The following is a 72,089-nucleotide window of genomic DNA, read 5'->3' as shown; positions in this document are numbered from 1 at the left end:
CCAACTAAGACTGACTTCTGACTGCTCTGAATTAAAACTGAACTTTAACTACTTTCAACACTACTTTCAATTAAATTCTGAATTCGGTAAAACCAGCTCTGACCTCAATTAAAACTGCACTCCAACAACTACTCTCTATTGAGTACTGAATCTCTATTTATATTCTTCCTAATTGTCACGTGACCGATTATTTCTTTTGTGATTGTACCATTACTACGTGACAATTTGTGGATATCGTAGCTGCCTATTTCCGCTGGGGTTCTTGCTGAAATTTCGTCTTCTTGATCATCTCACGTTTTGCTTGGTGTTAATGATATACAAGGTGCTTGAAAGAATGTACATGTTGCAGGTGGTCGTATTTTGCTGATGCTGCGTCTGCGTTCTTTCCATGGCCTTCGTTACTGATACCAGTGGAATGTGCCGGTCGCGTGGCTGCTTGGCCTTGCTGAGGTTGCATTTTGTGTATCCGGTGATCGCCGGTCCATGTATGATTTAGTAATGTATTACACACATGTATATGTATATCTTCAGGATGTAATTTTCTAATAGGACAGACAATATAATAAATTTTATGTTTATTATTAGAATATCGATCTCATATATGTATATATGAATAATAAACTATGTTTAATAAATTTTATTAAATAATTTCCATTTTTAATTGCACTGTGTGTTTGTTTCTAGGTATACGAGTTGACACTTGCGTTGTTTGTGTATTGCGGTTATCTATGTTTTCGTTGCGGCACGTGCGGAGCGTGGGACGTGACAATACTTCTCTCGAGTTACAGAAATTTCGACGTTTAAACTCTCATTTTACTTCATTTTAGACGCAGAACGTAATGCGCGCGATAGCCAGTGTCGATGCAAGCGCATTCAGCTCTTAAAATTCAATCATTCTTCGATTTGATCGAAAACTAAGCGTTATTTCTTCCTCGTGTGAGATATTTCGACGTTTAAACTCTCATTTTACTCCATCTTCACGCAGAACACAGTGCGCGCGATAGGCAGTGTCGTTGCAAGCGCATTCAGCTCTTAAAATTCCATCATTCTTCGATTTGATCGAAAACTAAGCGTTATTTCTCCCTCGTGTGGTATATTTCGACGTTTAAACGCCCATTTTACTCCATATTCACGCAGAACGTAGTGCGCGCGATAGCCAGTGTCGATGCAATCGCATTCACCTCTTAAAATTCATTCATACGTTGATTTGATCGAAAACTATGAGATATTTCTCTCGAGTTACAGAAGTTTCGACGTTTAAACTCTCATTTTACTACATTTTACACGCAGAACGTAGAGCGCGCGATAGCCAGTGTCGATGCAAGCGCATTCAGCTCTTAAAATTCCATCATTCTTCGATTTGATCGAAAACTAAGCGATATCTCTTTCCTGATTGAGATATTTCGACGTTTAAACGCCCATTTTACTCCATATTCACGCAGAACGTAGTGCGCGCGATAGCCAGTGTCGATGCAAACGCACTCAGCTCTTAAAATTCAATCATTCTTCGATTTGATCGAAAACTAAGCGTTATTTCTTCCGCGTGTGAGATATTTCGACGTTTAAACGCCCATTTATTTCATAAACAATCATACCATTTCAATTTTCCCCTTCCGATTAAACTTAAGATAACACAACAAAAAGAAAAAAAATTTTTATCTGGATTTAGTCTAGACTAACACGGAAGGCATAGCACAGTCAAATCGAACATAACAGAACGTAACAGAGAAAATTTTTGGTGGCAGCGGTGGGATACGCTCCACAGAGGATTAAAGTTATTACTGTCATTGATAAAATATATACCTGAAAAATAATGGCAACCAAATTAGAGTCATTGGATGAAAATATGCTTTTGACATTGTCGGAAAAACTAAGAACGTGGGATGCAAATTTTCGAGTAATAACTGATATGATTGCAAAAATGAACGAATTACAAAAAGACGTACGCGAACTCAAAACAATAAGAGAACCTCAGTTACCTGCATCGCCGCCGGCAACCCAACAAGAAACAGTACAGCCAGGCGGATATCCCCAACCGATTAAGCTAAAAGACGCGATCGAGTCAGTACCAGTATTCGACGGACATCGACCCTCAGTATTTCAATTTTTAAGAGCATGCGAGCGCGCACGAAACATGGTTCCTAGGCATCAAGAACCCCAGTTAGTAAAACTATTAATGAATAAGCTTCGCGGACATGCGTTTCTCGCCGTCGAAGATACAGAACTAATAAGTTTGAACGAGTTCGGGAACAAATTAAAGGATCTGTTTGGCCTAAAGAAATCTCTTAACGAATACAAGGGAGAATTAGGAACGATATACCAACGACCTGGGGAAGATATATTAGATTACATGGATCGCGTTAGAAATCTTAGCTTAGCGATAATGGACGGAGAAAGAAGCGAGTACGGCACGATATCACCGGACATCCAAGATACAATAGATTGGGAAACGAGGGAAGCTTTCGTTAAGGGGCTTCCAAACGAGGTGTATTTACGTGTGAAGATAGCAGGATACCACACTTTAGAAGAGGCGTATCGCCAAGCCGTTAAGGCAACACAAGAAGTGAAACAAATGAACGATAGAACGCGACTCCAACGACCAACATTTCTGAATAATTACAAACGCGACAACGTACGACCCTTGACTACTAATAACAATATCAGAAACAATCATCAGGATCGAAGGTCCGAACCTCCATCACAGAATTATTCAAAACAGGATATCATAACATGTAATTATTGTAAAACACCTGGGCATTTAGTAAAGGATTGTTATAAATTTAAAGCACGGGTAGATGCTGGAATAATTATTCCCTATGCTCAAGAACAGTCGGGAAACCGAACACGTCCTTCGGGGAAATGGGGCGAGCCACGAAGGAACGAATTTTCGAATCGCCCAAGAGTGCAAGCGGCCACAAGGAGGCCGGCGCCTATGGTAATAAAGAGAACAAGGGCAGCTGCCTCCGCGAAATCGACTCCACAATCCGTAATAAGGAACAAAGCGAACGTAACGTCGACTGTAAAATCAAGGGAACAACCATTAAATACTGTGGGGGAACCATCTTACAGCCACGCGAAAATAAAAACAGAGAGTCCGGAATCACAAGGCCAAAAGGAAAAACCAACACGGAAGGAACAGACGAGGGAAAACCACCAGGAACCGGACTCAGATGCGGAAGACGACCTCTTCGGATTATTTCAATAAAATTAAACGATTCTCTAACAACCCCAACTGCACGAATAGTTTCCCCAGACTTGAAAACCAAGACAAGTTTACTACTAGACTCTGGATCAGAAATCAATATTATCAAAAAACCTGCTTTACTCGATTCAGCTATCATCGACGAACAGAAACAAATTGAAGTTCGAGGAATTACGGCAACGAGCCTGGTCTCCCTAGGGCAGACAGTAATACAGGTCGCAGGCCATCCAGTCATTTTTCACGTAGTTGATGACTCATTGCTGATCGATCAAGACGGAATATTAGGATCCGAATTTTTTGCAGGATGCAAAGCTCGTTTGGATTACGAGGAAAGGCATATCAAATGGGGAAACATTTATATTCCCTTCGACACTAAAGAAAGAATAATTGTACCGAAACGAAGTTCGGTAACATGGTCAATTAATATAGCAAATCCAGAGATAAGAGAGGGATTTATTCCCAAAATCGAGCCGATCAAGGGGATTTATTTTGGTAATGCAGTTGTGAGAAATCATAAAGGAAAAGGTTATCTGAGAATAATAAATACTACTTCAAGAGATTATGAATTTACGACACCAACAATGGTAATCAAAGAATTTGAAAACCCCACCCCGCTTCCTAGTACGGCGTGTAATACAATTTTAAAAACAAAGGAAAGCAGATCTGACAAAATAATTGAATTATTACGATTTGAACACTTGAACGAAGAGGAAAGGAAAAACGTCGAAAAATTGATTCGTAATAATCAAGATAGATTTCATATTCCAGGAGATACGCTGGAAGCAACTGGAATTCTAGAACATAGAATAATTACAACGGATGATATACCAGTTAATACTAAACAGTATCGTTACCCACCAGTACACCGAGAAGAAATAAATCGACAAATTCAAGAATTATTAGACACAGACATCGTGGAACCATCGATATCCCCATACAATTCTCCGTTATGGATCGTACCGAAAAAACCCGATTCGCAAGGAAACAAACGTTGGAGATTAGTTATTGATTATAGGAAGCTGAACGATAAAACGATCGGCGATGCTTTTCCACTCCCAAATATCACAGAAATATTGGATCAATTAGGAAGTGCAAAATACTTTTCTACGTTTGACTTGGCATCAGGTTTCCATCAGATCCGTATGTCACAGGAGGATGCCCATAAAACTGCATTTTCGACACCGTACGGCCACTTTCAATTCAAAAGAATGCCCTTTGGATTAAAAAATGCTCCAGCAACATTTCAACGCTTGATGAACTCAGTATTATCCGGACTGCAAGGAATAGAACTATTCGTCTATCTGGATGACATTGTAATTTATTCGAGGTCACTTCAAGAACACGAAAGTAAATTTAACAAATTAATGGAAAGACTAAGGAATGCTAAATTACGATTACAGCCTGATAAATGTGAGTTCTTACGACATGAAGTAAATTATTTAGGACATATAATTAGTGAAGATGGCGTAAAACCTGATCCAAAGAAAATCGAAGCCGTGTCGAAATTTCCACGACCCAAAAAGGTAAAAAACATTAAACAATTTTTAGGACTAGCAGGATACTACAGAAGATTTATACCCGATTTCTCCAAAGTCGCAAAACCATTGACGCAACTATTGAAGAAAGATACCCCTTTAAATGGGCAGAAAATCAAGAAAATGCGTTCAATAATTTAAAAACAGCATTAATGACAAAACCCATTCTACAATACCCAGATTTTTCTAAACCCTTTAATCTTACCACAGACGCATCAGGATATGCAATAGGCGGCGTACTGAGTCAGGGGCCGATTGGAAAGGATTTGCCAATCGCATATGCCTCGAGATTATTAAATTCCGCCGAACAAAACTACTCCACTATCGAAAAGGAGTGTTTAGCAATCATCTACAGCGCAATGCATTTCCGACCGTATCTGTACGGAAGAAAATTTACTATTGTTACCGATCATAAACCTTTGGTGTGGATGCATTCTATCAAGGACCCTACTTCAAGAATCTGGAAATGGAAATTAAAATTGTCGGACTTCGAATTTGACATTCTATACAAAGAAGGCAGGGCAAACGCAAACGCAGACGCATTGTCTAGAAACCCTCCGGAGATCTGCCTACCAATCAGGAGGAGAGAAGAAAGTTCACTGATCCAGTATCCTGCCCCAAAACGATTCGAATTAGATAGACACCTCAACCGCAGACTCTCCCATATTTGAAGCTAAACCACGTGTCTTGTCTCCATCTCAAGACTCTACAAAACGAAGAAAAGTTTTTACCCGGAAACATTTTACCATAGAAGAAACCCCCGTAAAGTAATTTGATCAAGCATTAGCTGAACTCGATGCGAAAACAGGCGAAGAAATATCCAACCAAGGAAAGGAGGACACTGATACAACAAGCGAAGAGGAACCCTCCATTGCAATCTCAGAACTAACACAACAACAAGAAAGAGACACGAGACCTACTATACTTGCGGAACTAAAAATTTCGGAAACTCGAGACTCGATTACGAGAGTGAATGATCATAAAATAATATTGATAGATACATATGGCACCCCGATAGATAAAGGAGCCTTAGAGATGAAGGAAGCAGGGCGATTGCCTCGTTATGAAAGTTTAATGTTGGAAAAAGCAAGGTTCAATCATGATTCCGGGAAATACATCGTATCCCTACCAATAAAGGAAAATCGAAATATTTCAATAACACCAGAAAATTTATTAAATTCATTAAAATCATTGTTGGACGTAGTTAACGAAAAACAACTAACTTCCTTCAGCATTAGCAAAGGGAATTTAGAAGAGATACCCTGGCGACACATAATCAGGAAATTAAAGGAGGTTTTCACAGAAAAAACAATAACTATTACCATTTGTACCTGGGAAGTAACAATCCCACCAGTAGAAACACGAAGCAATATAATACGAGAAAAACACGAATCATCTGTAGCAGGACACAAAGGAATAACTAAAACTTATTTGAGAATACGACAACACTATTATTGGGAAAATATGAAAAAGGAAATTCAAGATTATGTAAGTACATGCAAGGAGTGCCAATTGAAGAAACTCACAAGGATAAAAACGAAGCAACCAATGATACTTACGGACACACCAGGTAAAGCGTTCGATAAAATCAGTATGGATATCGTTGGGCCGTTGCCAAAGACTCAAAAGGGAAACGAGTATATACTAACTATCCAAGATCTATTGACAAAGTACTCAATCGGGATCCCCATGGTAAGAATCTCTTCAGCCGAGATAGCGGATGCTTTCGTAAAACGATTTATCTGTCGATTCGGGTCGTCGAGAGCTATTCTCACTGATCAAGGAGCGAACTTTACATCTTCGCTAATGAAGAAAGTAGCAAAAAGATTCCGTATTAAACAATACATCACGTCAGCATATCACCCACAAAGTAACGGCTCAATCGAAAGATCTCACCATGTATTGGCAGAATACCTGAAGTTATATATTGAAAATTCCAGAAATTGGGACGAATGGGTGGAGCTAGCCATGTTTTCCTACAATACCTCTGTACACGAAGGAACGAAATTTTCACCACATGAATTGGTTTTTGGACACTTGGCCAGAGAACCTACTGGTGAAGTGATAATCGAAGAAAACATGGAACCAACATACGCAGAATATCTCACAGACTTGTTCAATAAAATCAACACCGTGCAGCAAATGGCAAGGGAAAACTTGATAAAATCTAAATTAAGATCAAAGGAATATTACGACCGACGAATCAACCCTCAAAATTTTAAAACAGGAGATTTGGTATATCTACTAAAAGAACCTAGTAAAGGAAAATTCTTTGATCAATATACTGGACCATATAAAGTGTTAGAAATTTTGCAAAATCAAAACGTCAAGATTGAAGTAAAAGGACTCCCTCGAACAGTACACTTGAATAAATTAAAACTGGCACATCATCGAAACAGACCACCAGAGCGATTCCAAGAGGAAATGTAACACGGTAATATATGGCGTAATATTGATTGTCGAATATTGCATTTGCGTTTCAATCATTCCTTAGAAATAAAATGAGTAATCCAGTAAATAATTACAAAACAGTAAAAGTGGAAGGATACCTCGTGAACAATTATTCATCATAAAAAGAAACAAAACAAGTTGTGGACCCACTCCATAGAACATAGTATACAACTGTCAACGAGTGGATAAACTAACCTCAACTGCTTCAATATATGTATATATGGAAGAAAATAATAGTGTTCAAGCTTCACAATATCTCAATTAAACTAGCGGAATGGTCTTAGCAAACAAAAGGGTACCTTATAAGTTAACGAATTCCATATGCAACAAGTTATCGTAGAAGAAAGTGTACACGCAAGAGTTCCACGAGGATTTGCTACGGATCCATCTTCGCAAAACATAATATATGACGGTATGAAGATACCAAAGGTAATAAATACCAAGATAACCAATCATAACCTAAAAAAAAAGGGAAGAATGTTATAAACCATCTTGGAATAAAAATGGACAATAATAAGAAGCTTGTTACTCACATCGGAAGATACACATTAAAGCCGACGCAATTACAAGAAGGCCATTACCAATGTTAGGCGAATGCTTATAGAATACTGAACCAGGCATTGTCGAAGCAGTCAAGACGGCAACAGGAAACTGAAAACAAAGGGAAATTTATGACATCATAACAAAGTTAGGCAAATACTTATAGAATACTGAACCAGACATTGCCGAAGCAATCAAGACGGCAACAGGAAGCTGAAAAACAAAGGGAAATTTATGTCATCATAACAAATAATCCAACGCTAATCTATTATACAGATATTTTATAGTGCTTTATATATATCTATATATATACTTACAATTCTAGGATAAGTAAAAATAATCATGATGAGTGTTGGAAATGTAGCGAAGAACCAGAAAATACCCAACGCGCTTTATATAATTGTTCCAAATAATGTACTCGGTGGTGAAGGATTAGAATTGTAGAACCTGTAAACAATAACGATGTTAATTAACAATATATAGACTAGTTCTAGAATTACATTATACAGATATGAAACAACGACAAAGTCACATTAAAACAACACATAGTATATAAACGTTATAATGATTACACAAACAGCATTGTCACTAAAGAAAAAAAAAAAAAAAAAAATTCTAACTGCGCTAAAATAGAGGAAACTAAGCGACGGACGAACAATTATTTCAGTATTAAGCAAAACTAAGGACGCGTCGCTATACTTTCACCGGAGACATTCACGAGCGGCCATCTTGGACCGCCATGAACATAGCATAGCTCTTACACGTGCACATCGACTAGAGACATTCACGAGCGGCCATATTGGATTGCCATGAACATAGGAAAGCGTTTACGCATGCGCACCGAATACACGCAATAATTATGTACATTAAATAAATGCAGAATAATATTATTCCTATTGCAATTATACTTCAATTATTAAAATAAAGTCACAAATAATTTCGCATTAATGTAATGTCGTCACATACTAGAGACATTTACAGGCGGCCATTTTAAATAACCAACACGTGCTAATAGTATCTTTATGCGTTATAAAATAAATCATATTTTCAATTAAAAAATGAATATTTAATAAATAATAATAGAAAAGGGGAAGATCATAACGAAGAAGGAATAAAATAATGATCAATACAACGTAACGCAAGAATAATGTAAATTGATGGGAATATATATACATACATATACATACACATAAACATACATACACATTTATACATAACACATGCATACGTACAATTGTAAACAAACATTAACATACTAAAACTCTTTCCCTATGTATATACATACATATATAATATGTATACAACGTAATAACAATAATACACACACAAAATGAATACTTATGTAAAACGATCAACATTCATAACAAAGCATATAATTTTCGTGCATGTCCATTATATTTATTGACACACTCATACACACACGCATATATATATATATATATATAAATACATATATATATATAAATTTTGTAACTTATATTGTAAACACTAGAATGTAAAGACATAAAGTGTTAGCAAGGAAATCGCACCGCATTTTTAACACCAAAGACACACATTGTAATTCAGCATGGAATTCATAGAGAATGTAACACAGTACTACCCACACTATACAACATCGACGGACTCTGGCACAAGTTCGTACCAAAACCGATGGAGGCAATTGCTCCACAAGAACTCCGTCCAGACACACGCCAAACATGGCAATATTCAGCACCATCATCACTGGCCACAAGCGGAATATATACCCAAAGGAACCTGGATACACTACGAAACCACGTCATGTTCCCAGTTGAGAAAACAACAATATTAAACACACTGGCCAGAAGAGCAACAGGAAAAGTAATCGTCCCTGGAACGGTAAATATCTTGGGAATCATGGATGAAAACACACTAACGACACTAGCAAAGAATACTGCATCGAAATTATGGATTAGTTTTATGGAATTTGGAACGGTCAGCGCAGCAATACTTGGAATCTTCATAATACTGAAAATGATGAAAACAATAGTTGACATAGTTATACATGGATATCAATTACGCGAAACTTACGGATGCGGACTCGCACTACTCGGAGCAATATGGGGCTCAGTCACTCACCTGCTATTGTACATCAAGGGAAAACTCAACGTCGAAAATCAAACACAACCACAAGGAATATCAATTACATCTAACGATACCATATATCAACAACCAACAACCACTACGTCCGCTCTAAATGAGCTGAAGGACACAATCAGTCAAATTTCCTCCGGAAATTTGAACTCCAAGAGGGGGGGTGTCACGTCCCACGCTCCGCACGTGCCGCAACGAAAACATAGATAACCGCAATACACAAACAACGCAAGTGTCAACTCGTATACCTAGAAACAAACACACAGTGCAATTAAAAATGGAAATTATTTAATAAAATTTATTAAACATAGTTTATTATTCATATATACATATATGAGATCGATATTCTAATAATAAACATAAAATTTATTATATTGTCTGTCCTATTAGAAAATTACATCCTGAAGATATACATATACATGTGTGTAATACATTACTAAATCATACATGGACCGGCGATCACCGGATACACAAAATGCAACCTCAGCAAGGCCAAGCAGCCACGCGACCGGCACATTCCACTGGTATCAGTAACGAAGGCCATGGAAAGAACGCAGACGCAGCATCAGCAAAATACGACCACCTGCAACATGTACATTCTTTCAAGCACCTTGTATATCATTAACACCAAGCAAAACGTGAGATGATCAAGAAGACGAAATTTCAGCAAGAACCCCAGCGGAAATAGGCAGCTACGATATCCACAAATTGTCACGTAGTAATGGTACAATCACAAAAGAAATAATCGGTCACGTGACAATTAGGAAGAATATAAATAGAGATTCAGTACTCAATAGAGAGTAGTTGTTGGAGTGCAGTTTTAATTGAGGTCAGAGCTGGTTTTACCGAATTCAGAATTTAATTGAAAGTAGTGTTGAAAGTAGTTAAAGTTCAGTTTTAATTCAGAGCAGTCAGAAGTCAGTCTTAGTTGGAAACAATGAGATTAACTTAAAGAGTATTGTAAGAGTATTGCACTTAAAGTTCGGCATTAACTTGAGATTCGGTGATTCATTTATTCTTTTGTTCATTCGCAAGTCGATCCGTCCGCGTCAAAGACACAATCTAGTACATATTGTAATTCCGTTTGATAAAATTGTTAATTAAGTTCGAAGATCCGAAACATCGAGTAACTAATCCACAAATCAAACAAGGTAGGAGATTCGAAATTGTACACCCTCTTCCTTTTTTTTTACTTTTAATTGAACAAAGTTGTCTTCAAACGAAAGTATCTGTCGGCAGCTATAGTTGACAGATAAAAGTATCAAGTAAACAACTCACATAAAATTTCATTCGAACATCTTGAATTCACGACAATTATTCTCTGTATCGACCAGTGATCACGGTGTTTTCAATCATTGGAAACATCTATGGATTTCGTTTTCCTCTTCCCATCGTTAGCAGATTGCTCATCCTTGGGCGAGGCCTACGAAGCCACACGGATTGTTTACAGAGAATATAATTACAAAATTGAGATAAACGTTCTTGCTCAACATTTAATGAATTGTTTGGAACAAACTCAATCAGCTTTCGATCTATTTTGTTTACAATTGTTCGCTGTATCAATCAGTGATTACGGTGTTTTCGTCACAGAAAACATCTAAGGTTTTCGTTTTCCTCTTCCCACCGTTAGCAGACTGCTCATCCTTGGGTGAGGCCTACGAAGCCACACTTATTGTCTACAGTGAACTCAGTCACCAAATAAAATAATCATTTACTCATTTACGACTTTACTTGTTGTCAAGAACGAATTATAATTCCATGACGAAATCGAGAAATAATAGAAAAGATAAAAGTCACCTCAGCAAAAAGCGAGCCGAACGTTGGTACAAACGATTAATTGCTGCAGAAATAAAAAAGGAAGAGAGGAGGCATCGAGAAGAATCAGAGTCAAATCGCGAAGGTTCTCCACCTAGTTTTTCGCCCTCAAATTCACCAATTTCCGAACACTGCGAGGCGCGTTCCTTTCGATCTCGTTCGCCATCGCCCATATCACACCATAGCGTTTGTTATTAATCTTATTGGTACGAATAAATATTATCCTACCAAACATTTGTAAAATTTATCTAGCTAGAATATTTATTTATTGTACATCGCTGTATAATATATCTACATTTGCATCCGACGATACTTATTACTGATATTGTAATACCTTCAATGAACTAACAATGAATAAATTAAAATATAGTTAAACCAACATAATTCTGTCAGTCGAAATAAATACGTTGCCAATTGTCTATCCCTAATAACTTTAATCCTCTCCCGTGCCAGTATTCATGCGCATAGCAGGTTAGCCGAAAGGTGGAATTCATTTGCCAGTTGCATCAAACGTAAGTCAACGCTACCCATTAAACACGAGTTAGTAGATAATAGACTCTCACCTAGTTCAAACCCCACGACAGACAGGGTACAAGGTTTGTTTTCCTACAGGCAAGAAAATGCTTACAGAGGCACTTCCAGTCTGGGAATTCAACAGACACAACAGACACAACAGACAAGGGTATAAGGTTTGTTTTCCTACAGGCAAGAAAGTGCTTACAGAGGCACTTCCAGTCTGGGAATTCAACAGACACAACAGACACAACAGACAAGGGTATAAGGTTTGTTTTCCTACAGGCAAGAAAGTGCTTACAGAGGCACTTCCAGTCTGGGAATTCAAAAGACACAACAGACAAGGGTACAAGGTTTGTTTTCCTACAGGCAAGAAAGTGCTTACAGAGGCACTTCCAGTCTGGGAATTCAAAAGACACGACAGACGAAGGTACAGCGTTTGTTTTCCTACAGGCAAGAAGGTGCTTACAGAGGCACTTCCAGACTGGGAATCCAAAAGACAAGATAGACAAACAATACCCATCATACACTAACACTCCCAACTTAAAGAAAATAATAATAATAAAAGGAAATTCTTCGAAATAGTCCTTAGATTATTTCTGGTGGCAGCAACTACCATATTAATCGGACATCTCGATTAATATTTCATAAACAATCATACCATTTCAATTTTCCCCTTCCGATTAAACTTAAGATAACACAACAAAAAAAAAAAACAATTTTTATCTGGATTTAGTCTAGACTAACACGGAAGGCATAGGACAGTCAAATCGAACATAACAGAACGTAACAGTATCTCATAGTTTTCGATCAAATCAACGTATGAATGAATTTTAAGAGGTGAATGCGATTGCATCGACACTGGCTATCGCGCGCACTACGTTCTGCGTGCAGAATGGAGTAAAATTCGCGTTCAAACATCGAAGTATCTCCATCAGGAGAGAAATATCGTTTAGTTTTCGATCAAATCGAATAATGATTGAATTTTAAGAGCTGAATAAGCTTGCATCGACATTGGCTATCGCGAGCACTACGTTCTGCATGTACAATGGAGTAAAATGGGCGTTTAAACGTCGAAATATCTCACACGCGGAAGAAATAACGCTTAGTTATCGATCAAATCGAAGAATGATTGAATTTTAAGAGCTGAATGCGCTTGCATCGACACTGGCTATCGCGCGCACTACGTTCTGCGTCTAAAATGAAGTAAAATGAGAGTTTAAACGTCGAAATTTCTGTAACTCGAGAGAAGTATCTCATAGCTTTCGATCAAATCAACGTATGAATGAATTTTAAGAGGTGAATGCGATTGCATCGACACTGGCTATCGCGCGCACTACGTTCTGCGTGCAGAATGGAGTAAAATTCGCGTTCAAACATCGAAGTATCTCAATCATGAGAGAAATATCGCTTAGTTTTCGATCAAATCGAATAATGATTGAATTTTAAGAGCTGAATAAGCTTGCATCGACATTGGCTATTGCGAGCACTACGTTCTGCATGTACAATGGAGTAAAATGGGCGTTTAAACGTCGAAATATCTCACACGCGGAAGAAATAACGCTTAGTTATCGATCAAATCGAAGAATGATTGAATTTTAAGAGCTGAATGCGCTTGCATCGACACTGGCTATCGCGCGCACTACGTTCTGCGTCTAAAATGAAGTAAAATGAGAGTTTAAACGTCGAAATTTCTGTAACTCGAGAGAAGTATCTCATAGCTTTCGATCAAATCAACGTATGAATGAATTTTAAGAGGTGAATGCGATTGCATCGACACTGGCTATCGCGCGCACTACGTTCTGCGTGCAGAATGGAGTAAAATTCGCGTTCAAACATCGAAGTATCTCAATCATGAGAGAAATATCGCTTAGTTTTCGATCAAATCGAATAATGATTGAATTTTAAGAGCTGATTCCGTTTGCATCGACACTGGCTATCGCGCGCACTACGTTCTGCGTGTAAAATGTAGTAAAATGAGAGTTTAAACGTCGAAATTTCTCCAACTCGAGAGAAATATCGCATAGTTTTCGATCAAATCGACGTATGAATGAATTTTTCGAGTTTCTGGGCTTGTTTCAAGGATAGAAATCGCGTGCACTACGTTCTGCATGTACAATGGAGTAAAATGGGCGTTTAAACATCGAAATATCCCACACGAGGGAGAAATAACACTTAGTTTTCGATCAAATCGAAGAATGATGGAATTTTATGAGCTGAATGCGCTTGCATCGACACTGGCTATCGCGCGCACTACGTTCTGCGCGAATATGGAGTAAACTGGGCATTTAAACGTCGAAATATCTCAATCAGGAGAGATATATCGCTTAGTTTTCGATCAAATCGAAGAATGATTGAATTTTAAGAGCTGAATGCGCTTGCATCGACACTGGCTATCGCGCGCACTACGTTCTGCGTGCAGAATGGAGTAAAATGGGCGTTTAAACGTCGAAGTATCTCAATCAGGAGAGAAATATCGCTTAGTTTTCGATCAAATCGAAGAATGATGGAATTTTAAGAGCGGAATGCGCTTGCATCGACACTGGCTGGCGTGTGCACTGGGTTCTGCGTGAAGATGGAGTAAAATGGGCGTTTAAACGTCGAAATATCTCACCCGACGGAGAAATAACGCTTAGTTTTCGAACAAATCGAAGAATGATTGAATTTTAAGAGCTGAATGCTTTTGCATCGACACTGGCTATGGCGCGCACTACGTTCTGCGTGCAGAATGGAGTAACATGGGCGTTTAAACGTCGAAATATCTCACACGACGGAGAAATAACGCTTAGTTTTCGATCAAATCGAAGAATGATGGAATTTTATGAGCTGAATGCGTCTGCTTCGACACTGGCTGGCGTGTGCACTGGGTTCTGCGTGAAGAAGGAGTAAAATGGGCGTTTAAGAGTCGAAATATCTCACACGACGGAGAAATAACGCTTAGTTTTCGATCAAATCGAAGAAAGATTGAATTTTAAGAGCTGAATGCGCTTGCATCGACACTAGCTATGGCGCGCACTACGTTCTGCGTACAGAATGGAGTAACATGGGCGTTTAAACGTCGAAATATCTCACACGACCTAGAAATAACGCTTAGTTTTCGAACAAATCGAAGAATGATTGAATTTTAAGAGCTGAATGCGCTTGCATTGACACTGGCTATCGCGCGCAATACGTTCTGCGTGCAGAATGGAGTAAAATGAGAGTTTAAACGTCGAAATTTCTCTAACTCGAGAGAAATATCGCATAGTTTTCGATCAAATCGACGTATGATTGCATTTTTCGAGCTTCTGGGCTTTTTTCAGGGATAGAAATCGCGTGCACTACGTTCTGCATGTACAATGGAGTAAAATAATCGTTTAAACGTCGAAATATCTCAATCAGGAAAGAAATATGGCTTAGTTTTCGATCAAATCGAAGAATGATTGAATTTTAAGAACTGAATGCGCTTGCATCGACACTAGTTATGGCGCGCACTACGTTCTGCTTGCAGAATGGAGTAAAATGGGCGTTTAAACGTCGACATATCCCACACGAGGGAGAAATAACGCTTAGTTTTCGATCAAATCGAAGAATGATGGGATTCTAAGAGCTGAATGCGCTTGCAACGACACTGGCTATCGCGCGCACTGGGTTCTGCGTGAATATGGAGTAAAATGGGCGTTTAAACGTCGAAATATCTCAATCAGGAGAGATATATCGCTTAGTTTTCGATCAAATCGAAGAATGATTGAATTTTAAGAGCTGAATGCGCTTGCATCGACACTGTCTATCGCGCGCAATACGTTCTGCGTGTAAAATTTAATGAAATGAGAGCTTAAATGTCGAAATTTCTCTAGCTCGAGAGAAATATCGCGTAGTTTTCAATCAAATCGACGTATGAATGAATTTTTCGAGCTTCTGGGCTTGTTTCAAGGATAGAAATCGGGTGCACTACGTTCTGCATGTAGAATGGAGTAAAATGGGCGTTTAAGCGTCGAAATATGTCACACAATGGAGAAATAACGCTCAGTTTTCGATCAAAACGAAGAATGATTGAATTTTAAGAGCTGAATGCGCTTGCATCGACACTGGCTATATCGCGCACTGGGTTCTGCGTGTAGAATGGAATAAATTGGGTATTTAAACGTCGAAATATCTCACACGCGGAAGAAATAACGCTTAGTTTTCGATCAAATCGAAGAAGGATTGAATTTTAAGAGCTGAATGCGCTTGCATCGGCACTGGCTATCGCGCGCACTGGGTTCTGCGTGAAGATGGAGTAAAATGGGCGTTTAAACGTCGAAATATCTCAATCAGGAGAGATATATCGCTTAGTTTTCGATCAAATCGAAGAATGATGGAATTTTTTGAGCTGAGTGCGCTTGCATCGACATTGGCTATCGCGCGCACTGGGTTCTGCGTGAAGATGGAGTAAAATGGGAGTTTAAACGTCGAAATATCTCAGTCAGGATAGAAATAACGCTTAGTTTTCGATAAAATCGACGACTGAATGAGTTTTTCGAGCTGCAGGGCATGTTTCGGTGTTACGTTCTGTTATGTTCGATTCGATCGTGTTATGCCTTCCGTGTCTAGACTAAATCCAGATAAATTTTTTTTTTTTTTTTTGAGTTATCTTGAGTTTATTCGGAAGGGGAAAATTTAAATGGTATGATTGTTTATAAAATATTTATCGAGGTGTCTGATTAATATGGTAGTTGCTGCCACCAGAAATACTCTAAGGACTATTTCAAAAAATTTCCTTTTATTATTATTATTTTCTTTAAGTTGGGAGTGATAGTGTGTGATGGATATTGTTTGTCTATCGTGTCTTTTGGATTCCCAGTCTGGAAGAGCCTCTGTAAGCACCTTCATGGCTGTAGGAAAACAAATCTTGTACCCTTGTCTGTTGTGTCTTTTGAATTCCCAGATTTTAAGTGCCTCTGTAAGCACTTTCTTGGCTGTAAGAAAACAAATCTTTGTACCTTTATCTGTCGTGTCTTTTGGTACTTACTAGATTGGATACCCAGTCTGGAAGTGCCTCTGTAAGCACCTTTGTGGCTGTAGGAAAACAAATCTTGTACCCTTGTCTGTTGTGTCTTTTGAATTCCCAGACTGGAAGTGCCCCTGTAAGCACTTTCTTGGGTGTAGGAAAACAAATCTTTGTACCTTCGTTTGTCGTGGGGTTTGAACTAGGTGAGAGTCTATTATCTACTAACTCGTGTTTAATGGGTAGCGTTGACTTACGTTTGATTGCAACTGGCAAACGAATTCCACCTTTCGGCTATCCTGCTATGCGCAGGAATACTGGCACGGGAAAGGATTAAAGTTATTAGGGATAGACAATTGGCAACGTATTTATTTCGTCTAATAGAGTTATGTTGATTTAACTATATTTTAATTTATTCATTGTTAGTTCATTGAAGGTATTACAATATCAGTAATAAGTATCGTCGGATGCAAATGTAGATATATTATACAGCGATGTACAATAAATAAATATTCTAGCTAGATAAATTTTACAAATGTTTGGTAGGATAATATTTATTCGTACCAATAAGATTAATAACAAACGCTATGGTGTGATATGGGCGATGGCGAACGAGATCGAAAGGAACGCGCCTCGCAGTGTTCGGAAATTGGTGAATTTGAGGGCGAAAAACTAGGTGGTGAACCTTTGCGATTTCACTGTAATTCTTCTCGATGCTTCCTCTCTTCCCTTTTTATTTCTGCAGCAATTAATCGTTTGTACCAACGTTCGTCTCTCTTTTTGCTGAGGTGACTTTTACCTTTTCTATTCTTTCTTGATTTCGTCATGGAATTATAATTCGTTCTTGACAACAAGTAAAGTCGTAAATGAGTAAATGATTATTTTATTTGGTAACTGAGTTCACTGTAGACAATCAGTGTGGCTTCGTAGGCCTCGCCCATGGATGAGCAATCTGCTAACTGTGGGAAGAGGAAAACGAAAACCTTAGATGTTTCCAATGATTGGAAACACCGTGATCACTGGTCGATACAGAGAATAATTGTCGTGAATTCAAGATGTTCGAATAAAATTTCATGTGAGTTATTTACTTGATACTTCTATCTGTCAACTATAGCTGCCGACGGATACTTTCGTTCGAAGACAACTTTGTTCAATTAAAAGTTAAACAGAAAAAGGAAGAGGGTGTACAATTTTGAATCTCCTAACTTGTTTGATTTGTGGAGTCGATCAGGTGTGAGTATGGTTTGGCGATGAATCGGTTTTAACAATTAAATTTTGTTTCGCGATTAGTTACTCGATGTTTCGGATTTTCGAACTTTATTAACAATTTTATTAATGGGAATTACAATATGTACTAGACTATTTCTTTGACGCAGACGGATCGACTTGTGAATGAACAAAAGAATAAATGAATCACCGAATCTCAAGTTAATACCGAACCTTAAGTGCAATACTCTTACAATACTTTTTAAGTTAAACTCACTGTTTCCAATTAAGACTGACCTCTGACTGCTCTCAATTAAGACTGAACTCTAACTACTTTCAACACTACTTTCAATTAAATTCTGAACTCGGTAAAACCAGCTCTGACCTGAATTAAAACTGCACTCCAACAACTCTATTGAGTACTGAATCTCTATTTATATTCTTCCTAATTGTCACGTGACCGATTATTTCTCTGTAATTGTACCATTACTACGTGACAATTTATGAATATCGTAACTACCTATTTCCGCTGGAGTTCTTGTTTTCTTGATTATCTCACCCTTTGTTGAAATTTCGTCTTCTTAATCATCTCACGTTTTGCTTGGTGTTAATGATATACAAGGTACTTGAAAGAATGTAGATGTTGCAGGTGGTCGTATTTTGCTGATGCTGCGTCTGCGATCTTTCCATGGCCTTCGTTACCGATGCTAGTGGAGTGTGCCGGGCGCGTGGCTGCTTGCCCTTGCTGAGGTTGCATTTTGTGTATCCGGTGATCGTCTTGCTGATGTCGGTGAATCGTACGAGGTGTGTGGCGACTTGGTGCTTGCCGAGTCTTTGCACGTGTTGTATGCTCTATTTCTTATGTTCCCCAAAGTTATTGTGAGTTCAAGGACAAGTTTTAATACGTCATTCTACAAGAGGTGGTGCGTGGTGGTAGTTTCTATTTGTTAATTTGCTTGCCGAGTTTTAGGTTAGTTTTCCTTTTATAAAATGTTTGTTCGTAGCAATAAGTGACTTTGATGTTGCTTGATGTTTGTATGATCTGTAGTGCTAATTTTATTTGTTGTATTTTCATATTTTCTTTTATGAATACAGGTTATATTGAATCATGGATACTGACATGTCTTGAGCTGTAGAGGTATGTATTATTCTGATTTGTGTTGATTTCATCTTATTTCATATTGTTGTCCTTTATCTTGAACTTGTGTATTTTATTTTAGTGTAAGAAAAGAAAAGAAATAGAGGGAAGCGCAGGCCGTTCGTACCTCCTTTGAAACGTTCCAGGAAACCTGGTCGTCGTGGCGGTGCGAAAGGTCGTAGTCGGGTGCTAAAGAGGTTGAGAGGCTCAACTTCCATGGAGGGTAGTAATGGCGTGGTTGCAACCCCATCGCCGAGTCCTGATGGTCCTTCGGTTATTGACCTTACTTTCTCCGACGAAGACACCCTTGAGTCACCGCCAAGTTCTCCTGTGGTCGAAGTGGTAGATACAAATGCCTGTGCCAAGGCTCGTTTTCCGGAGGAGATTCCTGGAGTATTTTATTTCTTATATTTGTCAATAAAAATATAATATATATTCTCGTCCTTTTCCTCAAATTATTTCTTCTTCGTCACGGTGTTGTTTACTTATTTTGGATTCATCAGGTGAGTTCGCAGTTCATCTAGTTGTTAATTAGTTGTTTTATAGGTTCTCCTCTCTTGTTGATTAATTTAAATATGTATTGCATTTATTTCCCTTTTGCTATTATGTGGTATTTAGTTATTTTAATTTCTAGATTTTACATATACATTTACGGATACATTTGCGTATTCTGTTTTTATTAACTAATTGTGGTATATTTTTTGTCGTCGGATAAAATTGTTCTTCTCCCGGATTGATTCGTATAGGTTATGTTATACCCTGTTATATTCGTTACTTGGTTGAAGTATCTATTTCTATTTTATTTTCTATCTTACCCTCGTATATTAATTATATCTATATATCTATATATATATATATATATATATATATATATATATATAGAATAATAACTATGTTTAATAGATTTTATTAAAGAATTTCCATTTTCATTGCGCTGTGTGTTTGTTTCGAGGTATACGAGTTGTCACTTGCGTTGTTTGTGTATTGCGGTTATCTATGTTTTTGTTACGGCACGTGCGGAGCGCAGGACGTGACAGCAAGACGCAATTGGGGAAATACAGTTGGCTTTGAATTGCACCACCAACCGCGTGACCAACTCGAGCCCATTAGAACTACTAATAGGTAGAACGGCAAGACCTTACGATCTGTTGTTACCCGGTAACATCGAAGAAAAGGAAATCGATATTTCCAATGTAAGACGACAGGCAATAAGAGGGATAGAAACGAATGCTAAATACGAGAAAGACAAGTTCGACAAAGCTAAAGCTAGGATGGTTAGGTGATTTCGTATTACGCGAGAATGAGGAAAGGAATCAAACCAAACTAGATCCAAAATTTAGAGGTCCACTTGTAATAGCAGAAGTCTTGGAAGGGGACAGGTATATTTTAAAGACATTAGACGGTAAGCGATCGTACAAATACAGTCACGACAGGTTGAGGAAAATGCCAGATGGTCGCATCCCTGCTGAGTTGGATGTCTGTAGTGATGGCAATAACAGTGACCATAGAACAGGAAAAAGCTGAAACGTGCACAACGAACGGCCCTGTGCATAACAACGACGGCATACCGTACCGTCTCCCACGCGGCACTTTGCGTGTTGACCGGGAATCTCCCGATTTACATAAAGATAAAGATGCTCGGAGAGACCTACGAGAGGAACAAGATCCATGGGTCCAGGGTTGGCACGGATGACGACTGCAAGCTGAAGGAGGAACTGGAGGCGATTCGCAAGAAGGCCCAAGAGGACTGGCAGAAGGAGTGGAACAACTACAAAAAAGAAAATATCACAAAGAAGCTAATACCGAGTGCGCTGCTATTTACCAAAAAGAAGATGGACATCGATCACCACACCATGCAGCTGCTAACCGGGCATGGGAGCTTCGGTGTCTATAGGAAAAGGATTGGCAGGGACAGCGACAGCAACTGTCTCGACTGTGGAGACCCGAACGACGATGCAGAGCACATCAACATGGAAATTGACCAATTAACAGCAACTCCAATTTCCCTCACTTTCCGAATGAAGACTTTTCTCCACGAATCCGATGATCTCGTGCCCTTAGACACACCCGTCATAGTTTTCCTCGACAGCGTCACCGTGATGGAGAGACACTCTTTCGTACGATTTTAACGACGATACAAGTAATTCTCCGATACGTAGTGCTTGTTCTGTGGCGACACGAATATAACTTAGACTTTCACGAAGTATACACGTTCGACATCCCGTTGACCGCGGATTCGTTACCGGACCCGAGGCTATTGTCATAGCGCCGCTAGTATCTAACATTGTGATTAATTACCAACGCTGTAATACCACTCACTTGTGCCAATAAACTCATTGTTACACCGCATCGATGGCCAATATCAACGAAGATTCATCGAACACCTCCACCCGCAATCCTAACGTCCAGCCGACATCAGAAGTGGGATCAGTGCCGATTATAACAGTGCTAGAACTTACGACCATCGTGCGCAAGTAATTCAGTCGCTAGTGCAAAATCGAATGTGAAACCTAACAAGTTTTCGCTACCACGTATTAACCCTTAAAATCGCACGTTCCGACCCCGCTGCATGAGGCGCAGCTGCCAACCTGATTATGGAAGGAAACTATAATTTCAATAACGAGTGGCCAGTCGACTTCTACGTACTGGAAGCATCAACGGATAGATCAAGTCATCTGGGTGAGTCGTTTCCATTTTACTCCGATTCGGGAGCCGAGCGTTCACTAATTAAAGAGTCCGCGGCCTCGAGATTTTCTGGCAAAGGAATGACTGACATATTAGTAATGCGAGGAGTAGGGAATACCTGTATTAAACATACGCCTCCCATTTGTTCATCGTGTGTATTAATGCTTTTTACATTGAAGTTAATTTCTCATGTCCTTGCTGATAGTTATTTAAAATACGTTATCATGACTATGATGGAATTGGACAAGTAATCGCGATAATTAGATACTCGAGAAGCTAATGACAATGATCTTAGGCTCACTAACGAATACGCGGTCAAGGGGATGACGAACTCTACTTTTCTTCAGCGTCTAAGTTGTACTCAATATTAATGCATGGGGCAATCGCTACGTATCTGAGAGTTACTTGAATCGTCTTTGAGATCGTACGGGAGAGTGGTTCTCCATCACGGTAACGCTGTCGAGGAAAACTATCATGGGTGTGCCTAAGGGCACGAAATCATCGGATTCGTGGAGAAAAGCCTTCGTTCGGAAAGTGAGGGAAATTGGCGTTACTGTTAAATGGTCAATTTCCATGTTGGTGGTTAGGGTGCTACGGTGTAGGTGGGAAGGGTGCTAGCTGCCCTTAAGGGAGAGTTCGATAAGAGGAAGCGTCGTTCGTGAGAAAAATAGATTTGTCCTATTTTCTCGTAGTTGGAACGAGGACTGCTTGTCGGTTTGAAGGACTTTAGTTAAACAAATCTTAAGATTTATAGCGGGTCCTCGAGCTAGCTGAACATGTACTGTGGAGACGCGTCGACATCTGGTAATCATCTTACTCAAAGAATAGAGTCTGCGTGTGGCGAGGCACGTGACAGAAATCGTTGAAATGCTTACCACCGTGCCCCATCCCAAGTATTTCTTTTAAGGAGAGCTATAGAGTTACTTCATGTCTTTGTTAGACAAAACGTTCATCCCTTGACCGCGACTACGTTCGGCGACTGGTTGTCGCCTCGAGCCCGAGCTCACTATCATAAATCTCGAATAAGTACAGTCGGATCGAATGGCAACGGTTTTCTTAATACGGCTATGGTGAAATCTAAATTACAGTACTAGGTGTCTTCCCAAAGTTCCGAGGGGAAGGCTCCGGTGCTCTTTCATCACCGACACGGCCATTCTGACTATCACACGTCCTCGGGTGGATCTAAAATATTGGGTTCTCCCAACATTAGACTTGATACGACTAATATTTTACTCCTTTATAGTTTAGCTAAATTATATTACACTAGTTTATTTATGGTTTAACTAACTATCCAAATAGGTCAAGGGCCCAGGTTAACAACAAAAATTTCGATCGGACGTTCAATGATAAAGTAGGGAAGAAAAAAAAAACACAAAAGTCAGTAGCATTATGATTGGTATTCAAAGCGCCAGTTGCATTTTGTGAGTTACCAGTCAGACCGTAATGACATGACAGATCATTTTCGATTTCGTACACGGACGAGTCTCAGTTTGTTGGATCATATTACCGCACTGGGCGTGTGTGGAGACACTGAGTGCGGGTGCATTGACGTAATAGGTGTGTATGGAGACACTGAATGCGAGTGCAGTGTATAGAGACACTGAACACGAGTGCATTGATGTAATAGGCGTGTATGGAGACACTGAATGCGAGTGCAGTGTATGGAGACACTGAACACGAGTGCATTGATGTAATAGGCGTGTATGGAGACACTGAATGCTAGTGTGTGGTCACACTAGGCTTATGTGGGAATATCGAATGCTAGTGTGTGGTCGCACTAGGCTTGTGTGGAAATATCGAATGCTAGTGTGTGGTCGCACTAGGCTTGTGTACTAGTGTATGGTAACACTAGGCTTGTGTGTGGAAACACTGTGTTACATGTCATAGTCATAGTGTTAATGATCCTCTGAGATCGGTGTAGTCATATCGTCATTGTCACTGCCATTGTCATCACTACAGACGTCCAACTCTGCAGGAGCGCAACTATTCGGCATTTTTCTTAATCTGTCATGACTGTATTTATACGATCGTTTGCCATCTAATGTCTTTAAAGTATATCTATCCCCTTCCAAAATCTCTGCTATTATCAATGGGCCGCTAAACTTTGGATCTAACTTGGTTTAGTTTCTTTCCTCGATTTTGCGCAATACGAAATCACCGACATTAAACCTAACCACTTTAGCTTTGGTGTTATCGAATCTTTCTTTGTCGTGTTTGGCAAAAATTGCTATATTTTTTGTCGCCTGTTGTCTTACATCGGAGATATCTATTTCTCTTTCTTCAACGCTATCAGGTAGCAACAAGTCGTACGGTCTTGCTGTCCTACCGATTAGTAGTTTCAGTGGGCTCGCTTTAGTCACGCGGTTGGTGGTGCAATTCAGGGCCAATTGTATCTCCCCAATCGCGTCTTGCCATGATCGACCGGTCGTCTCTACTACCGTGAACATATTTTTCAACGTACTCATAACACGCTCTACCTGCCCATCGGCTCTACTAGCACCGGTCGCTATCAAGTGGACTTTAATTTGTTTGCTTTCACAGAACTCCTGAAATTCCCTGTCCGTAAAACATCTACCCTGATCTGCTCTTATCCGGCAGGGACTGCCGAATAAAAATATAGCGGACTTGAGAGCTTCGATGGTGTTAAAGGAGTCTATCTTACGGGTATGATGTAAGTGTACAAACTTCGTGAAAGCATCGACTAAAACAATGACATATTCCTTGGAATCCTTTTTACCGCTTAGCTTGCCCGTTATGTCCATGTGGACCGTATGCCAAGGTATGCTGGTCTTAGGTATAGGATGTAGCTCGGCCTGGATCTTACCCGAGCTTGCCTTCGAACTCTACAGGCATGACAGTTCTCTACGAATTTGCGAACATACTTCGCCATTCCTTCGAACCAGTAATACTCGTACAGCTTCTCGAGCGTCTTATCCCAACCCAAGTGCATAATCGACTGATGCACATGGTTGATAACGGACCATCTAAAGCCTCTCGGGACGATGGGCAAGCAGAGGGTTCTACCCCTCCGCTGCACTTTGCGATAGAGCATACCTGAGCGCAACTCATAGGTATTCGCGATATCTTCCGCGAGCTCGTCGTTTCGTAGTTTGCGGGTAGTTTCTATAATTTGCGGGTCGCGACGCTGTTCGGCCAGTAGCCAGTCTTCCGATATTTCGGCCAAGTTGATTTCTTTCTCCGCAATTTTATCAATTTTACGGTGGCCTAAGTCTACGGGATTTCGCGAGAAGAAATCTACGTGGGACATCCTCTTCCCTTCTCGGTACATAATGTCGAAGGTGAAAGTCTGCAAGTAAGCCCACCACCTGTGGACTCTATCGTTCAAATGCGCTTTGTTACTTGACGCTTTCAGCGAATTGCAATCCGTAACAACAAGAAATTCTCGTCCGTGTAGGTAGTGACGGAAATGCTTGATGGCGTTTACGACTGCTAACGTTTCTAGTTCGTAGGAATGATATCTAGATTCCGCGGGGGTAGTTCTTTTGCTGTAGTACTCGATTACTCTATTTTTACCTTCGACTTTATGCATCAAGATCGCTCCGTAGCCCTCCGAGCTGGCGTCGGTATGTAGCTCAATTGGGTAATTAGGGTCGAATATCATTAGTACCGGCGCGTCGGTCAGGACGGAAACTACCTGTTGTCTGATTTTCTCGTGCCTATCTGACCATGTTATGTTTTTGCTACCTGAGGTGAGCGCATACAGGGGTTTCATCATCTGCGAGAATTTAGGGACGAACCTACGGAAATACGAAGCTAACCCGATGAATTGTCTGAGCTGAGTGACGGTCGTTGGCGCGGGTAAGGAACTTAAGGCGTGTATTTTACCCGGGTTGGGGCGAACTTCTCCGTTATGGATTATATATCCCAAGTAAAGTACCGTTGTTTTCAGAAAAGAACATTTCGCGAAGTTGAACGAAAATCCGGCTTTAACAAGAGTATCTAGTACGGTGTTCAACCTTTCTAGAGCTTGATCTATCGAGTCGGCAATAACTAAGACGTCATCTAAATAAACGACGACGTAAGAATACGCAAGGTCGCCTAAGGCGTTAAAGATGGCCCTCTGAAAAACGGACGGTGCATTTTTCAATCCGAACGGCATCGTTACATACTCATATTGTCCGTCGGGTGTAACGAACGCGGTATACTCCGTTGAATTGGGATGTATGGGGATTTGGTGGAACCCGCTGGCCATATCCAGGCTAATGAAGTATTTCGCGTTCTGCAATCTCGCGATTTGGTCTGCGATAAGGGGTAGGGGATACCGATCCGCAACCGTATGTTTATTTAGCGCTCGGAAATCTACGCACAGTCTATCCGAGCCGTCCTTCTTCTTCACGAGCAACATAGGACTTGCGAACGGTGACTTACTAGGTCTTATAATGTTTGCTTTAATTAGTTTGCTAATTCTCTCCCGCACGGTTTTCCGCTAAAATGGGCGTAAAAATTATACGCGCTAATAGTACGCGGGTCGATCGAACACGTTCTGCGCCTCTCCTCGCACCGGCGTCAAAGCCACCCCCGATGGCTGCAACGCACTGGTGCACTTGCAACATTAACCACTGGTCCTTCCTTTTTCGTGTGATATTATACCAGCATCTGTGATGCCATTTCAAAGACCGCAATCAAGGCATTAAATGCCAGATTAAAGCGACGCGATAATATTACCCGAATATTCGTCCGTAAATGTTACCGTATAGATGTTTAATTAAGCAGTATTATGCTTCGAATAATTTACTATCACATGTTCCACAAGAAAACATATGTTTCACTTTTCCCCGTAGTATGATTGTAATTTATAACAAATATTTATATGTCGGAGATGAAAGAACACCGGAACCCCTCCTTGGATTCGCGGGAATACCGTAACGTTGTGACTTAGATTAAACAAATGCCGCTCCGATTATTCGAGATTTATGATCATGAGTTTGGGCTCGAGGCGACAATCAGTCGCCGAACGTAGCCGCGGTCAAAGGGATGAACGTTTTATCTAACAAAGGCACAGAGTAACTCTATACCTCTCCTTAAAAGAAATAGTCGTAGCGACACGTGGCAGTAAATACTTCAATAGTTTCTATCCCGCGGCCCGCCACACGCAGATATTGTCCTCCGGGTAAGATGATCGCCGGGTGTCGGCATGCCTTTGTAGTGTATGTTTAGCTAACTTGAGGACCCGCTATAGATCTTAAGATTTAGTCAAGCGAAATCCGTCAAATAGACTTTGTTGCAACTACGGGAAGATAGGAGAAACCTATCTTCCACGAACGTTGCCCCCCGTCAACAACCTCCCCTCAAGGGCGGCCAGCATCTCTTTCAAAACGCCGATATGGAGATCGACCAATTAGCAACAGCGCTAATTTCCCTCGCCTTTGGAACGAAAGCTTTCGTTGACGAATCCGAGGATCTCATGTCCTTAGACGCACCCATTATAGTTTTCTTCGACGGCATCATCGAGACGGAGATTCTTTCTTTCGTACGATCTCATCGACGAATGACAGTACCACCTTACAACCAGTGAATACCTCACATCTAGTAAACAAAGAGTTAGACTTGAACTGTGCGAGAACATACGTTTATCATCCCGTGACCGCGGATTCGTTTCGAACCTAAGGTCATTATCACTAGTGCTACGAGTGCCTAACCTTGTTGATAAGCCTGTGCTAGTAAACTCTTTATTGTATCACGGCAATGGCTAATTGTAATGAGAATTCATCAAACGCCCCTCTCCATAATCCTGACCCTAATCCGACATATAATTTATAATTTAAAATATTTATAATTCACTGAAAGTATCTTCCTGTCACGATTATAGACGTAAAATGTCAAATTAAAAGTACCAAATTAAAAACATATGGTATCCCGAAACCAAACGTACGACATGGCGAATCACGATGATACGATAAAAATTGATCTATGTCTTGATTTATTCAAGCAGAACGAACTTACTCGAACTTTTCCAGAATAAACGATTTATTCGATAATATCCGTCACCAGCTTCTCCTCCTTCAACGGTAACAACTGACACCGAAAGCTCGAGAGACCCGAACAGTGAGACGTACCCAGAAGCAATGCAGTTACCTGAGCAAAAGAGTCCCAAAGACCAAGGACGTAGGAAATTTCGAGAAACGGAAATGGAAACTGGAGTAGCGCGTCAATCAGCACTGACGGAAACTAATAAAAATGAAAAAACCAAACTAATTCGTTTCACAAATTATTAAAACGATATTATTCAAAATTTCACTTGGTTTTCTCACTGCACACGTCAATAATTGTCGAAATATCAATACTAAAAAGTTAATAAAAAAAATATCTTCTTTCTTCATACCTGTCTTTCTCCCGGGCGGCGAAGGAATACTAGAATGTTCGAGAACAACGGATAATTTTTGATTTTATCTCAATATCAATTTCAATCTTTTTAAACGAAATATAATCTGAACGATGAAACGTTTGATCAAATAATGTTCTTCGTTCGATACTAAAGGAAATTGAGAAGAAACATCGAAAATTCGTCAATAAAACGAATTTCTTTGTTTCTGTAGGATAATAAACTTGATATACGTATTGGTTTTTAAAATCAATATATCTAACCAATGGGCACACTTTTAACAAGGGTGATGGAACATACCAAAAATCTTTCAAGATGGTCTTGGCAACGGAAGAGTCGAAAATATGACAATTATAAATGAAAAATTCTAATATTTTACAGCTGACAACGATAAAGAACTCCAGATATTCTCCTAATTAATTTACAACAAATTCGCGTATATGATCGATAGCTGATCATTGTGCCCCACAGCCCTTGTAAAACGATAAGAATTTCCTGGAAAAACTTGTAGCCACGAAATGAAAAAGATGATAAAACTTCTAACAAGAGTACTGAGACGAGCAACTTTGTACTTACCCCTTCGGAGTAGGGAACGTGATTAAACGTCCGCGAGTTCGAAACTTTTGTAAGTCACTGGCACGGCCGCTGCTTATGGTGGGAATGTAATAGATATAAGTACAGAGCGCGTGAGCGAACTAAAAACGCGATATAGGGGTAAAGAGAGAGACCGTTCCGTCCTTCTCTAATGCCCGCGTACTTGTACCGGAAATATGTAACAACGGTAAACGAGCGCCGTCAGTATCCACTAGTGTGCATGCCTGATTAAACAAGGACAGGAAATGCCTATATACAGCCTTCTCTTTCTATTTCCATGTCGCATCCATCTTACTATACAGTAGACAGGACTCGACTATTCCATCATTATATTCGCACCCTGCTTATGTGTGAACCAACATCGCCATGACAACAAATCGTTCGTCTCCTGTTTGATGCTCAGTTTTCAACGGAGTTGAAGGGAAACTTTATAAGAGAAAGGAAGTGACGGATTGTCTCAAAGTAATAAACGAAAATTCTCGTAACTATCGAAAAACGATAGTCAATACAAGGATATCATTATCACATTTAAAACTATCACAATGAACGGTGATTTATCGCTGCAAGGTACCACAAATAAGATATCTTATAATTTGCGAAAAGAGGTAAGGAATATTCTAGATTTTAGACTTTGGAACTTCCATGACAGTCATGAGTGTGTTTTGTCATTGATTTGCCATATTGCGTTTTTCACAATTGTTGTTCATTTTTTGTGATATTTTACACTCGCACATAGTATCTATGATTTTTTCTTTCGATAATTCTTATAATTATTGTCAATAATTAATTATTTATAACCATTTACGCTGTATTATATATCATTAAGATTTATCTTTGCACGTATCAAGATGGTAGATAACAAAATTATGTGTAACAAATTGATTAAACTCGCAATGTAACAGAAAATTGCATGAAAATCTTTATATTATTAATAATTATTGTTAATAATAAAAAAAATAAATGTCGCATTAGGAGGAGAGTCGTACTTCGGAACGTAATCGGAACATATTGTACCTTATATGTGATTATTTGGGACGCAATGGGTGAGTACATTGCAATTTAGATATCTTCTTAGTTGCAATTTTTTCGAATAATATCGGTGACCAATCGAAATAGAAATTAGTGCGGAAAGAGGGGAAGGAACCAAAATTTGAAAATCGACATCGGTAACTCAGTAGTTATAGAATAACTCAATCGATAACGTAGATTAACTAGTTATAAATGAAAATATATATAAATTCAAACTTTAAAAATTGGAAATTAAAAAGCAGAAGGCAAAATATTATCGCCGAGGATTTATATAATAATAAATAGACAGTACATTCTTTTTGTCTGTCTTACCTAGAAATAAAACAGTTAATTGATGATTATCGTATAGTGTGTACTCATAGCATAAAATTTGTTCAATGAATTAAAAATTATATTTTTTAGATATGTAGACATTAGCGATGTATTAATCCGGGAAGCTCGTCTACCTCGGAAATATCGAGTCTGCGACAACGTCGATTTGGAAATTATTCTTACAGAATATGAAAATTATTACAAGATGAAATTCCAAAAATATCCTATATTGTGCAAGAAAATAACTGGAAAGGAAATAAAGACGAGGGAAATGACAAATGCGAACAAAGTGTAAGAATTTAAATTATTTAACACTATTCAACGTTCTCAACGTATTCAACGTATCGATTACAATATCATTCAATCTTCGAAGAAGTAGTAAAACGTGTCAAATCTGTTAGCAAAGAAACGAGAAGTGAGTCTGTGAAAGGGAGGAATGTACAACAGAAGATGACGGGTGACGCTACGGATGATATTAATCTCGCAATGACAGTGACACCAATTTTCGCCAATGAAAGCGATGGAGCTTCATCAGAAGAGCTATTTAACGTCTCAATGGAACAATCCACGCAATCAAAGATATCGCAACGGGCTCGGAAGCTTTATATAGACAATCCGGAATTGCGGAAGATTGCTGAAGACATTTCATGCGTAAGTTATTTTCGATTAATATACGTATTGTAAAGCTTTTTAAAAATAAAATACCTATCGATAAACAATCCACTGTATATCAATGACGCAGGGATTTTCAGTAAAGCTTTAAATAACGAATTACATAACACTTACGGAAATTAATACGGAGATTATGCGCCATTTCATCTTTGTATTGTCGCAGGAAATCATACTGACAAAATTAAATGTATATTGGGACAACATTGTAGGCCTAGAGGAATGTAAATCTGCTATTAAGGAGGCCATTGTGTATCCCCTTAAGTACCCTATCTTTTTTAATGGCCCATTTTCTCCCTGGAAAGGTATTCTGCTATACGGACCACCTGGTACAGGTAAGATACTCGTATTTCTTTCATTCCCGTACATGTTTACAATCAATTACGAAATAGGGAAGACGATGTTGGCGAAGGCAGTCGCAACAGAATGCCAATGCACCTTTTTTAACATAACGGCCAGCTCATTGGTGAGCAAATGGAGAGGCGATTCCGAGAAGTATATCCGTGTAAGTTGATTTCCTTTGTCTATGAAGAAGAGATTCTAGGTTTAAAAAGATTTGTTTTTATTTGTCGTCATTCATATATAAATAGAATAGTTGTTTGGAAAACGAAATGATATTACGTTCGTGATGAAACAATGAATTTAAGGAATTTTGAATATAATATTTAATAAATAATAAATACATTTGTTAAACTGAACAGGTTTTATTTGAACTTGCCTATAATTATTCGCCTACAATTATTTTTATCGACGAGATTGACTGGATAGGCACAAATAAAGGAGTAAACTGTACATTGTCTGAACCTGCAAAGAGATTCAGATCAGAACTTCTTTCTAGATTGGATGGATTAGTATCTAACGAAAATTCTAATGTAGTTCTTTTGGCTGCAACTAATTGCCCTTGGTATGTATATCACGCTATTTCAATGTTTTCTAAGTAGAAAATATCTTAATATCATAATTATTCATTATCTTAATCTTAATTATTGTGTTGTTCGGAATATTCCTTCGTTATTATTAATATAACAGAACAATAATATTTATTGTAAATATATTATTAGGGACATTGATGCAGCTTTACACAGACGCCTCGAAAAGAAAATATACGTATCATTACCAAATGAAGTTACTCGACTCGATATGTTCAAATTATACCTTAGCAACCAGTTATTAGAGAATATGGATATTGTAAACCACATAATAAAATCTACTGAAAAATATTCTTGCGCGGATATAAAATTGCTTTGTAAGCAAGCATGGCTGCTAGAAATAAGTCCAATGTGGGAAAAACTTGAAAAAAAAGAAACATCTGTTACGACTTTGAAATATGAATTAAAGAATTATGAAATAATAGCAAAATTGTTAAAAACAATGTCACCTACAGTCACGGATGTGGATAGATATAAAGCGCGGAATAAATATGTATGCCATAAGAACATATTTTAAAAAATATAAATGGTTATCATAATATATATCATTAATATAATTATCGTTCGAAAAATTGTTCGTGTGCGTGCATGTATGTGTGCGCACGCGCTATAAACAAGTTTGAAATGTTCGTTCTACATATATGTATACGTGGTATACGTATTCCCTTATAATATATAATATGTGTAATCTGAGTGGTAATATATCCACGTATTACATATGTGTTAGTGTATTTTATCGATAATCTGTCTTTTATTTCCTCTTATCTTATTAACGCATGTATGGGCGCGTATATGCGCCGGGCGAAAGCTATGGGTGTAGACTCAGAACACATATATGCGTTTTTTGCAAGTATTCCGCATGGCCTAAGGACAGATATACGCGTTTGTCAATTTTTCCGATCAAGTAGAAGTAATACTATTACATTTATGTGAGATAAATATGAATGTATTCCTTAGTAACGGCAGTAAGCAAATGCCAATAATGTCTCGTTATAATTGTCTACCTGTTTCGAGGACAGTCGCATCTAATTATCGAGAAGAAAATGTGTTGTTTGTGAGAAAAATAAGAGAATGCAGAAAATGCGATGTCGGATTATGTATCGATAATTGTCTTGAAATTTTTCTCATACAACTGAATTATTAGCCAAATTCTGTTGTAAATTCTAAATGTTTATTGTAAATTTCAATGTTTAAAATAAATAATCAATACTAAAAAATAACGCCCTTGAATTATTTAATCTCGTGCAAAAGAATTACTATAACTTATTACGCTTTGCGCTTTCAATAGTCAATCAACAGAGTTCAGTCTAACGAAGAAGTTCCCTCCTACGCTAACGAACTGTCCTGTTTTTGCGTCCAGGCTTTCAGGACATAAATTAAAATATCGCACATAAGCACAGCGTAACAGCGGCTTAAATTTAAGTTACAATAATAATCTTAAAAAAAAAAAGAAAAAAAATGTAATAATGCATGGCTATGTCGTACCGTCGCGTATCGGTACTTTTGCCTGTACCACCCTACAATCAGAATTCAGCGTTTATTCTGGAAGAAAATCATGTAAAAAAAAAATATGTAAAAAATCTGGAATTAATAAACAAAGATTTAAAAAAATCAACAATTAAACAAGGGATTGAGATGACCAATCCCGCTCACGCTGCGAACTTCGAACGCGGAAGAGTCGAGCCGTGGCCATGATGGGTGATTCCAGGAATCGGTCGCGTATGGCAGGATCTGCCATGCTTTACCGATCCCAGCCGCGCCGATTTCCGTCAACAGGCACAGTAACGGAGATATTTGGAACAGAAGCAGCCGCATATTCGTCTATCTGAAATTAAAGAGATGATTTCATGTAGAAGATACAAATTCGTTCCCTGATATTGAAATGCCGAACACGAGGAAAATGAGACATGCAAATGACAAAGTCGATGATCAATAGGAAGATAACATAAACAATTGTAGATTGCAAGGAAAATTTTGAAAAATGATACGTGTTCTAATAATAGAATATAAATAATAAAAAGGAGAATGTAATTGCCATTCTTCTATGTATTTTAATTTATGAGACGTAACTTCTGAATGACCTGTAATGCCCGTTTCCGCGGCATTATGCGCCGAGTTCCGGACTACGCGTAGACCCGGTAGCGCGATTGTTCACTCGATTACATTTACCATAGCGAAATCGAACTAGAATTCGACTCGACACGCGTACGCGCGCAACCACTGAAAGTTCAACGCACCAGTACCGTCAGACGATTCGAAACTTGTGAATCATCTGCTAACGATACGTATCCACCGTCAAAATTTTTCATTGCAATAATTTTTCATAACGTTGCAACGATCGCTATATTTTCAATATACATGTATGATCGTAATAAAGAGTGTTTACTCTTCTTAGACTGTTATTTGTACAACATTATACGGAAATGTATGTTTTACGTGATATGGCTTCTCTCGACGCGTGGATCCATTGGGAAAACTGCTATATTTATGGTAACTTAATCGTTACAATAACATGAGAACACGTAAAACCGACTCAAAGTTGTAAAAACATGCTTGATACAACTCAAGTGTATTATATACGTTTGAAGCATCACCGCCCATTACTACACCATCAACATCAATCATGTTCTACACCACGGTCATTCTTCTGCAAAAAACGATAATTAAAAGAGAAAGAGAAAGAAGAATTACTGCACAAACTTCGACAACCATGGGACTTCCGTATACATATACAACAATGAGATCACCGTGAAATTGTCTTATCTTGTTCTTTTAATCGCGAAAAATCTGTCCGTAAGTTCGTGGACCGTGTCGAACAGAACGCTATATACGAGGTAGAACGGGTTTTTGTCCGACTGTTGCACGGTTAAGAGCACGACGAGCAACATTGTTCGTGGCGATATAATGAAAGTAAAAAAATGCAACGAGGAAACAAAGGATAGAACGTCTAGACATAGCGGAACAAATCTTCGGCAGGAAGATCTTCTCCGTTAACATCGACTCCGCACAGTTACGCTCGCTCTTTTACAGTTAGCCTCGCGGACCTGTCTTAATTTGTAACTACGTTTCGGGACATCCTCAACACGTTCCCCAACGCGTAGGTTTCATACGACAAATTCAATGTCATAGTGGTTTAAGTCGTAATTCCGAATGTTTGAATTCATTTTTACTCTAAAACATATCTTCCCTTTGGTTTCAGAACCGATTAAGTCGTAACTTTATTCTCTACCATTTCTGTTTCCACGGTTTGAACAGATGTAATCTATTTTTACGGTAATAAACACAGAAGATTATTTGATGAAAACTGGCAATGGCCTAACTTACACCACTATGATTCTCAACCCTGTTTTCCAAATTGTGTTATATAATATTTTATGAAATGTTGGTGCCATACAGGATGAAACGATCTTAGGCGAATCAAACATCTTATTTTCCCTTACGCCATTCAAATTATAAAATATGCAAACTTTTTAACATTTAACTCCGCTGTCTCATTATGTCGATTCCGTCAACTGTACGTATGCTGATGAACAGTAGTTAATTGTCGGTTTCACGATGGGATTTCGAAGAGGAAATTGGATAACGGATAGGTGAGGGGCTCTGAAGTAGGATAAGAACGTAATTGTAACTCGACTTTTGATGATTTATTGCCTAGCTAGCGGGATCGAGAGCGTGACTGGTGATGTAAGATACTGAGGAAAGTTAATTAAACTTAGCTTCATTACGTAGAGTAAATAAGATGTTTGATTGCAGTAGAAATTGTCACATATTTGATAAATGTTAGATTTCTATATATAAGAAAAATGTATAAAAGATATGTAAGAGTATAAGACTATTTCTAAGAAAGGTAAATTATGGGTTTTTCATCAAATGTTTGAATCAACTTTGTTAAAGCATTCCCTAATTTAACCATTTAGATGTTAACTATCGAGAAACCAGTCCAGTGTGTCGTATATCTCATCATTTACATAGGAACAAAATCTCCACGTTCAGGCTGTACAGTTAATTGAAATTAAAGGCAAACACTGTAACTCTGGCACAACTGTCCTTATTTTCGCAACTAATTACCATTTGTCCCATTTCATTAAAACTTTTTAACAGCCGGTAAATAAATTGATGGAATTTCCTCGGTTCAATTTATGAGTGATGAAAATCAAAATTACTTAAAAGTACCATTCCTCGATATCTCCAAAAATATGTCATTTCTAACCGTATAATAATCTATAAGCAGAGAAATGTCAATGAAAATTTAAGACGAAAAAGAGGTAAATTTACCTGAATTCCAGAGCGCGGCCGGCTTTCAAATGTCGCTGACTGTTCAGAGTTACCACGCTTACTACGGTCCGTGAACTACGGCTTGCCGGTTTACCCCGGCTTCGTATCTGCATACCGTGTGCTGTTGTCGCCGCTAAAACACGCTCACCCCTCTACTCGCGGACTTAACTACCGTTCTCAATTGGTCGCTGTTTTTAACTGTAGTTCTTGTTCCGAAAGATAGGTAAATGGCTTCCTCTATGATCTACGAGCCAACACAATCAAAGATGATCGTTTAAAGTAGCTTATAGGAACAGGCAGACTACGGGCACATTTACGCTCCGATCGTGTGTAGAACGCTAAAAGGTAGAATTCTGAAAACTGTAGAACAAACGAGCGATAGTATTGCTAAAAAGACAAGTTAAGAGTACATAAATATGTAGTAAGAGGAAAGAAAAGATCTTCAACTGACAAACAAGTAATTGTGTCTATCATCATTTCGTCAATGCGGTTAAGGATAGTTATATACATTTATACATTACATTCTAAGAGTTACAGTTGCATGAAACAAAGGAGAAAGTGATGGGAGCAACTTACCTGCTCATTTATCCTCTGCACGTTCGGAGATGCGCATTAACATTATCATAATCGCTCAGTTGAATTATGCTTGTATTAGTATGTTTTATCTTCTTCGTTAATACATAAGAAGTACTTCAATATCGAATCCAAATCTGTGAAATCTAAGTTATATATAAATATATATACTTTCAATGTGATTATCAATAGTTTAGTTTATTTAATTCAACATATGTATATTTTCATGAAAACAAAAGTACGTCAAATTTTAACGAGCAATAGCTTTCGTTTTACATCTCTATACGGTAATTTGCAGGATGCAAAAAGAAAAATAGAGAGTCTGATCTGAAAATAGAATGATCTTGAATAAATTGTAAAGGACATAATAGCGCTGTCATGCGCTATGGTGCATAAACTAGGGTAGAATTAAAAGCGTAGTAGAATGTAGATCGTTAACAAATAAAAATTAATCTAGGTGTTATTAAAGAAATTTGTTTCACCTTTTAAACTTTTTGATGATTGGTTTACTTTGAATATTTTGCATATTTTTGCATATCATGAGCATTTTGTACATTTCCATACATTCAAATTTTCTATGAATATAAAATGATCCGCACTCTACTTCATAGTATACTCTATACGTTTAAAATGCTCCATTAGAAGCTTAAATCTATCAAAATACAGCTCCTAAGGAAATGTGAACTTTCACATGAACACATAATATCGATTTTCTGATTGAAACGTATAGACAGATATATACTAGCATAAGCCACCTTCGGCATTTGACTGCATGGTGCAGCACTACTCTCTCTGGGATATCCTAGCCACTTTCGGCATTTGGCCGTATGGTGCAGCACTAGCTCTGTAACATAGAAAACCATAGGCGTCAGTTCTTCTTATTTCCTCTCTCATATATGTTTACTTTAATGTCACTTATTCAGGCGCTTGATATATTGTCGGAATGAAATTTTAGTAATGTGCAAGTAATTGTGAGTAGATTAATAAAGTATAATAAGATATTAGATTCATGTACATAGTTTCAAGTGACATCAATCTTTATGTCTAGTATATACATGTGTATTGATCTATAAGTCAGTGTTAAAATAACAAACAAACCAGCAGAAGAAGGAAAGAAGATTTCCTTCGGTTTTGCAAAATCTATTAAGAAATCTATTAAGAAGAAATGCTATTCCACAAGAAAAAAAGAAAGTTGATTACATTAAATGCCTTAATGAAAAAGGTATTAAAGTAATAGGGTGAGTTCAAAAAGTAAAATTTATAATCAAGAAACATATAACCTCAACCTAACCTATAAAAATCACCAATAGCGGAATATATATATTTGAAAACAATTTTTTATTTCAATGAGGAAGAAAGAAAAGATGAATCTCTAATTATTCCATTACTAGGTTCAAAAACCTGGCATGATAGAATTGTTAATAAAATAGATGCAGACATTTTCCTTCCGAAGGCAGATAAGGAAAAGGTAGGAGACGCTAGTGTTAACGAGGCAAAATCAAAGCTATCTAATGGAAAAACATCGCCAATAATATCAATAAAGAAAGAGCCAGTTGAAGATAGTGAAAATAAAGTTGTTACTTTAGAAGAGCAAGCGGCGGAAGAAATCATTGAGGAACTTAAGTCAAAGAATGAACATGAAACTAAAACAAATGATTTAACTTTACCTTTAGTAGAAGATGAATCATTAAGAGGCAAAGAACAGGTACGTTATCAACATATTGATGTGCAATGCACAGATGTATTACATTTGCATATTATAAATATTGTTTTTTATTCTTCAGTCTACGTTACAAGATTATGAAAAAATTCCTATTGATGCTTTTGGTGTAGCAATGTTACAGGGAATGGGATGGCAACCAGGAAAGGGAATTGGTTGAAATGAAAAGTATGAATTTTATTCTAGATTAAATTAATTATATGTGTTTAATACATCACTTATTGGAAAGTAAACAGAGAACATCATTTTTTATTTCACAATCGTTTATTCTAACTATTACAGATTAGTAGCAGCTGTCATACCAGAATTACGACCAAAAGGTATGGGTCTTGGAGCAGACAAAGTAGCATTGCAGAAGAAAAATACAGATTCCAAAAAAGAAGAGGAAGAAGTTAAAATCGAGAAAGGAACATTTGTGAAAATTATAGCTGGAAAACAAGGTAATAATTATGGTCAAATAGAAGGATTCGATGATGATACAGGAAGGCTCATAATAAACCTAGCTCTTGGTGGAAATATAATATCTGTAAATGAATTTATGGTACAGCCAGTGACTAAATCAGAATATTCTAAGAACTCAAAAGTTCTAAGTTAGTATGAAGTGTTAGTTTTTCATTAAGGGACTTTTAAGAAAATAAATTTGAATTGACATACACATATAAAGACATAATCAGACATGTAGAAAAACTAATTCAAGAGTACCTGTAAGTGTGTTGTTGCATGCAATTTTTTAAAGGTCCCTTCTAATTTTATATAAAATATGATAAATGTAGATCGGTCCGTCGTGTCCAGTAGTTGGGTGACTAGTGGGTTGTGGTGGTTGTTGACTCTTGTGTCATATCTGCTTCTGGACTTGTGTATTTCATCTTTGACTGTAGGTATCTTGAGGTCACGGTGGATTGTTTCGTTGGTAAGATACCAGGGTGCATTTGATAGGGATCTTAGCGTTTTCGATTGGAAGCGTTGGAGTATTTCAATGTTGGAATTACTTGCTGTTCCCCATAGTTGGATTCCGTAGGTCCAGACAGGTTTTATTACGGCCTTGTAGAGGGTTATTTTGTTCTGTATGTTTAGCTTGGAGCGTCGGCCCGTGAGCCAATAGAATTTTCTTAGTTTTTCCTTTAGTTGCTTTGTTTTTTCTGAGATATGTTTTTTCCAAGTTAGCCTCCTGTCCAGGGTCATGCCCAGGTATCTTACGGAGTCCTTGCTTGGGATTATTGTGTTGTTAATGGTGACCTGGGGGCAGGTTTGTTTTCGGAGCGTGAAGGTTACATGAGAGGATTTTTTTCGTTTATTTTGAAGCCTCATTTTTCGAACCACTTTTCCATGGAGTCGAGACTTTGCTGGAGAGTGGATGAGGCAATTGCCAGGTCTGCGTGGGTAGCTAATAGTGCTGTGTCGTCGGCAAATGTTGCTATTGTTACCTCGTTTGATATAGGTAAGTCGGCAGTGTGGATGGAGAACAGTAGGGGTCCGAGGACACTACCTTGGGGTATGCCGGATTCTATTGGGAATGTTGCGGAAGTGGCGCCTAGGCATTTAACTATGAATTGTCTGTTGGTTAGGTAGGATTTTAAGATGGAATAGTATGGGTGGGGTAGGATCTTTTTAAGCTTGTAGAGTAGCCCTCCATGCCATACTTTGTCGAATGCCTGTTGGATGTCTAGGAATACCGCTGAGCAGTATTTTTTCTTTTCAAGGGTTTGGCTGATCATGTGGGTTATGCGGTGGATTTGCTCTACTGTTGAGTGTTGTTTTCGGAAGCCGAATTGATGATCTGGGAGTGTTTTCAATTCTTCTAGGAGTGGAAGGAGACGATTCGTGAGCATCCTCTCGAATAGTTTAGACAGTGTAGGTAAAAGACTGATTGGGCGATAGGAGCTGGTTTCATATATTGGTTTACCGGGTTTAGGGATGAGGGTGATCAGTGAGATTTTCCACGCCTGTGGAAAGTGTTCAAGGCGGAAGATAGCGTTAAAGATTGATGCGATGAGTGCAATTCCTTTTTATGGGAAGTTCCTTGATTGCTTTATTGTCTATTAGGTCGTGACCTGCTGCTTTCTTGGGGTTTAGGCGACTGATTGCTTCTATGATCTCTGAAGAAGTGAAGGGTTCAATAGGAGGGGACATTTGGAAGGGAGTGTGCAGATATTCGGTAACGTCCGCTGCAGCTATGGAGGAATGGGGTTGAAATACTTCAGTCAAGTGTTTGGCAAATAGGTTGGCTTTTTCTATAGGGCTACGCGCCCATCCACCCTGCGGACGGCGGATTGGAGGTATTATTTGTGGGAGGCGCGTGAGTTTCCTGGAGGCCTTCCATAGTGAGTAGTTGGAGTCGGCTGTGGGGGACAAGCTGACGAGATATTTGTGAAAACGGTCATTATTGTAGTTTTTTATAGTTTTGGATAATTTTCTAGTTGCGTTGTTTAGTTTGCGTTTGTCCTCCGGTGTTCTATGGGTCTGCCATATCCTTCTTAGTCTACGTTTTTCTGCTATTTTTTTTAATATGTACTGGGGGTATTCGTGATTGCCGATGGAGGTTTTTGCCGGTGTGGAGAAGCGGATAGCGTTTATTATGCTCGTGTTTAGGTATTCCGTGGCTGCTTCGATTTCTTCATTGGTTTTTAGTGAAGTTGAGGCTGAAGTTGTGTGTGTAAAGACTTCTCTAAAGAGCTGCCAGTTGGTGTGTTGGTTATGTATGGAGCCATTAGGTGTATTCTCGATGATAGTTGAACTGACTGTTACTATCACGGGGGAATGATCAGAGGAGAGATCAGCCGAGGAATTGATTTGGACGTGTCTTGACGAGATATTTTTAGTTATGAGGAAATCAAGGAGATCGGGTATTTTGTTTGTGTCGGTGGGCCAGTGTGTAGGTTCGTATGTGGTAAGGTAGTTGAGGTTGTTGGTTATTACGCTGTTGAGGAGGTTTTTGCCTCTTACTGTAACCAGTCTGCTGCCCCATTGGGTGTGTTTGGCGTTGTAGTCTCCTCCAGCTATGAATCTATTGCCCAGGGTGTCCAGGAAGTCGTCAAAGTCTTCTTTGGCGATGGAGCGTCTGGGAGGGCAGTATACAGCTGAAGTGGTGATTGTACCATGACAGTCTTCTATTGCTACGTTTGTTGCTTGGAGGTAGTCTTTCTGGAATGGTGGAAGTTCGTAGTGCTTAATGTTTGATTCGATTATGATTCCGGTGCCGCCGTGGGCCTTTCCGCTGGGGTGTTGGGTGTGGTAGAAGTTGTAGCCGTGTATTTTGAGGTAGTTTTTATCGGTGAAGTGGGTTTCGGATATGAGCATCACATCGATTTGCTGTTGTTTTAAGAATAGTTCTAGTTCAAATTTGTGCTGAGCTAGACCGTTGGCGTTCCGCAGAGCTATGCGTCTTGGTTTTATTTTGCTTCTGTGCGTATGAATTTGTCCATGAAGAGTGTGAGTAGTGACAGCAAGTTGTTAATTTGCTCAGTTTGCTTCTCGATAAGTTTTTCGAGTCTGGTGAAGTTGTTTGTGTTTTGTGGGGTGAGAATTCTATTTTCTGTGTGTACACTGTGGGTTTTCGAGTTGTTTACGTTTCCTTGTGTTGCCTGCGCGTGGGATACTGATGGTGAGGTGAGCTTTGGGGTCTAGGTTCTTGTATGGTTATGTCCTTGGGTCTCAGTTTTGGATACTTAATATTATGTAGTGTTTTATATGCTGAGCATCCTTTGTAGTTCGCAGGATGCTCTCCTTGACAGTGGATGCACTTAGCGGGGGTTTCGGGGGATTTAGTGTATTGGTCAGTGGGGTGATTACTTGCACATTTTACGCACCGGAAGTTATGGTTGCAGTATTTCTGCGTGTGGCCGTACCTTTGGCACCTTTTACATTGTACTATTTCTTTCTTTACAAGAGGTGGTTCGAACTTAACTATGGAGTTCATCAGCCGGTTGACGTTGTAAATTTCTTTGTTGTTCCCTTTTTGTTTTAAATCTATGAAGAATAGTGATAGTGGGTATCTTGAGATTCTATGTTTAATGTTGCTTATGTTTGTTACCTCATGGCCAAGATTTTGAAGTTTGTACTTTAGTTCATCTAGGTCGACTGAGTGGTGGATGTTGCGTAGCACCACACGAAAAGGTCTTTCTTCTTTGAGCTGATATGTGTGGAATTTAGCGTTTAACGTTTTTAGCAACTTAGTTAACTTTCTACAGGCGTCTGGGTGGGTCAGCAGAATTTTCACGTGGTTGTTGTTAATTTTTAACTTGTAGTCCTCTTTGCTGATATCTTTTTCAATGGTCCTTATCATTGACTGTATGTCGATTACGTCGTCAATGAATATTGGTGGAGGAGGGGGAATTCTTTGAGTATGGAGATTATTTACCTTCTCGGTTGTATTCATGGAGTTTTCCGTAGACTCCAGTATTGAGAATCTATTGAAGGTGGTCACCTGGCTGGCTGGTGGTTTAGTTTGACTCTTATTCACATTTGTCTTGCTTGGTTCCAGCTTGCGTTTTTTCGAGTGATGGTCGTTTACCAGGATAGATGTGTTGCCCCCTTGCCACGGGGGAGGAAAAACGGCGGTGTTATAATTTAGCTCCGGAGAGCCTGTTTGGAATGATAGAGCCATCATCGAGCTAGTTAATTCAGTGTGAAAGAACTAGTCGAGAGGCTGTTAACCCTTAGCTAGGTTTGTTGGATTTGCTTTCGACAGATGAGCGTCACGTGGAGTTTTGTGAATTTCACAGGGCACTGGACACACGTCTCGGCACTCAGCAGCAACTGGATGGTCACGTGCTGTTTTGTGGACTTCGCAGGGCACTGGACACACGTTTGCACGCCTCGGCACTCACCAGCAAACTGTTCATGGTAACGCTGTCGAGGAAAACTATGATGGGTGTGCCTAAGGGCCCGAAATCATCGGATTCGTGGAAAAAAGCCTTCGTTCGGAAAGTGAGGGAAATTGGCGTTACTGTTAATTGGTCAATTTCCATGTTGGTGGTTAGGGAAGGGTGCTAGCCGCCCTAGAACTATCGAAACTCGGCCACGAAGTCATCAATGTCAGCAACATAAGGCATAGAGTCTCGAAAAAACCGTTATCCCTATTTTTTATCGATTTAAAACAGAAACCCAACAATAAGGAAATCTACAACATCAGTCGCCTAATGAACGCTATAGTAAAATTCGAACCACCGCAAATCAAAAAGGAGATAGTGCAATGCAAGAGGTGCCAAAGATACGGGCACACGCAGAAATACTGCAACCATATCTTCCGCTGCGTCAAATGTGCAGGTACACACCCCACCGACCAGTGCAGTAAATCACCAGAAATCCCAGCGAAGTGCATCCACTGTCAAGGTGACCATCCTGCCAACTACAAAGGCTGCTCAGCCTACAAAACACTGTACTCAAACAAGTACCCCAAACTTAGAACAAAAGAGGTAACCTACCAAATACCCAGCTCACCGAAATTCATCTTTACCCCAATCTCCCCAACCAATCAAACACCCAGCCCTACCAAATTCACCACTCCCTCAACCTCCTATGCCCAAGCGGTACAAGGCACTCAAAATATACCAAATAGCCACAGGGATCCTCCTCAAAATAGTGCCCCCAAATCACCTGATACAGACAACGTCTCTAGGCTTGAAAAGCTAATAGAGAAACAATCAGAGCAAATTAACAACTTGCTGTCACTACTCACACTCTTCATGGACAAATTCATACGCACAGAAGCAAAATAAAACCAAGACGCATAGCTTTGCGGAACGCCAACGGTCTAGCTCAGCACAAATTTGAACTAGAACTATTCTTAAAACAACAGCAAATCGATGTGATGCTCATATCCGAAACCCACTTCACCGATAAAAACTACCTCAAAATACACGGCTACAACTTCTACCACACCCAACACCCCAGCGGAAAGGCCCACGGCGGCACCGGAATCATAATCGAATCAAACATTAAGCACTACGAACTTCCACCATTCCAGAAAGACTACCTCCAAGCAACAAACGTAGCAATAGAAGACTGTCATGGTACAATCACCACTTCAGCTGTATACTGCCCTCCCAGACGCTCCATCGCCAAAGAAGACTTTGACGACTTCCTGGACACCCTGGGCAATAGATTCATAGCTGGAGGAGACTACAACGCCAAACACACCCAATGGGGCAGCAGACTGGTTACAGTAAGAGGCAAAAACCTCCTCAACAGCGTAATAACCAACAACCTCAACTACCTTACCACATACGAACCTACACACTGGCCCACCGACACAAACAAAATACCCGATCTCCTTGATTTCCTCATAACTAAAAATATCTCGTCAAGACACGTCCAAATCAATTCCTCGGCTGATCTCTCCTCTGATCATTCCCCCGTGATAGTAACAGTCAGTTCAACTATCATCGAGAATACACCTAATGGCTCCATACATAACCAACACACCAACTGGCAGCTCTTTAGAGAAGTCTTTACACACACAACTTCAGCCTCAACTTCACTAAAAACCAATGAAGAAATCGAAGCAGCCACGGAATACCTAAACACGAGCATAATAAACGCTATCCGCTTCTCCACACCGGCAAAAACCTCCATCGGCAATCACGAATACCCCCAGTACATATTAAAAAAAATAGCAGAAAAACGTAGACTAAGAAGGATATGGCAGACCCATAGAACACCGGAGGACAAACGCAAACTAAACAACGCAACTAGAAAATTATCCAAAACTATAAAAAACTACAATAATGACCGTTTTCACAAATATCTCGTCAGCTTGTCCCCCACAGCCGACTCCAACTACTCACTATGGAAGGCCTCCAGGAAACTCACGCGCCTCCCACAAATAATACCTCCAATCCGCCGTCCGCAGGGTGGATGGGCGCGTAGCCCTATAGAAAAAGCCAACCTATTTGCCAAACACTTGACTGAAGTATTCCAACCCCATTCCTCCATAGCTGCAGCGGACGTTACCGAATATCTGCACACTCCCTTCCAAATGTCCCCTCCTATTGAACCCTTCACTTCTTCAGAGATCATAGAAGCAATCAGTCGCCTAAACCCCAAGAAAGCAGCAGGTCACGACCTAATAGACAATAAAGCAATCAAGGAACTTCCCATAAAAGGGATTGCACTCATCGCATCAATCTTTAACGCTATCTTCCGCCTTGAATACTTTCCTCAGGCGTGGAAAATCTCACTGATCACCCTCATCCCTAAACCCGGTAAACCAATATATGAAACCAGCTCCTATCGCCCAATCAGTCTTTTACCTACACTGTCTAAACTATTCGAGAGGATGCTCACGAATCGTCTCCTTCCACTCCTAGAAGAATTGAAAACACTCCCAGATCACCAATTCGGCTTCCGAAAACAACACTCAACAGTAGAGCAAATCCACCGCATAACCCACATGATCAGCCAAACCCTTGAAAAGAAAAAATACTGCTCAGCGGTATTCCTAGACATCCAACAGGCATTCGACAAAGTATGGCATGAAGGGCTACTCTACAAGCTTAAAAAGATCCTACCCCACCCATACTACACCATCTTAAAATCCTACCTAACCAACAGACAATTCATAGTTAAATGCCTAGGCGCCACTTCCGCAACATTCCCAATAGAATCCGACATACCCCAAGGTAGTGTCCTCGGACCCCTACTGTTCTCCATCTACACTGCCGACTTACCTATATCAAACGAGGTAACAATAGCAACATTTGCCGACGACACAGCACTATTAGCTACCCACGCAGACCCGGCAATTGCCTCATCCACTCTCCAGCGAAGTCTCGACTCCATGGAAAAGTGGTTCGAAAAATGAGGCTTCAAAATAAACGAAAAAAATCCTCTCATGTAACCTTCACGCTCCGAAAACAAACCTGCCCCCAGGTCACCATTAACAACACAATAATCCCAAGCAAGGACTCCGTAAGATACCTGGGCATGACCCTGGACAGGAGACTAACTTGGAAAAAACATATCTCAGAAAAAACAAAGCAACTAAAGGAAAAACTAAGAAAATTCTATTGGCTCACGGGCCGACGCTCCAAGCTAAACATACAGAACAAAATAGCCCTCTAGAAGGCCGTAATAAAACCTGTCTGGACCTACGGAATCCAACTATGGGGAACAGCAAGTAATTCCAACATTGAAATACTCCAACGCTTCCAATCGAAAACGCTAAGATCCCTATCAAATGCACCCTGGTATCTTACCAACGAAACAATCCACCGTGACCTCAAGATACCTACAGTCAAAGATGAAATACACAAGTCCAGAAGCAGATATAACACAAGAGTCAACAACCACCACAACCCACTAGTCACCCAACTACTGGACACGACGGACCAGATCCGCAGACTAAAAAGAAAATAGCCTCTAGATTAAATCCTTAGTTTCTACTAGAACCAACAATATAAAACTATTATGATCCATGTCATTGTATCACGCCAAATTAAATTAATTACTGAAAATTCTCAACGAGAATTGATCGTAAATATTCTAATAAAAAAAAAATCTCTAAAAAATTCGATGAAAATTCTCATGAAACATCAATTGAAACAATTAAACGCAACAGAGAATGGGTATAATCATATAATTCCTCCCCATTTCAAAATTCATTAATATACATCGATTTTTGTTTTCATATTTGTTTTATATGTGAAGAATACGTATTTATTGGCATAAAAATATTTTCTGTTTCAATTCCTGGTCATTTTAGATCGAAACTTCCAAATATCGTTGATTAAAAATTTTTTAATTTTTGAAATGAAAGGCACTAATTATAGGACAAAAAGTTGTTTCAATTATTTGAACATTCTGCTTCATTCCTACAATAACATATTTTATTTTAAATTAAAACAAGAATCAATACTATTGTGTATAAGTTTAATGGAGTGACACAGGTGATTTGTAGCTAACACTGTAGCTAACATAGTTTCTGCAATATACCCTTTAATCGAGTAGAAATAAGGGGATTTTAGAAATTTCTATTAACCGACAGTATTGTCAACAAGTTTTAACAATGACTGAAGGTTGCAAAATTAAATATAAAATGATTTATTAATAGCATATGCAGTGTTAAATTTGTAAATAAGCAGTTTATCTTTTAAGAATAACAAAGACACCAGAAAATAAAGATAATATTCTAATTATATTGCAAACTAACGAATAATGTAAAGAATTTATTTTTGTTATCTATATCACAGATTTTAGGTAAAATATTAATTTACTTATTACTAGGAGATTGAATTTGAAATATAATTATAATTTATAAGGGACACCTTTAAACTAGCAGATATTTGGTAGCAGTTCTCTAGCCTTTGTACAATATAACACAGTTCGGTTTAATTGAATTTAATCCCTTTGACCAGCCAGTTTCCAATTTCATTTATGGCATAATCTCCTGACAATTTCATACCCTTCAAAAGAAACACGATTTTCTATTATTGTTTTACAATCGCGGAATATGATCAGTGTTTCAATTAAGCTCCACTGTTTTAATTTCCCGTCTACGCACGATGTGGGTACACCGTTTTTTTTGTTTTTAGATACAAGTGACGAGAAATTATGAAATGATATTTTAAATTTAAACTGATTTCATTCATTGATTTATTGTAGCGACAATGGTAACTTGTTTAAATAAAGATTTTATAAATAAAATATTTAAGGTCTAAAATAATAAATAAACACATGTGAAAACATTAAAGCTGTTATCCTTATTCATGGTCTTGTTGGAACGTGTTTAACGAGCGTAACGTAGGCGTGAAAACGAAAACGTTGAGACTCTTGTGGCGTAAAAAGACTGAATTCCTCATAAAAATACAAGAAACGAGAGAAAACGTGCACATAGTTTATTCTCGACCTGGGATACATAAAACCAAAAAAAAAAAAAAAAAGAAAAAGAAAAAGGAACAAAAATTTTTATTGGTTATTTACCGAAACTCATTGTATCATTTTTATTACTCTATATAAAACGTAGAATCATATACTGACGAATGCTATTTCGAATTTCTAACTTCAGAACGATAATTACATATTTGAAATTACCAATAAGTGGTAGTAGCATTAAAAATATGGAATATTCAACGAGATGAAATATAGGTAAGGTATTTAAAAGAAAAAAGATTGAAACGTTCGATGTAAAACGATGAAATTAAATGATTGGATTTGAAAACTTGATTCGGTTTAATAATTCGATGAAAAAAGTATTCATCCTATGAAAAAAGAATTCATGTTCCTGTCGATATATCAACGACGTGCGCCGTTACTTCCGACTGCTCTGCAATTCAAATGCAATACTCGAATATACATGGCGAAAGAAATGGAAATTGAGCAATTTAAGGGAACGAATTACTCTCGCGTCCACGTAACTTCAAAATGTTTCACGTGTCCGTGTTTGCGAAACGAAATTCGTCGTTGTCCAACTAACACGCTTGCAGATGCTACGTTCACTTTGTTGCATATAGGGCTTAAATATATGAACAAATAGAACGGCGCAACTGTCACTAGCGTAATTTTTAAAGTGAATTAATGCATAATCTCGTCATCTACGTTTGACCATGATTATGGCAGTTATCATTGTTATATACGAATCTTCGTGCAATATATGTGAAAATTCGTGGTTGTCCAACTAACACGCTTGCTGATGCTACGTTCACTTTGTTGCATATAGGGCTTAAATATATGAACAAATAGAACGGCGCAACTGTCACTAGCGTAATTTTTAAAGTGAATTAATGCATAATCTCGTCATCTACGTTTGACCATGATTATGGCAGTGATCATTGTTATATACGAATCTTCGTGCAATATATGTGAAAATTCGTGGTTGTCCAATTAACACGCTTGCTGATGCTACGTTCACTTTGTTGCATATAGGGCTTAAATATATGAACAAATAGTACTGCGCAAGTGTCACTAGCGTAATCTTAACGTGTTAAAGTGAATCAATACATAACTTCGTCATCTACGCTTGACCATGACTACGGCAGTGGTCATTGATATATGTGAAGCTTCGTGGAGTAGATGTGAAAATTCGTCGTTGTCCGGTTAACACGCTTGCAGATGCTCCGTTCACTTTGTTCCATATAGGGCTCAAATATGTGAACAAATAGAATGGAGCAACTGTCATTAGCGTAATTTTAACGCGTTAAAATAAATTAATGTATAATTTCGTCATTTACGTTTGATCTACGTTTTTTCATCTACGTCATCTACGGCACCTACGCGAATCTTATTGATTACGTCTTTGGCAGTGTTCGTTGCTATAAATGAAACTTAATAGTTGTTGAAACCGCTCGAAAGTCGTGTTCCTAAATCATTCCCTCGTCTCGTATCGTGTTCATCAAATGGAAAAGGAGATTGTGTTTTAATGAAATCGCTTGTTACTATCAATCTTGCTGTGTCACTCGCATAGGAGAAGAAAGTGAGGAAGGAGAAAAAAATTAAGGTAAGGTCATCAATGAGCAAAATGTTTAATGTACATTAAAATTGAGTCCGCTGCAACCCTCGTGACTTTTAAAATTCCATACGTATATTGTTATACGTAACATTGCCATATTAAATATATTCGATCAAATATTCAATCTCGTTCCCTGAAAGCTGTTCCTGGATATCTGGTTGGATACTTTACGCACGGAAATACAGAGTGTGAACAGTAACAAACCCTCTATGTAGAGTTTTTGCTTTGCTCTTTTGAACAGGTAGATGACATTTTGCTTCGAAAAACGGATATATGTTCCACGGATATGCACATACAGAGTATGTGTATCGATATACACATTGATATACACCTTTGTACAAAGTGTCAAAAAAGTATTTATCGCGGTTTTTTTTTCAAGCCATTCTACACCTTCGATTTGATGAAAATTGGTTAAATAAGTGTAGCGCAAAATTGATCTTGACCAGAATTTTCAGTGTCAAATTGTTTTTCTATTGCATCATATAGTGCTCATTAGAAAGGAAAGTTCCGTTCTTTTAGAAAAAATGTTTGCAATTTCATTAATACTTAGACTGATTTTATTCATATTTTAAGGTCAAATATGGAATACAATAACATCAATACTAATATCTACTTTTTTGTGCGAATTACTTTATATTTCAATCTTCCTTGATATGCAGTGACAAGCAAAAGTGTAAACACAGCCCGTTGATTTTATGTAGAAAGCGAATGTCGAAGGTATAATGAGAAAAGAGCATTATTTGACCATTCCACAAAATAATTTACCTAAATAGTAGTTAATTCTATTGGATATAATAAACGTGAAGTAGTACTAGTGGACGAAATACTATGTTGAAACCTTGATTCGACGAGTATAATTAATGTGTAAAACTGTAAACGTGGTTTGAGATGTCCATTTTTGTAAAATGTTTTGTACATTATTAATGTTAATGAAAATTAACTATTACATTTCGTTAATAATAACTTGTAGTTACTGTTACCTAATCTTTACCGATCACTTGAAAAATTAGTTTTTTATATTTATGTGTTTACTTTTTTCGCTCGTCGCAGTACATGTTTAAGTCAGATATGAAATATCTGGCGTATTCCAGCGGCTTTAATTAAATCTAAGATGTTGATATCCTTAATATTGAGAATGTTGTTAGTAAAGTAACTATTTCTATCCAAAAACAAGATATCTTTGAGACAACGTGAATTTTCGTTCCAATTTTCTTAACTTACAAGTATAAAATTTTCATCGCATGATACAATCTATCCTACAAAGTTCTTGCACACGACGAAGCTGAGAACATAGATCTTCTTCAAATATTATTTTTCTCACTGCTTCGTGTGGAATTTCTACTCGACGAGATGTTATTAAGCGCTTAAAAGCTTATTATTAAACGATAACATACTTTTTCCTACATGAATGAACATGAAAGACGTCGAGTGAGGAATTAGAACAATTGTGGATGGTTGGAAACTATTATGCTGCGATCTACCATTCGTTATTGCCTATACATACCACGGAACAAAGGATAATTATCACCGAATTCATCCAGAGCACATTTTCTAAGTTTTACTGTATATGATTACGCCCATTATATTATATTATGTTATTACGATGTTATCTAATTAATTGTTGTCTATTTGTTTTGATACTTATATTAACCATTATTTATAACATAATATACTAAATACAATTAGTATACACAATTAGTATAGGGATTAGTATAAGAAATTTTAAACAGCTTTTTTCAAAAGAACGAATCATTTACGATCCAGGGGTTTTCTGAAACTTTCGTTTCTCGTGATGAGTACTTTATGATGCAATAAAAAATTTTATCTGAAAATTATACTCAAGATCAATTTCATGATCCATTTTCTCTAACAGATCTCCATCTTCCACAGCTATAACAAATAATTTTTTGACACTCTATACATTTAACATCGATTATAATTCTGATAATTGAAACACCGAACATCAATGTGTTTATTCACTACGCCAACACAGATAACAATTAACATTGATATATAATATATATTTGACGATATATATCTGAAAGAATAGAAATTTCATTTAATCGACTATATGACCATACTCGGTTAAGTACCAACAACGACTATCTATCAACCTTATCTTACTTCCTCGAAGATATAGAAAGACTTTAAAAATTTCAGCCATGTGATTTGGTGCTTTAAAATTTAGAAGTAATATAACGATAAAAAACATAGGGTAATCTGAAAGAATTTTTCGCAGAATTTCCTTCCCCTTTGAATTGGCTTTTATACAGAACGACTTTAACCTTTTCAAGGAAATACCTATAGATTGTGACGATCTATGATTTTAAATAGAGAGGTATATCTGAAAAGAGGTGGATGTAAAACGTAGCGTATAAAACGTAGATCAAATCTTTATTCAAGGTGTGGCGGCACTCGACAAGCCGAAAAATCAGCAGTACCCCGGCAGCGACATCTACAGCCCCCAGTGACACTTACAGCGGAACAGGCCTACTATCTACCACAACTATAACTCACAACACGGCCACCTCAAAGGATTTTTCTCTTCGCAGAGAATCAGGTTTTCAAGAACGATCGAATATGTATGCACTTGATTTACACGTGAAGTTGTCATTAAAAATATTGTTGCGTTTAAAAAGATAAATATTGATTTAAATTTAATGAAATTGTTAGTCCAATTGTTTTAAGCTTAAAGATACGTAGGTGTCACATTTATATATTGAAAACCTGGGAGCGGCATTAATTAACAAACCTAGTCACGCGCACACGTACTTCAAAACCATGCTTGAAAATCGATATTCCCTGAAACAATGCATCGTTCTCCGCTACCAATTTATTTTCGCACGAAGAATCAGTCCATTCATCGTTGCCGTCACCATCGCTACTGTAATCTATATTACTCGAATAAATTCTATATCTTGATTGGAAAATCGCATATTTTAACGAACTTTCTGTGTTTTTTTTTTTATGATTTTAATTGGCAATTTCCGAAATTGAACTATAGCTTGAGAATAAACCGATAATATTTGAGGGTATATATACATACATCATGTTTTTGATGGGTTTTGTAGTAAAATAATTGTAGAAAAAGCAAACTTTTTAAGAAAAAATTACCATATTCGAGTAATAAATTATAGAAAATTACCAATGTAATTTAAAACTTAAAAAGAAGAATCTATTACACGTAATAAAGAGAAGGACTTGTTCACGAACGGTAATTCAACAAATACAGTCGTTGCAGAAACATAGTTTTACAAGGGAGAAGAATCTCTCTAGGAACTCGACGTTGTCACGTCAAGCGAAAATTCAATAAAGTGATTACTAACCGTATTACCAGCGACAATCGTGTAACGGCGATTCGTAAATAAGTTAGTCGTCTATTTGGAGAAACGTCGCTGGCAATATCGTCACATTTTAATTACGTCAGCGCTATCAATTGGTCTTGGAAGAAAGTTTTCCATTATGTACTTTTGCCCACGGCGTCGTTCCAACAAATGAGTCCGAGTTTTGAATCGCTTTCTCTTATATCACGAATTTGTAACGGTGCTTCTTCAAACTTTAAACGATTGTAATGAATGCCTTTGCGTACAAAGACTGATACCTGGTTTGACTAGAAGCTTCAGCTAATTAGTGCCCCAGTTAATTTGGATGTTCACTACCACGCCACTTATGAAGTGGCTTCGTGTCCGAGCGGATTTCCTCCACGTAAAAAAAAAAGAAAAAGAAAAAGGAAAAAAAGAAAAAGAGATAGGAAAAAAGAAAAAGAAAAAGAAAAAAAAGAAAAAGAGAAAGGATAAAAAAAGAAAAAGAAAAAAAATAATTAATTTGGATGTTCACTACCACGCCACTAATGAAGTGTCTTCGTGTCCGAGCGAATTTTCCCCACGCAAAAAAAAAAGAAAAAGAAAAAGGAAAAAAAAAGAAAAAGAGAAAGGAAAAAAAAGAAAAAGAAAAAGGGAAAAAAAAGAAATGAGGGTAATGATGCAAATATTTTTTGTAGCCATTATATAGAATTTCGATGGTATAATTAATCAGTATCAACTTACCAGCCCCTGACGGGACGATAGTGACGAAAATAGTTTGCAAACAGATGAGGATTGCAAGTATTTTCGAGTCCTTCATGGTTGTAAAAAATCAGGTAATGTTGTCGCTGTAGAATATGGGAAAATCAGCCGTTTCAATATCAGTTGTGCGGGCACTGGAGTGCGTAGACCAGAAATATGTGCGACAAAAATCAGAATACATTTGTTTTCACATGATTGGATCAATTTTGTGTAGGACTAAGCTGACTGAACCTAACACGGGATAATTGTCCAACTTACGACCTTAACAAGCCCGCTTGATTCCCTATAAGCGCTTGAAATTGATGCTTGTATTCTTTCGAGATTATCAAGCTTTGCCCCCCCCCCTTAGATCGTGTTTTCTCAAACAGAAAATATTGGAAGCGTACTCGTTGGCAAAACAGTTCACGGATAGTTCGTCCTCTGCTTGGTATTTGTTTCAATACCGTTAACAAATAAATTCATGAAACATAGTGGTATCGCATAAATTGAAAATAAAAGCTTTGCGTATACTTGGGAGTTGAACTTTGGCTATTATACGTATGTTATATATATATATAATACACAATTATATGTACATATATAGAAGATTGCTTAGAATTTGGAGCTTAATAACATATCTCAAAATCATTGACATTAAAGAAGGTGAACCTTACTTACCAAATTTCCTACCGCCAAATGATACATAAAAATTGAAAAAAATAATATACATAGTTTCTTCCGCATTATAATTTGAATCACTCGATTTATTCGACTAAAGATAATCAAGCAATAACCTTACTTTACACGTATTCTCATCACGTGAAATAGGTCACATCAGGGATTTTCAAAAGTCGATGGAATATTAATAGCGATTAATTATTTATGCATGTATTCTGCACGGTTAAAGCAATCACCTAGTGAATTATCGAGTTCCAGGAATATCAATTAGTCTTGGAAAAAAGTTTTCCCTTATGTACTTTTGCCCACGGCGTCGTTCCAACAAATGAATCCGAGTTCTGAATCGCTTTCTCTCATATCACGAATTTGTAACGGTGTTTCTTCAAACTTTAAACGATTGTAATGAATGCCTTTGCGTACAAAGACTGATACCTGGTTTGACTAGAAGCTTCAGCTAATTAGTGCCCCAGTTAATTTGGATGTTCACTACCACGCCACTTATGAAGTGGCTTCGTGTCCGAGCGGATTTCCCCCACGTAAAAAAAAAAGAAAAAGAAAAAAGAAAAAAAAGAAAAAGAGATAGGAAAAAAAGAAAAAGAAAAAGGAAAAAAAATAGAAAAAGAGAAAGGAAAAAAAAGAAAAAGAAAAAAAACAGTTAATTTGGATGCTCACTACCACGCCACTTAAGAAGTGGCTTCGTGTCCGAGCGGATTTCCCCCACGTAAAAAAAACAAGAAAAAGAAAAGGAAAAAAAGAAAAAGAGAAAGGAAAAAAAAGAAAAAGAAAAAGGAAAAAAAATAGAAAAAGAGAAAGGAAAAAAGAGAAAAAGAAAAAAAACAGTTAATTTGGATGTTCACTACCACGCCACTTAAGAAGTGGCTTCGTGTCCGAGCGAATTCTCCCCACGTAAAAAAGAAAAAAGAAAAAGAAAAAGAAAAAAAAGAAAAAGAGAAAGGATAACAAAAGAAAAAGAAAAAAAATAATTAATTTGGATGTTCACTACCACGCCACTAATGAAGTGTCTTCGTGTCCGAGCGAATTTTCCCCACGTAAAAAAAAAAGAAAAAGAAAAAGGAAAAAAAAAGAAAAAGAGAAAGGAAAAAAAAGAAAAAGAAAAAGGAAAAAAAATAGAAAAAGAGAAAGGAAAAAAAAGAAAAAGAAAAAAAACAGTTAATTTGGATGTTCACTACCACGCCACTTAAGAAGTGGCTTCGTGTCCGAGCGAATTTTCCCCACGTAAAAAAGAAAAAAGAAAAAGAAAAAGAAAAAAAAGAAGAAGAGAAAGGAAAAAAAAGAAAAAGAAAAAGGGAAAAAAAAGAAATGAGGGTAATGATGCAAATATTTTTTGTAGCCATTATATAGAATTTCGATGGTATAATTAATCAGTATCAACTTACCAGCCCCTGACGGGACGATAGTGACGAAAATAGTTTGCACACAGATGAGGATTGCAAGTATTTTCGAGTCCTTCATGGTTGTAAAAAATCAGGTAATGTTGTCGCTGTAGAATATGGGAAAATCAGGCGTTTCAATATCAGTTGTGCGGGCACTGGAGTGCGTAGACCAGAAATATCTGCGACAAAAATCAGAATACATTTGTTTTCACATGATTGGATCAATTTTGTGTAGGACTAAGCTGACTGAACCTAACACGGGATAATTTTTTTTTTTTTTTTTGCGTGGGGAGGGGAAAATGCTATTACGCATGCCCAGTGACCCGCATCACTGGGTTATGTGGGAGTCGGTCGGATGTCGTTGCCATACCCAGTAAAAACCCCTCCTCCTTCTTCCTCCGCTTGGGGGGCAGACAACCCCGGTAAAACCTGTCGGCAGTCATCAGGGTTGTCCTTTCGTGCCCCGTAGTATCTGCTTCTTCGGGCAGTTACTGCTCATGTCGTCCTCTCAGCCAGTTCAGAATACTGGGCTGGTCTCCTTCTGCGGTTTTTCGTTGTTTCATGTTCTTGCCCTCATTGCCCCGCGTAGTTGTTGTTTCGCTCGTTCTCCTCCTTGCTTCCTCCCAGGCCCTCGCTGTCACCCTCCTGTGACACATGACGGTCTTGCAGAATTGCCTGAATTTATTCGAGCTCTCGTCCTTGGCGGTCGCCGTGGCGATCAGATTGCCCACGTCTATCTTCCCGCCCAGAGCGTTCTCCAGCTCGATCCTTCTGTCCGTCCACTTCGGGCACGCGAAGAGGGCGTGCTCCGCATCGTCGTTCGGGTCTCCACAGTCGAGACAGTTGCTGTCGCTGTCCCTGCCAATCCTTTTCCTATAGACACCGAAGCTCCCATGCCCGGTTAGCAGCTGCATGGTGTGGTGATCGATGTCCATCTTCTTTTTGGTAAATAGCAGCGCACTCGGTATTAGCTTCTTTGTGATATTTTCTTTTTTGTAGTTGTTCCACTCCTTCTGCCAGTCCTCTTGGGCCTTCTTGCGAATCGCCTCCAGTTCCTCCTTCAGCTTGCAGTCGTCATCCGTGCCACTCCTGGACCCATGGATCTTGTTCCTCTCGTAGGTCTCTCCGAGCATCTTTATCTTTATGTAAATCGGGAGATTCCCGGTCAACACGCAAAGTGCCGCGTGGGAGACGGTACGGTATGCCGTCGTTGTTATGCACAGGGCCGTTCGTTGTGCACGTTTCAGCTTTTTCCTGTTCTTATCGGTATTCGCTGCTCTAGCCCACACCGGTGCTCCGTAAGTTACGATGGACTCCCACACATTGTAGTAGAGCCTACGAGCCAAGCTGGGCGGCCCGTTGATGTTGGGTAGAATTCCCCTAAGTGCTCCTATTAACTTGTCGGCTCTGTTACACACCATCTCGATATGCGCACCGAACCTCCGACTGGAGTCAATGACGACTCCGAGATACCTGATGCGATCGACCGTTTCGATGTCCGAGGAGCCCAACCTGAGTTTCACCACTCTCGGCACTCGCAAGCTTGTGATGAACATGACCTCCGTCTTTTCTCTCGCCAGGGTGAGCCCGACACTCGTGCACCAGTCGTTGGCGATCCTTAGCATCGTGTTGACCTTAGCGGAGGCCTCTTCGTTCCTCCCGACGGAGCATGTGATGGCCAGATCATCCGCGAAGGCGGTTGCTCTGACCATTGGCATGTTGTCGAGTCTCTCGAGCAACCGGTCGTATACCAAGTTCTACAGGAATGGTCCGAGGATGGATCCCTGCGGGACTCCCGCCGCCACCTCGTGCTCCACCGTGCCGTGCTGGTTGCTCACGATGATCCTCCTTCCGGATAGGTAACTGCCGATTAGCCTTTTGACCTTCCATGGCAGCTTCCTCTTGTCAAATTCCTCGTATATGCTCTTCCAGCTGAGCGAATTGAAGGCATTGCTAATATCTAGGGTGATCATCACGCATACTACCTTCTTCTGTCTGCAGATGTTGGCAAACTTCATCACCTGCGTGATGGCGTCTACCGTACTCCTCTTCTTTCTGAAGCCATATTGCTTCCGATGGAACGGGTCCATTCCGATGCATCTCTCGATGATCTTCTTAAAGTATTTTTCCCAGATCTTGCTCATGGTTGGGAGTATGCTTATCGGCCGGTACGCGTTAGGGAGACTGGGATCCTTACCCGGTTTCCTTAGCAGTATTACTCTGGCCGTCTTCCAGCAGACTGGGATCCTTCCTGATTCAGTGATGCCGTTGAACGCCCTTGTCACGAGCTCGCTCCTGCGACTCGCTACCAGCTTCGCGATCTCGCCCGGCACGCCATCGACTCCTGCAGCCTTCTTGGTGTTCATTCTTCCGGCGGCATCGACGACATCGCCTTCGCCGATGGCGACGCTGAGGCTAATATCTCCTTCTTCTTCGGTCTCTGCCTCTTCGCGGCCCTCATAATGGGGGGGTCCGTGTCCCAAGTTGAATAGCCTCTGTAGGACTGCCTTCACCATGTCGATCGGCATGTCGTTGGTTGGTCCCTTGCTTTTACACATCTTCATGACCGTGCGATAGGGTTTGCCCCAAGGGTCGCTCTCCAGTATCTTGCAGTATTCTGCCCAGGCTGTTTTTTTGCTGCGGGCGATCTCCTTTTTTAATTGCCTTCGGATCTCCTTGTAGGCGTTGACGAGGGGCTCGGTGTTGCCGGCGTTCTTCTTCCTTTCTCTCGTCACCTTCCTGAGCGCTTTGTGCGCCTGCGCTCTCAGTTCCGCGATCATCGGGTTCCACCAGTAGTTCGCGTACTTGCGGGTCGCCGCACAGTTCGACTTCCTTAGCATCCCTTCGCACGTACCTTCGATGCTCTTTTGCAGGGGCTCGGCCCCATCCTCTCCGATAGCCGCGTTGAGGTCTTCCTTCTTCAGTGTGTCGTCGAATCTGCTCAGGAACTCCTCCGGCGATATGTCCTTGGTCACGTACCTGTAGAACTTCGATACGGTTCGGGTCTTCCTCGCCTTAAACCTGTGGAGCACGTACAGATGGTCCGAGGCCGAGTATTTGTCCAAGACCGCGCTTCCGGCGTGTATCTCGCTGACCTTATTGGATACGCTTATTATGTCGGGGAAGCTCGTCTTCCCGTTCATGAAGAAGGTATACTTTTCCTTGAGCCTCAGTGGAAACACCCGGTGGCTGCTTAGTGCCTCCATTAAGACTCTCCATCTCTTGTCTGTGGTCGATCCTCCCCAACAGGTTGACTTTGCGTTGAAGTCTCCGGCCACGACGACCTTGTCGTGTCTTCTAGCAGCGCTCTTCGTCATAGTCGACAGCGTGTCTATGTATTCGGAGTATGCTAGCATATTTATGTTGGGCGAACAGTATCCGCTGAAGCAGAAGACGTCGCCGACGCGGACGCCCACTATCCCATCGCTCTTGACCTCTGTTGTTTCATCAGGCAGTTTGCCGTTGAGGAGTGTGACCCATATCGAGGCGTCTCCTTTGGTGTCATTAAACCAGTGCGGTAGCTGCCTGTTCGGCTCGGAAATTATTATTATATCCGGCCTAAGTTCGATCGCGCATTGGTGCATCATGTCCTGCGCCAGCTTGCATCTGTTGAGGTTTATCTGCAGTATCCTCATTTATTCGCTTTCAACCGCCTTCTATACTCTGGACAAGCCAGGGATCCGGTTACGTGGTCAAATTTCACACCTTTCTCCTTGCTGCAGATGGAGCAGCAGGGTGCGTTGGCGCAGGCAGCTATCGTGTGGTCTTTGGCTCCGCACTTTCTGCAAATCTCCTTTCCAGGGCTTATCGCCGTGCATTTGTTCGCGATATGACCGAACATGTGACATCTGTAGCACTTTACTACATTGGGTAGTGCCTTTATCGAGGCTATCGTCAAGCCGGTTCTGATCTTCCGGCTCGCCCCCTCTTTGGCCAGGTAGGCTTTCGGCATCGTCACTATTGCCGATTGGGTGCCCCACGGCGCCATTTTTAGGGTCTTTACTTCGACCTCAGTGATGTCGCTTATGCCCAGATGCATTCCTATCACCCTGGCTAGTTCTTCCTTGCCTACGAGCGGGTCTATATCCCTGATCTCTACGGAGGTCTTGTCGCGCATTGGTAGCGCTCTCACCTTGCCTCTTAGCGCCGTGTTCATATCCGCCGCGGTCTTTTTGGCGTTGCTACCTGCTTTCAGCTCGATCAGAATGTCACCTGTTCTGGTCCTCCTAATTCCACAGCTCTCTTTTAGGGTCTCCTTTGCCCCCATCAAGTCTTTGTAGACCTGGATCCACTCCTTGTCTTGCCCTACTTTGACGAGGATGGCTTCGGGTCTGCTACGTATCCTCTTCGGTCCCTCCGGCCTCTTTGGCTTGTCCAATGCCGCCCTTCCTGCGTTCGCCTTACTGACCACCGTCGGGGTGTCCGTTCTTTTTCCTCTCCTTCCGCGGACAGGGATCCAGTCATCCTTTACATCGCTGTCCGTGTAGTCAGTAGTCGCTTTTGCCGAGCTGTTGCCGGCACAGGCTCCTGCGTAGGAGGCCTCCATGGTCGTTGGTCTCTTTCTCTTGGTGTCGCCCTTCCCCTCGACGGGCGATCTCTCCTTCCTTTTTCCTTCCTTCTCCTCACTCCTCCCCGAAGGGGTAGTCATCCTGGTGGCCGTGACTGTCCTAGCGTTCCTCTTGAGCCTCATCTCGTTCAACATCGAGTGGAGCTTGGACGCTTTTTTACTGATAGCGTCCCTCCTTTTCTTGATGTCGGTATCCTTTTTGCTCATGAGGTAGAGTCTGCTACCTATGTATTGGATTTCGCGGAAGACTTCTGTGATGATTTCCGTCATCGCCTTCCATTCGCTCATTTTGATGACGATACTGTCCTCGTCATTGCTTTCGGTCTCGGCCGTTGCTCTGTTCGCCATGGCCTTCCTCCTGTGACATTCCCTTGGTGCCGCCGCTTCGCTGCCGCTGTCCGACATTTCCGCCGGTGTGTCTAGCTCCGAGGTGCTGGCCGCTACGTCCTTCGTTGCCATCGGCTGGCTCCTGGCCAGGCTTCTCGTTGTCTTGCACGCGCTCCCCTCCACTGGGGACTTTCTCAAATATCTGGTGATCTTGTCACCTTTCGGGATTTTTTCCTTGGCGAATCGGGTCGCCTTTTCGGTGGGTGGTGTCTTATCCTTGAGTGCCTGCATTGGCATCTCGACATCCTCGATGAATCCCGCGATGTCTTCATCAAATTCGAGGTATCTTCTTGTGCTTTTTTTGCACACCTTTTCCTCTGTGACATCTGCGGGTGTTTCTTGGTCCCCGGTCGTGTTTACCGAACGAGGGGAGGCCCTGGGATCGACCTTCCCCTCGCCGTTCGTCCAGTCGTTGGGTGACCGTCGGGTCGAGCCTGGGACGCTACTCGAATCCCCGACGGGGCCTGGAAGCTCCGAAACCCCCTGAGCCGTAAGTTTACTTACCTTGTAGTACTTGTCCACATTGTGTTTATGACTTTAATATACATATATATATATGTATGTTTGAGGTGTATCCTTCCGCGTGTATGCGATTCGTGTCCTAAATAACTTGCCGATGTCGTCGTAAGGTCGCCAGTCGTCTGTCTGATGACCGGATACTTAAACTCGCAGTGTCCCTATCACTGTTCGACGCGGGGAGTTTAGACTGGCCCTCCACGGGGGCGCTCTCCCACTCCTTGGTTACCCAGGTAGCCCGCACGGTGGCGCTTCGGTCTCGCGACCCAAGATGGCCTTCGCTCTGCCCCTAACCTCACTTTCCACACACAGCACTTTCAATCGTTTCTCTCGCTTTTATACCAGCGAGCTCCCCTATTTCTTGTATTCCCACTCATTCCGGAGCACTAGAAACTTCACTTTCGTGCACTTTTCCGCCCGAGTTCTTTAATTTACCCAGATATTTCGGTTATGCCTACGGAGCGACGTGCACGTGTCCGTTCTGCTTGCCGCCATCATCGAGCATGCAACACGGGATAATTGTCCAACTTACGACCTTAACAAGCCCGCTTGATTCCCTATAAGCGCTTGAAATTGATGCTTGTATTCTTTCCAGATTAACAAGCTTTGCCCCCTCCCCCCTTAGATCGTGTTTTCTCAAACAGAAAATATTGGAAGCGTACTCGTTGGCAAAACAGTTCACGGATAGTTCGTCCTCTGCTTGTTATTTGTTACAATACCGTTAACAAATAAATTCATGAAACATAGTGGTATCGCATAAATTGAAAATAAAAGCTTTGCGTATACTTGGGAGTTGAACTTTGGCTATTATACGTGTGTTATATATATATAATACACAATTATATGTACATATATAGAAGATTGCTTAGAATTTGGAGCTTAATAACATATCTCAAAATCATTGACATTAAAGAAGGTGAACCTCACTTACCAAATTTCCTTCCGCCAAATGATACATAAAAATTGAAAAAAATAATATACATAGTTTTGACTTTCTTCCGCATTATAATTTCAATCACTCGATTTATTCGGCTAAAGATAATCAAGCAATAACCTTACTTTACACGTATTCTCATCTCGTGAAATAGGTCACATCAGGGATTTTCAAAAGTCGATGGAATATTAATAGCGATTAATTATTTATGCATGTATTCTGCACGGTTAAAGCAATCACCTAGTGAATTATCGAGTTCCAGGAATATCAATTAGTCTTGGAAAAAAGTTTTCCATTATGTACTTTTGCCCACGGCGTCGTTCCAACAAATGAATCCGAGTTCTGAATCGCTTTCTCTCATATCACGAATTTGTAACGGTGTATCTTCAAACTTTAAACGATTGTAATGAATGCCTTTGCGTACAAAGACTGATACCTGGTTTGACTAGAAGCTTCAGTTAATTAGTGCCCCAGTTGATTTGGATGTTCACTACAACGCCACTCCCCCCCCCCCCCCCCTCCCAAAAGTGGCTTGGTGTCCATGCGGATTTCCTCCACGTAAAAAAAAAGAAAAAGAGAAAGGAAAAAAAAAGAAAAAGAAAAAAAAACAGTTAATTTGGATGTTCACTACAACGCCACTTAAGAAGTGGCTTCGTGTCCGAGCGAAAAAGAGAAAGGATAAAAAAAGAAAAAGAAAATGGGAAAAAAAAGAAAAAGGAAAAAAAAGAAAAAGAGAAAGGAAAAAAAAGAAAAAGAAAAAGAAAATGAAAAAAAAGTTAATTTGGATGTTATAAAATGTTATATAACCAAGAACTTATCTTCTACTTGGTAGTCGAATAAGAGAAGACCGAGCCATTGAATCGCTCAAATAGATTAGCTGATTCGCTTAACGTATTTTTACTTCCCATGACGTAAACAAGAGCAGAAAGTACACAAGTAATAATACAGAAATGTCGAATGTACAGAGGAATAGATTTCGTTAAATCATTAGCACGTAACATTTCCTTATAATTCTATTTGTGTATAGCAAAATAGCTTGTGTGCTTTCATGAATTATATTTGATATTTAGAAGCTTTCATGTAGGTAGATATATAACTCGTGTTAATTAGTAATTTAACAATACATCATGACAACATATCATTTTCGTTTCTTCGTTTATCTCGTTATGCGCGTAAACGAATGTGTAAATAAAGACATATAATCAACGATAACATGTAGTGGCAAGCATATTGGTGAAATGATTGTGGATGATTTCACTCGGTGTATCGGTAAATAAACTTTGATAGACATTGCCGATGAATTCGCTGTCGGTGAAATCGTGTCGATGAAATAATTGTCAGTGATTTAAAGATAACCCAATTTATTGATCTCTCCTTCATAGAGTTGTACGTCTCTCTATAAAACATATTCTACCTGGAAGGGCTGAAACATTTAGCTTAGTCGCACTAAACTGGACTGGACTGCAAGTAAGAAGATTGAAATGCAAAATTCACGTGTGAGCGCAACGGTTTAGATGGAAAGTTCGATAAGGCGATTATGTATATTAACCCGAAAAAAAGCTCATGGCTTTGCAACGCGTTACACGCAACACGGAATTTCCCTCGCTGAAATAATCCTATTACAACGATACGATTTTCCTTAACTGATCTCGCAATGTAATTCTCCCTCTACAACTTTTTATTAGGTTTGAAACACGAGAGTTTCGAAGCTCTGCAAAGTCTCGCGAATCTAGAAGTCGAGTTTCAACGTATCTTCGCTTCTTATTTTATAGCTGTTAATAGTTATTATCTCTCTCTGCACGTACATCAAACGAGTACTTATGTAAATCCAAAGGAAACGGAAACAACCGAGAATAATTGAGGATAATTCGAATACGTACCGATTAGTAAAGTGTTTGGCAAAGAAAAAAAAAGGAAAATTGTATCGGAGAAATAGGGGAAAAACGGTGGCGTACATCAAGCAATCTTTATGGCTGTAACACATTTATTATTCATTTATGTTCATTTTCTATCGCGTAACAGACGTTGAAATAACTGGCAGAACGAGCATATAAATCTTGTATCGCTCGACATGACTTCTCCCGATGGAAAAATATTCACCAGCCTGGGATCGTGCATCGCTAATTACTCCGTTACTTTTACATTTGGAACGCGTTTCCATCCATACAAAAAAGCAAGAAGGCAAACCCTATCGCACAGTCATGAAGAGATGCAAAAGCAAGAAACCAACCAACGACATGCCGATCGACATGGTGGAAGCAGTCCTACAGAGGCTATTCACCATGGGACACGGACTCTCCCATTACGAGGGCCGCGAAGAGGCAGAGACCGAAGAAGAGGAAGACATCAGCTTCAGCGTCGTCATCGGCGAAGGCGATGTCGTCGATGCCGCCGGAAGAATGAACACCAAGAAGGCTGCAGGAGTCGATGGAAGACTCCTGGACTGCTGGAAGCAGGAGCTGGAAGCAAGCTGGAACCAGACTGCTGGAAGACGGTCAGAGTAATACTGCTAAGGAAGCCGGGAGAGGATCCCGGTCTCCCTAATGCGTACCGGCCGATAAGCATACTCCCAGCCATGAGCAAGATCTGGGAAAAATGCTTTAACAAGATCATCGAGAGATGCATCGGAACGGACCCGTTCCATCGGAGGCAGTATGGGTTCAGAAAGAAGAATTAGCTTAGCGAATACCGATAAGAACAGGAAGAAGCTGAAACGGACACAGCGAACGGCCCTGTGCATACCGTACCGTCTCCCACGCTGCACTTTGCGTGTTGACCGGGAATCTCCCGATCTACATAAAGATAAAGATGCTCGGAGAGACTTACGAGAGGAACAAGATCCATAAGACCAGGATCGGCGCGGATGACGGCAACGAGCTGAAGGAGGAACTGGAGGCGCAAGGAAATTAATACCGAGTGCGCTGCTATTTACCAAAAAGAAGATGGACATCGATCATCACACCGTGCAGCTGTTAACCGGGCATGGGAGTGTGACGGCACTCGACAAGCCAAATACCACCACTCGACACTAAATACTGTCGGACGACGGCAGCGACATCTACAGCTCCCAGTGACAATTACAGCGGACCAGGCCCAACTACTACAACTATCACGCACGTCCAATAAATATATAACGCACACACGCTCACCTCTACAGGAGTTTTGGTTTCTATAGGAAGAGGATTGGCAAGAGCAGCGACAGCAACTGTCTCGACTGTGCACACCCTAACGACGATGCAGAGCACGCCCTCTTCACGTGCCCGAAGTGAACGGACAGAAGGATTGAGCTGGAGAACGCTCTTGGCGACGTGGACAATCTGATCGCCACGGTGACCGCCAAGAACGAGAGCTGGGATAAATTCAGGCAATTTCGCAAGACCGTCATGTCTCACAGGAGGGTGACAGCGAAGGCCTTGAAGGAGGTAAGGAGGAGAACGAGAGCAACAACAACTACGCGGAGCAGTGAAGGCAGAGATACAAGACAACAAAGAACCACAGAAGGAGATCAGCCCAGTATTCTGAACTAGCTGAGAAGATGACGAGAGCAATACTGAATATACAGTATACTGAATATACAGAATAACTGCCCGACGAAGAAGATACAACGGGGCATGAAAGGACAACCCTGATGACTGCCGACAGGTTTTACCGGGGTTGTCTGTCCTCAAAGCAAAGGAAAAAGGAGGAGGGGTTTTTAGTGGGTATGGCAACAACATCCGCCCGAGTCCCACATAACCCAGTGATGCGGATCACTGGGTATGCGTAACAGCATTTTCCCCTCCTCACGCAAAAAAAAAAAAAAAAAAAAAAAAAACTATACACTCTATCAATTTTAAGTTAATAATTTCGTTATTATATAATTTTTCTTAGTCTAAACTGAATCCAGGAGGAAGAACTTTCATCCAATTACATACTTCATTAATTCATGAATTATATTCGTTACCGTACGTACAAAAAGAAAGTTGACTGATATAAAAATTCAAAGGATAGAACTTCTAAGCTCGCGATTGGAAACAGATTCAGTTCAATGGTTTAATTTGCCATTTAATTGAATTCTCTGGCAATTTCAGCGAACTGTGGGCTTTAAAAGTGTCCCGCATTCAAACGCAAGACTTCTCCTCCACCTTTCCCTTTCTTTCAATTCCAACCTCAAGTAATTGACCTATTAATTCGACGATATATTTACATGCTTGCAAGGGATTCAAACAACTTCGTTGCGTTAAATTCGCAATTATAACCAACACGAATGTCTCAATCAATGTGCAGCTCGAAACAAATAAAAGATAATTAACTTTTCAATATAACGATTGATATGTTTGATGAAGAAAAATTTATGAATTTTTAAAAACGTCTCCTAGTACATTTAGCATTGTTATAATAAAAACTTAGAACACATACGCACACATATACTATTCCATGAAATGATTTACACAGCTATGAGTCTAATCCTATCATGTTATAAAGGGATGAACGAACTTTTCCTAATAAATATAACTTTATACAAAATCTTGTTTAAAAAAATTAGTTTTTTATTCTCATTAAATTAATTTAATATCAGAATATATAATTTTAGTCGTTATCAAAATTTTATGTCAAATGCGTTCATAGATACATATATAAATAAATGTATAATCCTATGTATTTATTTCAACTGAATTCTTAACTTAAATATTTATTAACAATATTCTGACGAATATGCAATGAAAGATAAAAACAACTTTATTTTTCTTATAGAATGTCTCATGCTTCTTACTCATTTTATGTTTCTCGTTGTCAGTGCGTAACTACTTATCAGCCGCATGAATGCTAAGTTTTACTACTGAGAAACGAAGAGACATATAGATGCAAATATACGCTACCTCGTGTGAAAAAACATCAGATACATTAACCAGAAGGAATATCCGATACATATAAAATTCATAGCGTAGTTATTTATACATACGGAATATTTCTTTCTGTATGAAATATTCTTTCTTCTGAATTCTTATTATAAATGTATGTCCATTTCCTACCTTAAAATGTCTCTCCTTTGAAAAACTCCATTTAAATATAACGATTAACAAAATATTACCAATAAAAATATTAAAACGAGATGCTGAAAGAACCTTTTAACGAAGTACAAATGATTATTTCAACTTTAATTCTGTTAAATTTGAATTGAATCATTTATAAACCGAACAGGTGTATAAAATTTTATTGCGTAAAAATCGTGAAGCTGAAAATTAGGAACGAATAACGAATGAGTAACCTAGTTTCATTAAAAGGTACGTGTACGCCGATCCGCGTAACAACTTCGACACTCCAATTATTATAAAGCATGTACCCTTCAGAGATTTTTTGCGCGAACGCAAGATACCTTTTACACGTGCAACTGAATAAGTGGAACGTGATTTTCAATATTTCTTCTTGTAGAACTTGTAACAACGTAACTGTTTCACGAATATTTTCCCTGACACTTTTACAACGATGCGTAGAAATCTCCTTTTCTAATTAATAATTTCAGCATTTCTCTGAACAGTTTCGTTGCGATTAAAAAATATACAAAGCTTACGACGTGCTTGTTTAAAAATATTTATATGGAACAAGATTTCGAATTTGTCGCATCAATCGCGATCTCAGCAGGTGTAAATTAATTCGTTCTAATGAACGAATAAATTAAACGGCTCGTGACAAAAATTATCCCTGTCCATGTTTGTTTTTCTAAAACTAATTCAAGGCGAGTTAAATGAATCGCTGTGTACCCTATTCGCGCAGCATGTGTTTTAACGACCAGCATGCAAGCGTTAACGGTGTACTTTAGTTTCTCATGGTTGTGTTAAGCTGGTTGCTCTTAGAATGAGCATATACTTACGAAAGGAGGTGAACAGAAGATAGCCTGGCACCATTTTGGCTCCGAATGGTAGCAGACGCAGAGGCTGCAAACCGAAGGTCCCGGCACATACATCAGTCCATGTGAGATAACTTCTCCTTCGAAATCAATACAGTTTTCTCCTAAAGCCACTGAAAACGATTACCAGCGTCAATATCTTTGCCACTCGACAATTTTTCGTACTTCGCCTCATATATTCTCCATGTTAGACATACCATAAAATATTTCGTGCAATCGCGTATTCCTGTCTAATGTCAGGAATTCTCTTTCCATAGATCTGCGTTTCCCATATTAAATATTTTGCTTATCAGTAAACATTCTTACAATTTGTGATTAATACTGTACGTACAAGAACGTTAAGTTTTTGACGTTGTAATATTTCACATGAAATAATAATGGCTGTATATCGACTAACTTATTAATTAATTAAATTCGTGTATATCAAGTTTCCTATCATTTAATACTTTCGTGTAACTACAGAGATTTGATACTATGAAATGAAATATAAAACTTGGTAAAAAGACGCGCTTCGTTAGGAAATGAGGGTAATGATGCAAATATTTTTTGTAGCCATTATATAGAATTTCGATGGTATAATTAATCAGTATCAACTTACCAGCCCCTGACGGGAAGAAAGTGACAAAAATAACCTGCAAGCAGATGAGCATTGCAAGTATTTTCGAGTACGAGTTCTTCATGGTTGTAAAAGATCAGGGGATGTTGTCGCTCTAGAATAGGGGAAAATCAGCTGTTTAAATAACTGTTGTGTGGGCACTGGAGTGCGTAGACCAGAAATATCTGCGACAAAAATCAGAATGCATTTGTTTTCACATGATTGGATCAATTTTGTGTAGGACTAAGCTGACTGAACCTAACACGGGATAATTGTCCAACTTACGACCTTAACAAGCCCGCTTGATTCCCTATAAGCGCTTGAAATTGATGCTTGTATTCTTTCGAGATTATCAAGCTTTGCCCCCCCCCCTTAGATCGTGTTTTCTCAAACAGAAAATATTGGAAGCGTACTCGTTGGCAAAACAGTTCACGGATAGTTCGTCCTCTGCTTGGTATTTGTTTCAATACCGTTAACAAATAAATTCATGAAACATAGTGGTATCGCATAAATTGAAAATAAAAGCTTTGCGTATACTTGGGAGTTGAACTTTGGCTATTATACGTATGTTATATATATATATAATACACAATTATATGTACATATATAGAAGATTGCTTAGAATTTGGAGCTTAATAACATATCTCAAAATCATTGACATTAAAGAAGGTGAACCTTACTTGAACGATGAAACGTTTGATCAAATAATGTTCTTCGTTCGATACTAAAGGAAATTGAGAAGAAACATCGAAAATTCGTTAATAAAACGAATTTCTTTGTTTCTGTGAGATAATAAACTTGATATACGTATTGGTTTTTAAAATCAATATATCTAACCAATGGGCACACTTTTAACAAGGGTGATGGAACATACCAAAAATCTTTCAAGATGGTCTTGGCAACGGAAGAGTCGAAAATATGACAATTATAAATGAAAAATTCTAATATTTTACAGCTGACAACGATAAAGAACTCCAGATATTCTCCTAATTAATTTACAACAAATTCGCGTATATGATCGATAGCTGACGTCATTGTGCCCCACAGCCCTTGTAAAACGATAAGAATTTCCTGGAAAAACTTGTAGCCACGAAATGAAAAATATGATAAAACTTCTAACAAGAGTACTGAGACGAGCAACTTTGTACTTACCCTTTCGGAGTAGGGAACGTGATTAAACGTCCGCGAGTTCGAAACTTTTGTAAGTCACTGGCACGGCCGCTGCTTATGGTGGGAATGTAATAGATATGTCGGAGATGAAAGAACACCGGAGCCTCCCCTTTGGAGCGGTGGGAGGACCCCCTTAGCGCTGTAATCCAGATTTCATCATAGCCGCACTAAGAAACTGTTGTAATTCGATCCGACTGTACTTATTCGAAATTTATGATAGTGAGCTCGGGCTCGAGGTGACAACCGGTCGCCGAACGTAGTCGCGGTCAAGGGATGAACGTTTTATCTAACAGAGGCATGAAGTAACTCTATAGCTTTCCTTAAAAGAAATACTTGGGACGGGGCACGACGGTAAACATTTCAACGATTTCTGTCCCGTGGCTCGCCACACGCAGACTTTGTCCTTCGGGTAAGACGATTGCCAGATGCCAACGCATCTTCACACTATATGTTTAGCTGGGCGAGGACCCGCTACGAATATTAAATTTCAATTACACAAAGTCTCTCAAATAGACAAATGGCCTGTGCCCCGACTACGGGAAGATAAGAGAAATCTATCCTTCCACGAACGACGCTTCTCGCTAGCAACTTTCCCCAAGGACAGCTAATATCTTTCTCTAACCACCAACATGGAAATTGACCAATTAACAGCAACGTCAATTTCCCTCACCCTTCGAGCGAAGACTTTTCTCCGCGAATCCGATGATCTCGTGCCCTTAGGCACACCCATCATAGTTTTCTTCGACAGCGTCACCGCGACGGAGAGTCACTCTCTAGTGCGATCTCATCAGTAATCGACCTGTCTTTCGTATACGAAATAATTGCCCCCGTGCTCTAACATATAGTGTAACTTAGACGCAAACGAAGGGTAAAGTCCAGTATCCGTTGACCGCGGAAACGTTGCCGGAGCCGAGACCATTGTCATAGTGCCGCGAATATCGAAACCTTGCGATTATCTATCGACGCTGTAAATCTCCCTAATTTGTGTCAATAAACTCAACCATTGTTACACCGCACCTATGGCTAATTCCAACGAAGATTCACCGAACACCCCCACCCCCAATCCTGACGTGCGTCCGACATCAGAAGTGGGATTCGAATCGGTTATGACGGTGAACGGAATGAGGGCCATTTTGCGTGGCCTAGTGGAGGAGCTGAATTTGAAGCCGAGTGCGGAACCTACCAAAACTGTGCTACCGGATTTTAACCCCGACATCCCGGGCGCCGATCCAGTCGCATGGTGTACCACTGCTGGTCTGATTATGAAGGACCACCCCCTACAAGACCGTTCGCTAGCCACCGCTTTGAGCAGTGCTCTGAAGGGTTCCGCAGCAAATTGGTTTACGCAGGGAGTGTTCGAAGAAGGCCTCACTTGGCCAGCGTTTACGGAACTTTTTACGACGCGTTTTGGTGGCAAGGATACAGCAACCTCGACACTAATAAAGATACTTAACGAACAACCACAGAAGGGCGAAAACACGGCGGCTTTCGCCGCTCGCGTCCGTTCCCTCATAAAGATGAAGTGGCAACATATAACCTTGCCGGAATTATTCAATGCTATCGCCTTTTATCGAGTGAAGTCAGTCGACCGGCGTATCGAACGAGTGGCACTCGAGAAGGATATCCGGACCGAGGACCAATTTTTAAGCGAAATAAGAGTCTTCGCTCACGAGAAGAGGCCGGCGACAAGCAATACACCAACTAGCCCCGAAACCAAACGACACAAGCTGTCCGACCCCCAGAACAAGTGCCTCTACTGCGGTGCCTTTGGACATAAAATGACGGAGTGCCGCAAGAAGATGCGGGCCGAGAAACGGAAGATACGACGTCCAGAAGGAGGCCGACAAGCTACATCGTCCAAGTCGGTT

General features: G+C 39.6%; 1 protein-coding gene and 5 long non-coding RNA genes across 10 annotated transcripts; 4 read left to right on the top strand and 2 right to left on the bottom strand.

Moving 5' to 3' along the window:
- Positions 1-12,818: 12,818 nt before the first annotated feature.
- On the top strand, positions 12,819-15,824 carry LOC126927522 (uncharacterized). 3 transcript variants are annotated; one of them, XR_007715565.1, is made up of 3 exons: positions 12,819-12,960; positions 13,925-13,997; positions 15,370-15,824. It is a non-coding gene; the product is annotated as an uncharacterized LOC126927522 (long non-coding RNA). The 3 variants fall into 3 exon arrangements; XR_007715564.1 differs by lacking the exon at positions 13,925-13,997 and adding an exon at positions 13,466-13,538; XR_007715563.1 differs by lacking the exon at positions 13,925-13,997 and adding an exon at positions 13,007-13,079.
- A 2,645-nt stretch (positions 15,825-18,469) lies between these two features.
- LOC126927520 (uncharacterized) lies at positions 18,470-19,913 on the top strand. The gene is made up of 3 exons (XR_007715561.1): positions 18,470-19,144; positions 19,436-19,478; positions 19,561-19,913. It is a non-coding gene; the product is annotated as an uncharacterized LOC126927520 (long non-coding RNA).
- An 8,812-nt stretch (positions 19,914-28,725) lies between these two features.
- LOC126927487 (katanin p60 ATPase-containing subunit A-like 2) lies at positions 28,726-32,758 on the top strand. The gene is made up of 7 exons (XM_050743601.1): positions 28,726-30,143; positions 30,532-30,732; positions 30,843-31,092; positions 31,277-31,445; positions 31,503-31,615; positions 31,812-32,014; positions 32,172-32,758. Exons 2-7 carry the CDS (start codon positions 30,647-30,649, stop codon positions 32,554-32,556), a joined length of 1,206 nt encoding a protein of 401 aa, XP_050599558.1. The 5' UTR covers positions 28,726-30,143; positions 30,532-30,646; the 3' UTR covers positions 32,557-32,758.
- Positions 32,759-33,682: 924 nt separating this feature from the next.
- LOC126927490 (uncharacterized) lies at positions 33,683-37,012 on the bottom strand. Of its 3 annotated transcripts, XR_007715526.1 has the most exons (4): positions 36,891-37,012; positions 36,315-36,674; positions 36,108-36,260; positions 33,683-33,864 (listed from the first exon to the last, which is right to left on the bottom strand). It is a non-coding gene; the product is annotated as an uncharacterized LOC126927490 (long non-coding RNA). The 3 variants fall into 3 exon arrangements; XR_007715525.1 differs by lacking the exon at positions 36,108-36,260; XR_007715524.1 differs by lacking the exon at positions 33,683-33,864 and having other exon boundaries at positions 34,579-36,260.
- Positions 37,013-37,064: 52 nt separating this feature from the next.
- LOC126927497 (uncharacterized) lies at positions 37,065-37,642 on the bottom strand. The gene is made up of 2 exons (XR_007715539.1): positions 37,370-37,642; positions 37,065-37,214 (listed from the first exon to the last, which is right to left on the bottom strand). It is a non-coding gene; the product is annotated as an uncharacterized LOC126927497 (long non-coding RNA).
- Positions 37,643-37,684: 42 nt separating this feature from the next.
- On the top strand, positions 37,685-39,315 carry LOC126927508 (uncharacterized). The gene is made up of 4 exons (XR_007715550.1): positions 37,685-37,858; positions 37,936-38,138; positions 38,247-38,775; positions 38,890-39,315. It is a non-coding gene; the product is annotated as an uncharacterized LOC126927508 (long non-coding RNA).
- Positions 39,316-72,089: the final 32,774 nt, after the last annotated feature.

This window comes from Bombus affinis, unplaced genomic scaffold (genome assembly GCF_024516045.1).
Source record: "Bombus affinis isolate iyBomAffi1 unplaced genomic scaffold, iyBomAffi1.2 ctg00000123.1, whole genome shotgun sequence".
NCBI classification, from domain to species: Eukaryota; Metazoa; Arthropoda; class Insecta; order Hymenoptera; family Apidae; genus Bombus; species Bombus affinis.
This window is presented reverse-complemented; position numbering and strand designations above follow the sequence as displayed.

Coding starts and splice junctions, on each gene's coding strand:
- LOC126927487 (XM_050743601.1), top strand. CDS start 30,647: ATGAAATTCCAAAAATATCCTATATTGTGCAAGAAAATAACTGGAAAG. Junction 30,733..30,842: donor ATGACAAATGCGAACAAAGT/GTAAGAATTTAA, acceptor CAAATCTGTTAG/CAAAGAAACGAGAAGTGAGT. Junction 31,616..31,811: donor ATTCCGAGAAGTATATCCGT/GTAAGTTGATTT, acceptor TAAACTGAACAG/GTTTTATTTGAACTTGCCTA.